Source organism: Mustela nigripes, chromosome 11 (assembly GCF_022355385.1).
Source record: "Mustela nigripes isolate SB6536 chromosome 11, MUSNIG.SB6536, whole genome shotgun sequence".
Taxonomy (NCBI): domain Eukaryota; kingdom Metazoa; phylum Chordata; class Mammalia; order Carnivora; family Mustelidae; genus Mustela; species Mustela nigripes.
Window position 1 is genome coordinate 37,666,875 of NC_081567.1, and position 63,546 is coordinate 37,730,420.

Here is a 63,546-nt window from a genome sequence, read left to right on the forward strand (position 1 = left end):
CCAGGTTCCCCTTAGACCAGAGATCAGTTACTGGGCCCTTTCCTATAACCCCCCAACTGCAACCCCAGCTTCTCCATCAGGGTTCTAGCCTCCCTGTCAGGGAGGGAGAAGGCCTCTGCCCCCCAGGGGCACTTGTCCAGGAGGTCAAGCACACAGACCAGCATGGGTGGGAGCATCTCTGCTCCTCTCTTGTGGCCAGATGCTGTCATTCCAAGGGCTCTCACTGAGCCCTTCACACTCCTGAGTCTCCCCAACTGACTTGTGGCTGGCATGTTTAATTTGGGGCTCAGGGACGGGAAGAAGCACGAAAGATGGGGGCCCCTGCTGGGCTCTTCAGCAGCTCCCGCAGCCCAAGCTTGACAGGGTCCCTCCCTCATGCTCCTTCCTGGCCGGCCTGGCAGGGTCCCAGATGACTGTCCAGGGCATTGCAAGAAACGTCTGCTTTTGCTGAGCATTTACAGTGCCAGGCCCTTCACAAGCCCCATGGACGACGGAAGGAACTGACTACCTCTGTCTTCGTACCACACGTGGACCACTGGCTGAGTTCTTCCAGCACATCAGGAAGCCCCTGGCCATGCTGTTCCTGTAGACAGAAGGGGATGCCGGGCTCGCCCCTTGTAGGTCCCACCCCAGGGCAGTTGTGGCCAGAAGTGTCACCCACCAGTCTTACTACTGGTCCCCGACACTGTGCATCCCGTCCGTCACTGCATCTGGCGGTGACAGCTCCCAATCGGTCTTGACCAGCGGCCACTTCCCCCTTTGGTCCCAGGGCAATTCAGACATGACCACCCTCCTGGAAATGCTTCCAGATGTCACCCCCTCCTTATGTCCCTGTTTCACCAGGCCCTTCTTACCACCCTTTTAGGGTTCTTTCCTCTTATAACCCTGTGAGCCCCTGTAATCTATGAACCTTGGGAGCCCACGGGCATGATCCTGCGACTTTTCTCCTCCCTCTCTGCCCAGTCCCTCTGTGAGAGTCCTGACAGCTTGAGCCAGAACCTCCCCTTGAACTACAGTCCTACTTGTCTTAGCCTGGGTTGGGGGGTGAAACCTCCAGGAAGTCAGAGTTAGGGGAAAAGGGAAGTGAGGCAGGACAGGAGAGCTCCTCCAGGAGCCGTGTTCCTGAGCCAACGGCTTCCCTGGAGAAGCTGGCTGGTTCTCCGACTAGCAGGTGACATGGGAGAAGCCAGAAGAAAGCCATGTGCTGGGAACAGTCCCTCGAGGGGAGAAGAGAAGAGCGATTTCTGTTGGCTGCTTCCTGCCTCCAGTTTCTTTGCCTTGCTGTCCTCTCTGGGAAGGTGTTGCCGAAGCCAGGACCCCCATGGCGCCCGCTGGGTGAAGATGCGGAGGGAGCCGTGCCGAAGGGAGGGACTAAGACACCACAGGGAGAGAGAGGACCCGTATGTGATGACTGCAGGGATGGACACATTGTTGCTGGGCCGTGTGGGCTGGCAGCCAAGCCTGGGGGCATGTAGCCGGGCAGACCTGGCAAGGGCCAAAAGCTACACGCCAGTCACCCCATGCCTGCTCTGCCTACAGTGTTCTCCAGAGCATGGATACTGGGAACAACTTCATCCTCCCAGCTGCTCGGGCCCGAACCCCCCAGTCAACTCTGTCGATCTTCTCTGACCCATCCTGGGCAAGCTTCCCACTCAGCTGCCAGGGGGGTGCCTGCCCTCCCTTGCTCCCACCCATACCTGCCTCATCCTAGCTCAGCAGCCAGAAGAACCTTCCAGAAGTCATCTTGCCATTCCTTGGCTCCAAATCCTCCAAGACCTTCCGGTCACAAGAGGTGGGTGTTAAAAACAGAGTCCTTGCTGGGGATGTGAAGACTTCGTGCCATCTGACCTCCCACTCACCCCTGACCCTCCCTCTGCTCCAGCACTGGGCTTCCTTCCTGTTCCTGGGGCTTCCCAGGCTGCTCCCACCCTAGGACCCTGTCCTCCTCCTCCGGAGCAGAACCTGGATGAAAGGAGGCAGCTGAGCGGAGCAGCAAGGGCAGGCCCTGTCTGTCGCCACAAGTCCCAGCACAAAACACACCAAAGCCAGGCCCTTAGTCACTTCTCTACCATTTTATTTTGGTCTCGAGCTCTGAGAACAGTGGCCCCGCAAAGCCTCTTGACAGGCCTGGTACAGGTATACGTGCTGGACAGGAAGCAAGCAGCAGTGCCGGTGGGACCACCGGGGAAGCCACCCTGCCTGTGCTCGCTTTGCAGGCACTGACCCAGAAGGAGAGCTCAGCCCCCAAGCCTTCCTTGAGTGGCAGAAAGCACAGGGCCTACTGAGCTGCCGGCACCACCGCCGTCCCTTCTTGCTACAGGGTAAGGAGACAACGGCCTAGCCCTCAAGGACAGGGAGCCTGGGCAGGCCTGTCACCTTCCTGTGCGGGGAAGCGGGCACCAGGATGTGGGGTGAGCAGGAGGCCGCATCCTGAATGGGAGGTGCAGACCGGGCTGTTCCTGCCTCCTTCATCTGCAGCCCCTCGGGCCTTGGCTGAGGAGGAGCCCTTGGGGTGTCTGCAGCAGGAACCCCACTTTTCCTCCAAACCTAAGAGGGAAGGAGCCCCTGAGCAGTGTCTGGGGACCATCCAACTGACACACGACAGGCTCAGGCTCTGACGCACTTTAATGAGTGCCCTGACCCCCTCTGGCCAGGCTGCCCGGAGGCCCAGGCTGCTGTCCCACAGCTCTGCTGGCCACCACCTAGTCGCAGGAGCCGTCCTTCCAGCCATCGCGCCAGCGCTCGTCCACCTGGGAGCAGTCGAAGTCGGGCTTGCCCAGCTTGCGGTTCACCTCGTTGTGCAGGCGGCACAGCCACTGGCTGAAGCGGGCCCTAGTGCGAGTGTCTGGCTGGTTCCTGCATATCCTGTGGGGAGGGGGGGCAGGTGGAAGGCCGGACAGGCAGCGGTCCCACCGCCCCTGCCCCACCAGCTCTGTGCCTGCTCCATCAGGGCAGGAGAGCTGGGGCGCTGCTGTTGGCGACACCCAGGAGGGCCCTTGTGCTCTAAGACACAGACACACGCAGCCCTGCAACCCTCCCACACTGGCACGCTCTTAGGCCTGCTCAACCCTTACCTGGGGAGCTGGGCCAAACCTGACCAGGACTCAAAGCAAGGGATTAAGACACCAATGATGCAACTTTATAACCTCCTAACAATCAGGAAGCCTCACCCCAGCATCCCTGGCCCCGGGCAGTGTTTAAGGGGTGGGGCCACACAAAGGCCTAATAGGAAACCTATTTCTAGCACCTGGGGCCCTGGGGCCTCCACCCAGCAAGAGAGCTCTTCTAACTGCCCTGGCCCCCACCTTCAGCGCAGAAACACTTAGAGGTGCCAAATAACAGCTCTTGGGCTCCCCAGTGAGGAAAAGGCTGCTCCTAAAACCAGTGGGTTCTCAAGGCCTTAAAATCAGCAGTCCTACTCCAGACGTCAGGCAAGGTGGGCTCATGAACCTGCTCGAGCCTCCAGGAGGACTCAGCAAGGGACTCTGTAAGTGAGGCCGGGTTGGGAGCCTCTGGAGCAGCAGCCCCATGCAGCTTGGCCCTTAGAGGACAGGAGACCGCTGGGTTGATCCAGTGCCCACTGCTGGTGGTTTGTGCTGGGGCTACTCTGCCACCAGGCACCTGCTTCTCCAGGCTCCCCTTTATGACATCAGGGGGGTGGGGGCGACAGGCCCCGGCTCCAGGGGCACTGCTCTGCGGCCTATGGACGATGCGGACACACTTACCTCTTCCTTATATCTTCAGCACACTCCTCACACGGATAAAACTTGGAAAATAAATGTATGAACTGGGCCATGTCTTGCTGCTGTTCTGGGGTGGGCAAATCAGGGTAGTAGGCAGCCAGGGTGTGGAGGACAGCCCAACTGTGCCGGCCCAGTTCCTCGCGATCCTGAGGACAGTCTTCCCTAAACTTGCTGTCCCGCTGCGGAAGGAGGTCGACCAAGGGTCAGTTCGTCTCCCCGGAGGAAGCCCGCAGAGCTCCCGTTTTCCCCACCCCAGCCAGAGGCCCACTGACTCGAGACAGCCCTGCGGCCGCTGATCCGCCACACACGTGGCTGAAACCCTAAAGGCCGGGCCTCCCTTGGGGGCAAGGTTTAGGGACAGCCCCCTGGCGGGGGAGGGCACAAGTCTGTGAGGCAGAGGGCCCGCGGGACCGCTCGGCTTGGGCCTCGGGACGTGGGCGCGGACGCCTGAGAACCAGGCGTGGCGGCCGGCACTAGGGGAGGTGGCCGCCCCGGGCATCTGCACCTTCTGCTGCGTCCGCATCCACGTCTTGAAGTCCACGCAGGCCCGGCAGGGCCGCCTCCGGGAGGTGTCCTCGGCGACCTGAGGATCGGAGGCCGGCGCCGGAGGTGGGGTCGGGGCCGAGGCGGCCGCATCTCTCCGCCCCGCGCCCCGGCCGCGCGCGTCCGTCACCAGATCGTCCATCACCTCCGAGCGCGCGCCGCCGGGCAGGAAGGAGAAGAGGCTCCCGCCACCGAAGCGGCCCCGCTCGCCGGGCGCCGCCATGTTGCCCGCGCAATGCCTGCCGGGCCAGCTCGGCCTCCAGATGGGCCTCCAAGTCGGTCTCCAGGCCAGCGCGCGCGCCGCCGCCAGGGCGCGGCCACAGGAGCCGGCCGCGCGCGCCGCGGCCGCGGGCACGGGCGCGGAGGCGGTGCTCGAGCTGGGGGCGGGGTCCGGGGCCGGGGCGGGGTCCGGCGGAGGGGTGGGGGTCTGGTCCGCGGCGTGCGCGGGAGAGGCCGCAGAGCCGGAGGCAGGGGTCCGGGCCGGCGCGGGCGCGGGGTCGGAAACCCGGGTGCCGGCCGCGCCCCTGAGCCTCGATCCGCGTCCCGAGCCTGACTTGCGTCGTCCGTGGCGGCGCTCCCGCTTCCTCCAGTAGAAGAGCAGCGTGTTGTGGAAACCACGCCGCGGCCGCGCCGTGGACTCAGCCTGCGGCCGAGGCGAAGCCCGTGTTCCGGCCCGTGACGCCCCCATCGCTCCGCTCTGACCGCCCCGCGTGCCCGCGGCCAGGCTCTGTGCCCTCAGCTGGGCCGCGCCCCGAGGCCGGCCGCGCGGCGCCCTGGCAACAAGGGGTGGCGCGATGAGCGCACAGAGTGCCGCGCGCGTTAGGGCCTGGGTCCCGCGGGTCCGCCCGGGCGACCGGCGCCACGACAACGGGCGCCGGCGGGTCTCTGGGCTCCTAAGGGCACCGAGTAGCCTGGATCCGGAAGTCTGCCTGAAGGGGTTAATAGCCATATCGCGAGTGGCCGCAGCTTCTATATGTACACTAATTCACCCTGCAAATACTTGTGTAGTGTCTAATCGGTTCCAAGTGCGGGTCCAGGCCTGGCCAGGGCGGGGCGCAAGATCCGTCCTGGACCTCCTCTCCGGGCTCATTGTCCAGTGGTCCAGACGGAAAAAGCAAGAACAAAACAAAAAAGTGGCACACTAACGAATATTCCCTGACAAATGGGGGGACCACGAACAGGCATGGTAAATCCAGGAGGTCTCCTTGAGGAGGTGACATTTAGGCAGAGGCCTAAAGGAAGAATAATCAGCTGAGGCAGGGCAGTCACGGCCAAGGTTGGAGGTGGGCATGGCAGAAAGGCGGGTGGGAGGGGACCTGGGGAAGGTGCTGAGAGGAGAGATCCAAAGGTGGGCAGGAGCACACGGAGGGCCTTGTCAGCCGGCAGGGGAACTGGGAATTTAAGGACCATGGGGAAGGACAATTTGGGGCAGGGCTACCCCAAGCGGATCCCCTTTGTGTTTTGCAAAGACTCCCCTGGAGGGTGGATTTCATAGGAGCTAGTGAGGAGCACGAGGTGTGGGTGGGGGTCGTCCAAGGGATAGATGAGCCTGGGGTCTATGGAGAGAGAATGGAAAAGAACCAGGGTTGCTGGGGTGTGAAGCAGGGGCTTTCGGCTGGGTCAGAGAGGGGGCCTCAGCACCCTTCTAGAGATTTCGGGCCGTGAATAAACAGGCCCTCTCCCAGCTTTTCTCCTTATCTTCAAGGGGAGCGGTGTCTGCCCCACCCTGCCCCCTGCCAGGCCAGCTGGGACTGCAGCATGGCCCCTACTGAGGTTGAGAGAGCGTGACAGCTGGGCTAAAGGCAGTCTGCAATTGAGGCCTGTGTCAGCAGGTGTTCATTGTCTGCGCCAAGACCAGGAAAGGTTTGAAAGCGCTGGTAGGACAGGTGCACAAAGGCCCTTTGTCAAGGCTAGGGTGATTTCTGGGAGGGATGCCCTAGAGGCTAACCCCTCCCTGGACAGCTTGGGGTAGGATTCCCAACCTAGAGCTGGTGGCCCCAACAGCAGATAGAGCCAATGTATGCCAGGGTTGGATGTAGGTCTGGAAGACTTCGCTATAAAGCAGCAGCCCAGAGACGTGGGGCACCGGAGTACCCCCTGTCTGGGGATTCTAGGGCCCAAGCCATCTTCACCCCAGTTAGTGGGGGAATGGTGGCTCCTGCTCTTGAAGGCTGTGTTTGCAGTAAATTGTGATGAAATCATGAATTCAGAGGCAGCTCTCAAAAAACAGTCCTAATCACCCCACCGTCCCCTGCCAAGTGCCAGCCACAGCAGAAAGGGTTCCTCTTTGTCCTGCCCCAAGTCTTCCCACCACGGGGCAACGGCCAGGGTGAGCCTGCGAGGTCCACCCCCCACAATACATCCAGAAGAAGTGACATTAATTATCCATTTATTTTTTATTTTTTAAAGATTTTGTTTATTTTTTTTGACAGAAAGATTACAAGTAGGCACTGAGGCAGGCAGAGAGAGAGGGAGAAAGTAGGCTCCCCGCTGAGCAGAGAGCCCAATGTGGGGCTTGATCCCAGGACCCTGGGATCATGACCCGAGCTGAAGGCAGAGGCTTTAACCCACTGAGCCACCCAGGTGCTCCTAATTATCCATTTAATACAAATTTCCTCTCCCCTGACTTGGAAACATTAAGAGACCTTTCCTGCAATGTGAGTATTAAGCCAAACAAAGTACATAAAGGTTTCAGCACAGGGTCCTTGGTTCCTGATGACAACAGCAGTCAGGTTCCCAGGTGAGTTCAAAGACAGAGCCATGGGGCACGCCCTGGAGGAGGCTCCACTAGTCTCAGCACCCCAGTGGGTGTGGGAGAGCCAGGAGGGGTTTGGGAGGCCTGCAGCGCTTTAATGGCTCTGCTAACAGCCTCCTCGATTGGGCCAGACTCATGCCTGAGGGACTCAGGCCGCAGTCTCCACCCTCTACTGTCTCTCTGCCCCACCCTGCCCCCACACACCTCTCAAGCCCTGTGTTCCTGTCTCTCAGATCTGCTTTGGGCACAGTGAGGAAGCTGGGAAAGATCCAAGGGCAGGGCAGCGATAGGAGGACCTGGCAGGTCTGGGGCATACCTGGGGAATTCCAATCAGTCTTCCGGGTGCTCAGGAGCTCCCTTCCTTCTTCCCCCCACCACCCCAGTGTGAGCCAGGACACAGTGGGACCCTAGGCCACACAGTACCAGCTCCAGAAGCCCAGGACTGTGACCAGTGCAGCACAGCAATGGCCAGCCCCCGGTACCCGGTGTCCGTGTGTGCAGCGGCCCTAGTCCAGACAGCGCGGCATCAGGTGTGATGGGGTCGGGGTCGGGGTGGTGTGTGTCCTTGCCACCCCCAAGGAAGAAGGGAGGATTTCCTGGCCCAGACCCTCAGAGGTGCCCCCACCTTTTGTCTCAACAGACATTTGCCTTCTCTGTGTGCTGGTCGGACGGCAGCGACACCTTCGTGCGCAGGAGTTGGGAGGAGTTCAAGAAGCTCCATGTGAGTGAGCCTGAGGTGAACCCCATTGCCCCAGTGGCTTGACCCTCCAGTGGCCCCTGGCTGGATGTTGGCCCTTGCGCCCGTGAGGGTGTCCAGCTCCTGCGACCCCCAGCCTGGCAAGGAACCCTCACCCTCCCAAGGGAACAGGTGAACTCTCATGACACTGAGACCGATTCGCTGGTTCTCCCTTAGAAGAACCTCAAGGATACCTTCCCCGTAGAGGCGGGCCTACTGCGGAGATCCGACCGCGTTCTCCCCAAGCTTCGGGGTGAGGCTGTTTGCAAGGCCAGGGCGGGGTGGGGGGGAATCCCGGGAGGGGCAGGGGCACCAGCGACCTGGTGGAGAGAACCCTGGGGTGGTCCCACAGTCCCTTCCCGTTGTGCCTGCAGACGCATCGCTTTTGGTGCGTGGGGGGCGCACAGGCCGCGGCCTAGCTCGCCTGCGGCTGCTGGAGACCTATTCCCGGACACTGCTGACCATGGCTGCCCGCGTGTCCCAGAGCTCAGCACTCAGCGACTTCTTTGCACCGCAACCCCTGGACCTGGAGCCCAGGCTGCCAGCCGGCAGGTACCTCACTCATCCCCAACTCCCAGCCCGCGGAAGTACTTGGGGGATGGGGGAGGAGGGAAGACTGGGCGGGTTGGGGAGGGGCAGCAGGCCCTCACCACACATCCTACCCACCCCTCGCTGCGTGCTACCCTTCCCAGTCTGATGATCCTGCCAGCTCCTGAAGAGCCCCTAGGCCGCCCGACGGACACCCTGGCCATCCGTGGCCTGGAGGCTCAGAGCCTGCGATGCCTGGAGCCCTTCAGCACCCAGGACATGCAAGGCCGCCCTTTCCACACAAGGGCCCAGGAGGTCCTAGACGTGCTGCTGCGGCACTCCTCAGGTGGGGCTGGGTAGGACTGAGAGAGCTCGCTCTCTGCCCCCAGGACCGGAGCAGGCTTGGGGGGTCCTGAGCCTCCATGTACCTCTTGCACACAGGCTGGTGGCTGGTGGTGAACGAAGACCAGCAAACAGCGTGGTTTCCTGCTCCGTACCTGGAGGAAGCAGCCCCCGGCCCACAACAGCAGCCCTTAGGGAGCAGAGGTGATTACCCATCCCCCAACACCAAGCCAGCCACTACCACTGGGCAGCGTGTGGCAAAGCGGAGCCACAGGGAACAGCCAAGCGAGTACTGGACGTGGAGACAGTGTACTTGGTCCCCAGACTGAGTGGGAGCACCAGTGGGTTTGAGTGACCCCCATCATCAGGGGGTGCCTGAAAGTGGTGACTCCATGGGAGATGGGATAGGTCAGGGCCCTGGCCCCCGGCGCCCCGCAGTGACCCCCAAATACCCACTCCGCAGGGTCTCAGTTCTGCGCTTCCCAAGCCTATGAGAGCAGCCACGCAGATGAACTCTCCGTGCCTGCTGGGGCGCGGGTGCGCGTGCTGGAAATGTCTGATCGCGGCTGGTGGCTCTGCAGGTGCGCAGCGAAGGGCTTGGGCGGGGCCCAGGATTGGGGCGGGGCAGGATCCAGCACGCTCTAAACCCCGCCCTCCTCGCAGGTTCGGCGGGCGCTGCGGTCTCCTCCCCGCTGTACTGCTGCGACCAGAGGGGCTGGGCGCGCTCCTGAGTGGGTCAGGGCTCCACCGCCAGGAGGACAGTGAAGAGGCCAGGGTGGGAGATCCCCAACGTCCCCCTGAGATCCCCCAAGGCACAACGCTAACCCCTATGGTGCCCGCCCACCCTCCACTCAGCGCCATTCAGACCCGCTGCTGCACCATCACCCGCAGGGCGCTGGCACGGAAGTACCCTCTCCAGGGCGTGTGGAGCTGCGCAGAGGGCAGGCCCAAAGCTCCAGACCCCGGGGGTGACTGACGCTGGGTGACTGACGCTAGCCGGGCCACCGCCACTACAGCCGTGGGAGGAGTATCCGAGGGTCGGACCTCTGACTGGCGGGGCCAGGAAACCAACCTCCCCCATGTCCCTAGTAAAGCTCTTCCACTGAGGCACAAGCTAGTATCTGTGCTGAGGAGCAGGGTCTGCTGGGTCTTGGCAGGGCTGGGGCGAGACACAGTGCACACATGGGAAGTCCGGACAGAGTAGGACTGCTTTCTGCTTGTTTCAGAGAGCTGAGGGAGCCACAGAGGGGGCCGCGGGGAGGGTGGGCAGCTTCATGTTGTGCCACAAGAAGTCCAGGAAGGTGGCTGCCTGCAGCGTCCGGCTGAGCCGCTGAAAATGCCGCTCTGGGGGAGGACACAGGGCGTCAGCGGCTCCGTGGGGGCTGGCCGGCTGCTCCCACCCTGCCCCGGGCCTGGCCCACATACCGGTGTAGGGCAGCAGGGCTTCCAGGGAGGCCTGCATGCCTGGGTAGGCCAGGAGCTCTTCCGGGGGCTCGTGCCGCAGCAGCACTCCCAGCACGGCCTGCGCGTCGTGGCAGTGCCTCGAGTTGGTGTTCCACGTGACACAGAAGCGCAGCAAGGCCTCTGCGGGGACGAGGACTGTCGGACCTACCCGCTGGCTGCCCTGCCCCAGCCAGCCACCGCCCCACCACCCGCCCGCCCCAGACCTTTCTGATCTCGCCGCAGCCGCAGCACCGTGGCTCCCAACTTCTCGCAGGCCTCGGGGTCCCTCCGGATGGCTGGGGGTTGGGGGGTGGGAACCGAGCCTCAGGGAAGGGCATGAGTAGGACCCAAGCCCCTCCCCCTGCCCCAGAGCCCGAGGCAGCACTGACCCTGGATGACAGTGAGCACAGTGTGGGGCCGGTCCAGGGAGATGGCCAGGCCCAGTGCCCGCAGGTACCGCTTCTCATGGAGCAGGTTGTCCAGTTCCTGCTGCCTGGCGGGGGGAGGAGGGAGGACAGGGTCACTGGGGGACCTGGTGGGGACTGAAGGCAGAGCCAGCAAGGGGCTGGCTCGGGAGTCTGTGGCCCGGCCCGAAGCATCCACTGGTGCGGAGCTGTGTTGAGCTCCAAGCCTCAGTTTCTCCACGCCACCAAGCAGGGGTGACACCCGTATGCCCCCCAAGCGTGGACACATGGTGTCACTCAAGGGGACCGCACAGGGACCCCCAGACTTACTTGACCACCTCCTCCTCCCGCCGGGCTTGCTCCTCGGCCTGCTCCACCTCGGTCACATCCTGCGGTCACCGCGAGGTCAGAAGGGCACCCTGATGCGGCCCCGCCCAGTCCCCACAGCCCCTGAACGTCCATACCTTCCAGAGGATGACACAGGAGTCACTAGCGCCGGTGAGGGCGCGATCGTCCAGCCGGCTGCAGTGCAGCCCCCAGACCTTGTCCTCATGGGCATCTAGGGTTTTCACACACTCGTTGTTTTTGATGGTCCAGAGCTTCAGGAGACCGTCAGAGCCGCTGGGTTTGGGATCGGGAGGGGTTCAGAGCCGGGGCCCGACCTGCAGCTCACCCCCACCCGTATCCCCAGCCAGCTCACCTGGACAGCAGCTGGGTGCCACGGCTCACGAAGGCCACCTTCAGCACCGAAGCGTCATGCCCCTCGAATGTCTGCAGGGCGGGTAGAGGAGAGCGTGAGACAATGCCGGGCAGTGGGGTGGGCCGGGGAGGGGGTAGGCTGCCTACCTTGAGGCAGCTGAAGTCCTGCAGTGCCCAGAGCTTGACGGTACCATCAGCTGAGGCTGTGGCCAGCACCTGGTCCATGGGTGAGAACTGGACACACCAGAGGCCGCGCCGGTGGCCTGAGAAGATGCCAAGCAGCTGGCACTGTGGCAAAGACCAGAGCTTGGCTGTGCGGTCCTGTGAGCCTGTGGCCAGCAACTTGTCGTTGGGGGCAATAGCCACGCTGTTGATGTCCTGGTGATGGGAGCAGGTGGCAGCTCAGACCCCCATCCCAGCAAGGGCCCGGCTCGGCCCTGGCCCTGCCCTGCCCCACTGTGCCATCACCTTGTCATGGCAGCGCTGTGTGGCCTGGGCCTGGAGAAGGACAGGACCGCCGTCTGGGGCTGCACCCTTGGACAGCAGGGCTTCAGGGACGGGCCACACCTTCACAGTGCAGTCCTGGCTCCCCGTCACCAGGAAGGTCTCCTTCAGCCTGAGGCCAGAAGTGGGGAAGGGGAGACACCCGCTGAGCCCTGGCCAGCCCTGTCTGCTAGCGCATCACAGCCTGAGCCTGCAGGACCACAGCCCCGACCAGGGGGACTGTTCTGGATGCACACAGCCCCTGTCACCCCCACACCCCTCTGGGACCACTTGTCTACTAGAGCACCCACCACCCACCCTTGGTCCACCATACCTGATGACTTGGTCACATGACCCCAACACCACCCCCTACCCTGGCAAGGAATGTGTCTTCTACCTAAGCCTTGTTCAGTGTCATTCTTCCTACTCTGAAGCCTCCTCCAGCCTTTTTTCTAAGTTTTTATTTATTTGAGGTAGAATGTGAGAAAGCATGAGCAGTGGAGAAGGGGAGAGGGAGAGGAAGAAACAGGCTCTCCTAGGAGCAAGAAGCCTGACGCAGGGCTCGATCCCAGGATGCTAGGGTCACACCTAAGCCAAAGGCACCCACGCACCCTGAGCCTCTCCCCTTTTATTCACCCAGCCCCAAAATCACCTCTGAGGAGCTCTGACCTCCAAGAGCACCTGGGGGTCCCCAGCATTCCGTTACACATCCCTATCCCGGAGCCTCAAAGACCACGGCTGAAGCCTCCCCATCCACATCTCCCCGAGCTGGAACCCCATTAGAAGGATCTGGGCCTCTGAAACAACACAGAGCCCATCCCTGACCACTTACCTGGAGCAGCAGACGGCGCCCACGCTGTGTGTGTGCCCGGAGCCCTGAGCCACACGGGTCACCTTGCCAGCCTTGTTCATCCTCCAGAGACACATACTCTGATCCTGGGAATCAAAGAGGTGAGGACAGAGCCTGGGCTGGGCTTCCCCCACGGGGACCCATACCTTCACACTTCAGATGCCCCACCTTGGCACAGCTGGCAAAGAGCCGCCCTTTCCGAAACACATCCAGGGCCAAGACAATGTCTGGGAAAAAGTAGAGAGGAGAAGGTCATCAGTTACGGTAAAGGGGGGCCTTCCAGCCCAGGATGCAGTGCTGGGGGCACGGACATGAGGGCATGAGCTCCCTGACCTGTGTGGCCGTGGAGAATCTGGCAGGCCATTGTCTGCAGCTCAAACACTTTCAGGCTGGGGCTGTTGGAGGCCACAACAATGTGGGAGTCCTCGGGCCCAAGAAACCGGACATCCAGCACCTCCTCGCTGTAGCCGGCAAACTGTGAGGGTGGGGGCCGGAGGGATACCGGTCAGAGTCCGTGTGAGAGGCGGGTTGGCATCCTTGGGCTTCCGGCTGAGCAGGGCAGCGCTCACCTGTTTCTGCAACTGTAGGGAGCGCGTCTCGTAGAGCAGCAGGTTGTGGTCGGCGGTGACGGTGAGGAGCAGGTTGGCAGAGTGGGCCAGAGAGCAGTGGGTCAGCTCCTGCCGGGGGCCTGGTGGCTGCTGTTGCATGTACACACACTGCCCAGAGGCTGCCTCCCACACACGCAGCAGGCCTGTGTGGGGGGATGTGGGTGGCTGGCATTCAAGTCCACCGACCGCCCCCAGCCCCTGCTGCCCACCCTGGCCTGGGCACGCGCACCTTGGTCTCCGGCTGTCAGGAAGTGTAGGCCCTTGGACTTTACACCCAGCTCTGGTGCAGGCTCCTCCGGTAGCAGCACCGCAGCCTCCATGCTCTGAGGATAAGCTGGTTAGAGGCAGCCGCACCCCCCTCCCCTCGACTGGCTGGGCACCCTGGTATCCCCACCTCAAACACTGGCACAGTCCTCGTGGCCTGGTGGCTCCGCAGGTCCCACACAACACAGATCTTGTCACGGCCTGAGCTGGGGGTGGAGGTGGGGGGGGACACAGCCACCTCAGTCCCCAGTCTCAGTGGTGGCCCTCCCCTTCCCGCCGTGGCCTGAGCAGCTGGCCGCTGACCTCAGCATGGTGTGGCCATCAGCGCTAAAGGTTAGGGAGGTGACGGCACTGTAGTGGGCAGTCATCACGGCTAGACACGACTGGTCCTGCAGTGACCATGCGCGGATGGTGGTGTCTGCAGCTGAGGAGAAGAGCAGCAGGCGTGCGGGGTCCGGGTGGAAGGCCACTAAGCTGCGGGCAGGGAGCGGGGGCAGCAGGTGAGTTGCGTGACCCCGACCGGAAGGCCCCATTCTCCCTCTGCTGTCCTCTACTCACTGTACGACCCCTGGTGAGCCCCGAAAGTGGTGTGTCCCGTAGTGCCGCACAACGTCCCAGACACGCACTGCCCCATCACAACCGCCTGTGGAAACGTGTCTGAAGTGAAAGGGCTGGTGTGTCTGAAGACCCCCGACTGTGTGCCCTCCAGGGGCCCAGCCACTCCGCCAGGGGCCTACCTGTAGCTAGCAGTGTGGAAGTGGGATCAAAGGCCATGGTGGCCACCGGGGCTGTGTGTACTGCCTTCCACAGGCGGGTGATGCTGCCCTCTCGCCAGGCCCACTGAGCCAGCAGCAGTGCCCGGCTGGCTGTGACCAGCACCTAGAGAGCGATGCAGTTCAGACAGGAGAGGAGAGGTTGGGAGAGGCTGGGAGAGGCTGGGAGAGCCAGGAGGGGAGAGGTGTGTCCTCAGTGGCCCAAATTCAAATTTGCATGAGAAGTATGGAGCCCTGGACTCTTACCGTGCCCCTGCCCCATATACCTCATTGTCAGGGCTGAGATCAAAGGCAGTGATGTCCTCCTGGTCCTCCTAGAGGCAAGAGTCAGCACACAGAGCGCCATGAGCACAGGCTTCCCTCCACATTAGCCCACTGCCCTGGCTCTTCCCACCCTCACCTGCTCCAGGCTCCGCAGGACGGCCCCCGAGGCCACGTCCAAGATGTTGACTCTGGTACCACAAATGCAGAAGAGATGCTGCCCAGTCTGGTCCAGCTGGAGACAGAAGGGTATCAGCCAAGATAAGCAGCTCTTAGCAGCCCCTGCCCGCCCCACCACTCTGCCCCTCCCAGGGCCGGTACCTGCACCTTCCCGCCCTTGTAGAACGGCTCGATCTTGCGCTCGACAGCATAGCTAGAGAGAGAACAGCATTTGAGAGTGAGGCACCCACCCCTTGGCCCCCAGCGCCCAGCACTGGGCTGGGTGCTCTCCCAGAGCTCAACCCAAGAGGCCCCTGCCCCTGAGAAATTCCCAGGCAGAGGCTGGGATGCAGGGGGTTGGAGGGGGCTCTTCTCACTCTTCTCTGTCAGCAGCACTGAGGGGGGGTGTCACAGAGGAGGCCAGACCCAGAGCTGGCCGGGATTCACACCAGATTCTCAGGCAGTCCAGGCAAGGAGGCGGGTCTTCCCGCAGCAGAGTACTCCAGACCTCGGGGGCCCCCTGCAGGCGGTGGGAGGCCAGCAGAGGAGACCAGCCCAGAGCACCACCCCCCTCAACAGCTTCCTGCCTCCTCCCCAACCCTAGCTCCTTCCTTCCACTCCCCAAGTAGCACTCCTGTCTGCAGCCTCATGCTGCCTCCTCCCTCCCCTCTCGTTGGCCTCCACGCTGGTCCAGGCCACCGCAGGGTCATCTGGACAGCTGCTCCAGCCTCATCACCCGGCCTCTATCCACTGCCTCACTGCCCGCGGCTGCCAAGAAGGCCTTCCCAAACACACACGTGTACGTCACTACCCTGCCTTAAAACCCTCCCCTGTCCCTACGTGCTTCTAAGACCCTCACTTGGAGGAGCCAAGGCTCCTGACACACAGGCTGTTCCACTCGGTGGCGTGGGTCTCTCCTCCCCGATTCCTCTGGCACCTGGCTCACTGGGAGGCTTGGCTGTCCACATGAAATGGAGCCCCCAACCACCGAGCCCAGACACGCTCTTGACCCCAAGCCTTCCCTTCGGCAGTGCTCATCGCTCCCACTGACGGAAATGAGCTGCTTAGCGCGTTTACTCCATCAGACCCAGCTCCGCGAGGAAAGGAGTCCGTCCTGAACGGGGCCCTGCGCACTAAGATGTTCCCCAGGGTCCCTAGGTTACTGAATCAGCCCAGGATTCAGGGCCTCCAGAGCCACAGCGGACGCCCATCTCCTGAGCTCTCTTCCGGCTCCACGTTGAAGGGGACAGGAGGTGAGAGCCCCGCGCAGCCTGCCCCAGTGCTCAACACCGGAGGCTGGGGGAGACCCGCTGGGGTCCAGGACCAGCCCGCCCCTTCCTCCTTTAGTTTTTCACCCACAAGCCCCGATCGGCTCCTACTGTACTAACGGACGCTGGCTCCGCACTTTGTAATACCGCAAGCAACACGACTCCCACGGACCAGTTCGTATACCGCCCTCAGGCTCTCCCCAGACCCGAACCGGCGTCCGGTCGAGAGGCACACCTGCCACTCGGGCGGTGAACCCCGCTCCCTCCCTGGGCGGCATCCACAGCCGCAGCGCCCCGGCTCACTTGGCCTTGAAGCGGCCCACTCCCGCCACGGGTTCCGCCATGTCGCCGCCGCCGCCTCCCCCGCCTCCGCGGCCGCCGCGTGAGGGAAACTCGGGCGCCACTCTTCACTGACGGCGCGCCGCAGATGGCGTCACTGAGCACGACCCCTGTGACATCACCAGCTGCGCGCTCGGCGCCATCTTTGCTGTGGGCAGCCCCTGCTGTGTCAGGAAGCGGAAGCTGATAGAGGCGTCTCTGGCTTGTCTCTGGCTTGGAGGGACGGGCGTAGAGCCGCGTGGGGGTGGCGGGTCCTCCGGGGGCGGCTGAGTGCAGGGCCTGGCGTTTGCCCGCTGTTGGTTTTTTAGTGAAGTTTTTAAAAAAGGAGTCGTTGGAAATGTTTACTGAAGTCATCCCGAAGCTCTTGGCACTCGGCCTTCCGGGATTTGGGTACAAGGCCGTCAGGTGCTCCTGGATGGCTACGATAGATATGGAGGGTAAATGAATAAATCGGGTAACTTCAGAGCCTCTCAGATATTTATTGATCACATTCTACGTGCAAAGCGTTGTTCTAGACGTGCTAGAGGAGAGAGGGCTGGGGGAGGTCTGGCAAGGAGTCAGGAGCAGTGGGCGATTCGTGCTGTGGAAAGAACAGATCTCGGCAACGGGACGGGGCGGAGTGCAGGAGGTGCGCTTTTAAATGGGGCGGTGGGAAAGGTAAGGTGTCGCCCTAGTAGAGCGGGGACCCCTGTGGCTGCTTGGGGGGGGGGCAGTGCTTGTGGCTACAGGGTGTCCTGAGACCATACGGGCAGGAGATCAGAGATAATGGGGTTTCCCTCTGAGGCGTGGGCTTCTCCTAGGAGTTGAGAGCTTTGAGCAGTTGGTGTGACTGGGAAGTTGGTTAACAGACTTGGTAGAGGTAACAGGAAGGAGACTGGGAGGGGATCAGGGAAAACCTCTGTGAGGAAGACCATCCGAGGGAAAAGAAAGCAGGCAAACGGAGAGCAAGGAAAAGAGCCTTCCGGGCAGGAGCGGGCGAGGGAGAAAGGCCAGTGTCCCCGCGTGGTGAAGGCAGTAGTACCTGGAAAGGGGGGGGGGGGGGGGGGCAAATGGGATAAAGTTGTGAGGCCGGCAGGCACAGAGGCGGCGGGGCGGGCCAGGCCTAGGATCTGCGTTTATTTTCCCCTCAATTTACACGGTACCGTGGCCCTGGGCCCCCCACACCTCGGCCCCAATGCTGCCTTCTGGGGTGGCCTCGGCCTCCCCTTGCGGGGCTCCCATGAGCAGCGCGTTGTCTTCCTCCAGGAAGTCCCCGAGCTGGGCCAGCTGCCTGCGGATGAGATTGGTGGTGCGATGCACTTTACGCATGCGCCGGAGCAGGCCCAGCACCAGGATCCGGCTGCGCTGCTGACGCTGGTTCCAGGCGTCGCGCAGCTCCCGGTAGCAGTTGTGGTGTGCACGCTCCGCGGGGCCCAGGGTGGCCCCACAGCCCAGTGGGCACTGCTTCTGGGCCCCACGTTGGCAGTGCTGCCGGTGCTCAGCCAGAGCCCCACGTGGCACCCGTGCCGTGCAGCCCTCGTTGGGGCAGGCCGTCGGCTCGAAAGGGCATGAGTCCTGGTGCCCCCTTCGATGGGCCAGGGGGCACGTCACCAAGCAGCCTGCTTCTGCGTTCTTGCACTGAGGGTGACATAGAGCACAATATGAGCCAAACCAGGTGGGACATGGCCACCCAGCACTGGAGTAACTTTACATAGAACCCCCACCCCATCTATGACTTTCCTGTCTGGGGAGTCCACCAAGCTTTCCCCGCATCAGTGATGTGGAGGGGGAAATAGTTGGGCAAATGTTTGGAGGTAGGAAGAATCTAGACCTCTGAGAGCAGGTGCACAGGGCTGAAGGCTTGAGGGACTGGGGTGTACATGGCGGGGCTGAGCTGGCTGTTGCACAGAAGCCAAGTTTGTTTGTTTTTTAAAGCTCAGTTTCCTCATCGATAAAAATTAGGGGACCAGGGTGATGGCCGTCAGAGAGGACACTTCATCCTCTAAAAATCTTGTATGATCCCTATTTTACAGCTGAGACTCTAAGGGCTCAAAAAGGTTAGGTAACTTGCTCAAAGTCACACAGCAAGTAAGTGGTAGAGATGGGACCCACATAGGCAGGACTGATGACCTTGAGGCTGCAATCAGCGCTGCTAGACCAGAAACCCTGGGTTCTGAGGACAGGCTTCTCCTTACCCCCTCCCCTGGCCGGATCGAGAAGGGTGCTGGGAGCAGGTGCTTCAGGCTACCTTGACTTCCAGGCGGCCAATCGTCCTGCGGAGTTTATTTACGTGGACCATCTTTTTCCATTTCACCTCTTTCCTGCAGCACGGACAGGTCTTCTGTCTAGGAGGCAGGAATGGGTGGTGAAGAGTGTTGGGAGTGGGAAGGGACCAAGAGGCAGCAACACACCTTCCCAGGTGGTCCCTTCTCTTGAGCTGGAAGAGTCCTGAGGGCTTCACAGGGACTCAGCTCTGAGGCTGGGGCCACGGGCTATAAGTGCCACAGGGTGCGTGGATTTGGGAGCTGATTCTTACGCCCACTCCAACATAATGCTTGGCCCACCCTCCTCTCTGTTCTGGGCCACGGGAATGGACACAGCCCTGCCCTTGCCCTCCCATCCTCTTTGGTGCCCACTAGCACCTGGCTAGCCACCGGAGGATGCATTTCTTGCAGAAGATATGGCTGCATGGCAACCTCACCGGCCTCTTGAGAACCCCATGGCACACAGAACACAGGAAGTTGCAGTCGGGAGGGCTGGCGAAGAGGTTGAGATCATAGCCACCACTCTGCAAAGGCCAGGCCAAAATCAGGGACTGGCTGAACCAGGATCCAGCCACACACCCAGAGGGAAACCCCAGGATGGGGAGGTGGGCCATGAGAGCCCCAAGTGGAGTGATGGGTCAGCACCCACTTTGAGGGGGCAGCTGTGAGAGTCAAGACCAAGACTACCAGTCCCCAACTGGAGAAGCTGGCCTTGGCCTGGAGTTAGACCTGGCCAGAGCCCTCACAAAGGCTGCTTTCCTTGTCTTGTTTGGGAGCCTGTAACCCACTGTTCACCCTTGCTCAGAGTAAGGAGTGGGGTCCAACTCTGGGGAGGTCTCGAATTAGGAACACATTTAAGGGCCAGAGCCAAAAGGGACCCAGTCTCACCATGATCTGTGTCCGGATGGCAGCTCCACTGACTCCCAGGGATCAGGAGTCTCCATTTCACAGCATGAGTGGGCCGACCTCACAGTGGCATTGTCCAGCTCAGGCCAATCACAGCCCTGGGTCAGGGCCCAATGGGATCCTGTACCATATGGCCTTTGCTCGGAGTTGAAGGATTAGGTAGTCTGGACCTGAGGCAAGTCCCTGAAGCCCATCTTGGGAGTGGCTGTCAGCTGACACCCGAGCAGCACTAGGCTGGGAACCAAACTTCTGATGACTGTTTCCCCAAAGCTGAGGCTTTGGCAGGAATGTAGGAATTGTTCCTTTCTCCCTTCTCGAATAGTGCTGTCCAGGCCAGATCTCCCAAGAGCGCAGGGACTTTTGACTTTGACCCACCATCAGGTCTCTTAGGATCTAAGACTCATGGAATTAGCCGCAGAGTACAGATCAGGAAGATCTGGACCAGAGACCCATGTAACCTGTGGTGCCACCTTGGTGGGGAGCCTAGTCTGTGAGAAAGCCTTCCAGAACAGATAGGCTCTGACCACATGGGCAGGCCTTTGAGAAGACACTGGGAAATAATCTCCACCTGGGAAATCAGCATGTTCCCCATCTGAAACATGGAACCGGGAACTGCTCTTTCAGTAGCCCTAAGTACTGAGCTCACCAAATCCTATCCCAGGCCCTGTCCCCTCCTGAGAGAAGTAAGGAGCCAACGCAAGCCCTTGACCTGGGAATTGTACACTCTCATTTCTTCTATCAACTTGCAGAAGAAAACCCAGTTATTTCACTGGCAAAGGCGTGTTTATTTGGGAGTAACCACTCAGAACGCACAAGCTACAGCGAAACCACAAGCAAGCCCCCAAGAGACAAAGCAAAGGAACTTTATTTTATTGAGAAAGAAGGCTGGGAGGGATCTTTTCACGGATCCAAGTCCACTGGAGAATTCAGGGTGATGCCTGAGCTGCGGGAGTAACCCCTACGTCCTTCCCTATCGGGGCTGTAACTGATAGTGAGCCCCAGGGCTCCCCATCTGGTCTCCCAACTCCCCCTGGGGATGTTTCCCGTCATTGTCACCCTCGCCAGTGGGTTGGTGGCCCAGCCCACTCCCCGCAAGCTCACAGATGCTTCGCTACTGTGGAAGCGATGCGGTATGGGACACACAGCGAGGCTTCTGGTCTGGCCCCGCCACCCACGGAGCGCCACGCAGGAGTCAGTGCAACCCCTGGGGCCCAAGTTGCACCCCTCCGTGGCATCCGACGCAAAACTGGGCCGGCCGGCAAGAGGACATGTCGCAGGGGGGCCCCCTTCCGCTGCACACTTTGCTCCCGGCGCCCACAGGTGCATATACAGGCGGATCGGCGTGCACAACTCAAACCCACAGCTCTACTGGGCGTTGGCGGCAAGGTTCCCCCCCTCCCCGCGGTCCTGGCGGCGTGGGCCTCACGGTCCGGACATCGGCGTCCTGCGGGCAGAACACGGGGTCAGGGGTCGGAGGCCAGAGCGCACGCGGGCGGGGGACGGCGGGGCGCGTGTCGGGGCCTGGGTTTCACCGGCCCACACGGACGAGCAGGCGGTGAGCTGAGGCCCCCGGTGGCTCTGGGCGCCGAATCTCACCCGCGGCCACGGCCAAAGCCGCGGGTGATTTTCAACCAACGCCGACGTCCCGGCTACCACCCAGGGTCGCGCGGGCAGAGAGCGCGCGGCGCGGGGCGCTGACCTACCTCTCGGCACCAGGCAGCGGGGCGGCAGCTGCGCACGCGTTCAGACTTGCGAGGCCGCAGGTGCGCAGGCGCACGCGGAGCGGGCGGGGGAAGCCGGGAGCGCGCGGCCTCCGCACTCATAAGCCCGTCGCGGACGCGCGCCTGGGGCGGGGCCGCCGAGATCTCGCGGCACTTGGCGTGGTATAAAGACTGGCTCCGGGGGACCTTGTTCTTCCTCTTCGAGAGAACACGTGAGTGTGCGGCGTGGCCGGGATGGGTGCTGCGGGTCCCGCGCGGGGGATCCGCGGCGGTCCGGCGGTGCTTGGTTCGACGCGCTGGCGCTTTCGGGCGGGAGCCGTGGTCCCGGCAGACTGCATATGCCGGGGTCTCGCTGACCGACCCACTCTCGTTGATCCTTTCAGCAAATGGCGGATGACGCCGGTGCTGCGGGAGGGCCCGGAGGGCCCGGGGGCCCTGGAATGGGAGGCCGCGGCGGTTTCCGCGGTGGCTTCGGCAGCGGCATCCGAGGCCGGGGCCGGGGCCGTGGTCGGGGCCGGGGCCGAGGCCGCGGAGCTCGCGGTGGCAAGGCCGAGGACAAGGAGGTAGGTGGGGCCCTCGCAGGAGACGGGCTCGGGGCGGCGCCGATCGGGGCACCGTGGTCACCGAGGCCTTGTTCCGCAGTGGATCCCTGTCACCAAGCTGGGCCGCCTGGTCAAGGACATGAAGATCAAGTCCCTGGAGGAGATCTATCTCTTCTCCCTGCCCATCAAGGTAAGGCGGGGTCCTTGCCCCCGGTCCGGGCATGGCATCTGTGCCCGGGACGCAGCCGGTGTGCGTGCGCGGGCGTCCTTTGTCTGCCGGGGGTGTTCCGCTGAGACGAGATGGGGACAGCTGGAAAACCGGCGCGGGGATGCGGGTGGAGGTTCTCACGGGAGGTGTTCTAGGTGGCTCCTGGGCTTACCGCGCCTGCGTGGCCGCGTCCTCGCCCCGCAGGAGTCTGAGATCATCGACTTCTTCCTGGGAGCCTCCCTCAAGGACGAGGTCTTGAAGATCATGCCTGTGCAGAAGCAGACGCGCGCGGGCCAGCGGACCAGGTTCAAGGTACCTCAGCCCCCCTGGGTGTTCTGAGCTGCGTGTGCAAGGGGCTCAGTGGGACTCTCTCAGCTCTGCACGGTCACACTTGATACCACGCGTGTGGCTTTCGTAATCGGGAGAGAAAGGAAGGACCTCCTCGGGACCTCCAAGTGGCCTCACAGTGGCCACCCTTTCCTCGAGGGGTGCCACAGATCCCGGGTGGTGGCCTGTGATGGCCGTGCTGGCCAGTGGACCACCAGCCACGTCAGGCTCTTCACAGGCATTTGTCGCCATCGGAGATTACAATGGACACGTCGGTTTGGGTGTCAAGTGCTCCAAGGAGGTAGCTACTGCCATCCGCGGAGCCATCATTCTGGCGAAGCTTTCCATTGTCCCTGTGCGGCGAGGCTACTGGGGGAACAAGATCGGCAAGCCCCACACTGTCCCGTGCAAGGTAGGCTTGGGGGGCAGTGAGCAGCGGGGCCTGCGGTGGTGCAGACTCCCCGTGGGTCATTTCCTGATCCCTTCACTCTCCAGGTGACTGGCCGCTGTGGCTCTGTGCTGGTGCGTCTCATCCCCGCCCCCAGAGGCACTGGCATTGTCTCGGCCCCTGTGCCCAAGAAACTGCTGATGATGGCTGGTATTGACGACTGCTACACCTCGGCCAGAGGCTGCACTGCCACCCTAGGGAACTTTGGTAGGTGGCCTTCACAGGGGCTGTGGCCTCTCTCAGCTCCGCTTAATCATACTCCGTGTGTGCTTGGCGTACTTCCAGAGAGAGAGAGAGGAAGGCCCTCCTAATGCACGGCAGACTGGTCTCAAGTGGCCTCTCTGTTCCTAGGAGCGTGACATCTTCTGTCTGTACCTGGGGCGTTGTGTTTGTGAATCTGCCAACCTTTTCCTGTTTCTGTGTTCCAGCCAAGGCTACTTTCGATGCCATCTCCAAGACCTACAGCTATCTCACCCCTGATCTCTGGAAGGAGACTGTGTTCACCAAGTCTCCCTATCAGGTACTGCCTGCCCAGCTACCTCATTAGCCTTGATGAGTGCACAGGGTGCTGGGGGGTGGTTACAGCTAAAGCCTTGTTTCTCTTCTCTAGGAGTTCACGGACCATCTTGTGAAGACCCACACCAGAGTCTCTGTTCAGAGGACCCAGGCTCCAGCTGTGGCTACCACATAGTTTTATACAAGAAAAATAAACTGAACTAAAGCTTGATAACAGTGTCTTGTTTATTTTGCTTATGAGCTTAGTCTTAGTAAGCTGGACTTAAAGGGAGATGGAACCAGTAGGGTCAGCATATCCAAGTGGGGGACCAAAAGTGACACCAGGAACAGCTTTCTTAAACTATTTATTTTAGTAGTATCGTTTCAGGAAGGTGCTCAAGGAGCTGCTTTAGGCAGCAGCAGCCTCTTTAGCCGCCTTTCTCTCAGCCAGCATCCGCTGCTTCTGCTTTGCCAGGCACTTCCTGGCAGAATAATGGGCTCCCAGGTCGTGATCTGGGAAAGAGATGGGAGTGAAGTCATGGGCCAGTTTCTTACAAGTGGGGAGGAAACAGTGATGACACTGAGCAGTAAAGGAACTTTGGGAGTCTCGATACCCCGTCCCCCAGGGGTGTCTGGGTGGCTCAGCGGGTTAAGCCTCTGCCTTTGGCTCAGGTCATAATCTCAGGGTCCTGGGATCAAGCCCCGGCATGGGGCTCTCTGTTCAGCAGGGAGCCTGCTTCCCCCGCCCTCTGCCTACTTGAGACCTCTCTGTCAAATAAATAAATAAAATACCAAAAAAAAAAACCCCTCCCCCAACCAACTAGCAAAATCTGGGCTATGATGTTGGGGTTCAAGGATCAGGCTGGGGTGGGGGCTTGCTTACAGCGGTCCTGATAAGCCTTGGCCACCTGGGTGAACTGCTCCAGCTCCTTGGCACAGTTCTGCCTGTAGCTCTCACCTTCCCGCTGCTGACAGGCCTTCAGCCTTTCCTGGATAATGTTGACAATTTCTTGATCGACTTTACTGGGAAAAAAAAAAAAGTTTGAGAAATCCTTTCCCTGTGTGCGGAGACAGTAGAATGAAAGCAAAATCTTAAGGCCCTGTTGTCTGGCCCCTCCACCCTCAGAATCTGGGCCAAACCCAGGAGATCTTGGCCCCTGACCACCATCCACGATATCCCTGGGGGATGAGAGCCCAACAGGAGATGCTCACTGAGCAAGACTTTCTTTCTTTTTTTTTTTTTTTAAAGGATTTTATTTATTTGACAGCGATCACAAGTAGGCAGAGGGGCAGGCAGAGAGAGGGGGAAGCAGGCTTCCTGCCGAGCAGAGAGCCCGATTTGGGGCTCTATCCCAAGACCCTGAGATCATGGCCTGAGCCGAAGGCAGCGTGTAAACTCACAAAGCCACCCAGGCACCCCACAACTCTCTTTCTTAACTAAGAAAGGACACCCAAACACAGGACATACTAGTCTCTTCTCCACTGCATTTCTGCTTCAAACATGCACAAGATATCCTTCTCCTGGCACTCGGTGATGTCTGGCACACGGCGGAACTCGCGGTGGTAGTAGTAATACCTGTTCTTCGCGTGCTGCCGCTCTATAAATTCTGTAAAGAGAAAACATCAGACTCAAAAGTTCCCGTTGGTTTGGACAGGCCACAGTTAGAATGTGCTCTTAGCTCTGTTCTTTTCTCACAAGCCACGAAGGGGCAGACTGCCCAAACCTTTCTGGCTTTTACTAAGACTGCCAATTAGACTCTCAAAAAAACAGGTGTGGCTGGTAGTCCTGGGTTAGGTTAACCTAAACCCTAACCCTTCCTGGGAGCCAGGCACCATGTGTATTGTCCCAAGGGGTTAAGTCCCAGTACAGTACTGAGGCCCAGAAAGAATACAGGATTCTCAACCCATGCTCTCCAAGCCCACATCTTTCTACGGGTCCTACTGCTCGCCAACCTCCCCACAATACAGGGTCTGACCAGTAGGCAGAGGCCCCAAGGCAGTTCCGCTGCCACTAACCTTCTGGTCTCAACCTCCCCACCCAGAAATTGACAAGCTGGAACTAATGAAATCTCATTCCTCCAGACACATAAAACACTTTGTGAGAAAGAGTGGGTCCGTGGCTGGGTTGCTGAATGAACTCTGTGAAAGGAATGGCCAAACGGCCGGCATTAGTGCCTGAGGGAGAGTGCGCTCCTGTTGCGGCCTCCACTGGGCCGGCTCAGCAACTGACTGGACAACCAAGAGCTGTTTTAAACACCCGCCTGGTTTGGATCATCTGGACAGCCATTAGGAGGGAGCACACACGGACTGCAAGTCACAGCACAGCACACCCAGATTGCGGGGTCCTCGGGCAGCACCTGACCACCCCGGTCATTTTGCAGGCGTGCACAAGGCTGGAAGGGAAATCCTCCACACCGGTTTGCAGACCGCTTTCCGTGCAAGACGCAGGATGCAAAGCGGGCAGGCGGATGGGGCGTAGCCAGCCCCAGGCCAGACTGCGATCCGCAAACAGCCCCTAATATCTGGGCGAGGCCGGAGACCCAGGGTGCGTGGAGGAAACGCAGTGAGCAGTCTTGGTGTGGGAGCGAGGGGCGTTCCTAGAGTGCACTGAAGGTGGGGGGCCGAGGGGCCCAAGGAGGCGACCGAGCCCGCAGGTGCGGACGGCGGGGGCTGGTCACGGGGGCGAAGCCCGGGGTGCAGCTGGGCATCCAGGTTAGGCGAAGGGGTGCGGGGAACGCCTAAGGGCGGCGACGGGCCCTGGGGAGCGGCGAGGCCCGGATGGGGTCCGTACCTCTAACTAGGGTCACGGGCCGGTCCACGAGGAGGTCGAAGGCCTTCGTCAAATAGGTTATGGGGTTGGGCAGCGAGGTCTGAGGCGAGGGCGCCGGCGTGCGGCGCGGGGGCTCGGGGTACACGTCCTTGTCCCAGCTGTCCGGCATGGCGGCGGCGCGCGGGAGGGACCCACTGTCGGACGCAGAGCCCCGGCCTCCGCCTGGATCCCACGGCCTAGTGCGCCCGCAGCAGAGGACACCCTAGCGCGGCTGCGCCGGCGCGGGGAGTGGGGCGGGGGGGGGTGGTGCTGGTGCTCGCGACGCTTCATGGAACTTGTAGTTCTCCAGCCGCCGAGGACGCCCTAGCGCGGCTGCGCCGGCGCGGGGAGTGGAGGTTGAGGGGAACTGGTACTCGCCAAGCTCCAGGAAACTAGTAGTTCTCCGGCCGCCGAGGCCGCCCAGGCCGCCCTAGCGCCGCTGCGCTGGCGCGGAGGCTGAGGGCGGGGAATGGAGTCTCGCGAGGTTCCATGGAACTTGTAGTTCGCCCGCTGCTGAGGCTGCCCTAAGGCGGCTGCGCCTGAGCAGGGCGACCGCCGTTCGCGAAGCACCATGGGACTTGTAGTTTCCTCGGTCCGCCCAATGGTGGGCTGCGGCAGCTCTGCGCACGTTGCCGCCCCTCTCTGCCTCCAAGTCGCGTCCTCTGGACTGGGCGCTGCTTTAGGCCCTTGGGATATCCTAATGAAGGAAGCAGAGGCCTTGCTTGCATTCTTTTTTCTTTTGGTTTTGTTTTCTTCCTTCCTTCCTTTTTTTTTTTTTTCTCCTGGTTACGTTCTAAGACAACACAGACACAGGAATAAATAAACCGTTCCTTCCGTTTTGCCGGTGTACGTGCACGTGGCAAGTGCAGCCGGGAGTAAGGTGGACACAGCTGGGCTCTTCTGGAGAGCTAAGGTCGCTGGAACAAGCAAATAACACAGCATCAACAAATAACACACGCTACCAAACGGCCCGCTCTTTTAGGAAGCCTTCCCGGAATTGCCCCTTCCCTGCAGCCCTCTCTGGGCCCCACTATGTCTTCCAAGGCCTCTCATGGACCGGCTAATGCCAGTGAGCTTAGGGGTCCTGTCTGGGGCAGAGCAAGAGGCAGGGCTTGCCCTGGGGGCTCCTGGGAGCAGAGTGCTCTGGTCTGGCTCCCCTGGTTCTGCCCTGGCCCTGGGCACTGGTGTGCTCCCTGGGGCAGCTCCACTGACCAGGGCCCTGCTGACCACCCTGGGTGATCTCCATACCTGGCAGGGCCCCTGGCCAGTATCAGGCAGGGTGCTGGTCACTTCCTGCCTAGAAGCTGGGGCCAGGGCCACAGAGTCATCAACGCTGTGGATGTACGGAATCAGTGATCTTAGAAATGTCAACTCCTGAAATCACGAACTGTTAGAAACACATGCTGTCCAACCACAAAAGAACCTTTTTTTTTTTTTTTTTTTTTAAATTTGACAGAGATTACAAGTAGGCAGAGAGGCAGCAGAGAGAGAGGGAGGGGAGGGGGGGAAGCGTCTTGCCACCGAGCAGAGAGCCTGATGCGGGGCTCTATCCCAGGACCCTGGGACCATGACCCAAGCCTAAGGCAGAGGCTTTAACCCACTGAGTCACCCAGGTGCCCCAAAAGAACCTTTTATAAAAGGTTATTTATTTATTTACTGGTTTGAGAGAGAAAGTGGGAGTGGAGGGGGGCAGGAAGGGAGAGGGAGAAGCAGGTTCCCCGCTGACCGGGGATGCCAAGGTGGAGCTCGATCCCAGGACCCCGAGGTCACGACTGGACCTGAAGGCCAATGCTTCACCGAATGAGTCACCCAGATGCCCCGATCAAAAGAATCTTAACATTGATAGGCCTACAACATTGGACTGAACAAGGGAACCCAACAGATCTGGGCCAGACCCGCCGCCACAGAGAACAGGGGAAAGCAGAGACCTGTGCTCAGGGAAAGCGCTGGTCTGGCAGCTCTCCCCCGTACCAGGCAGCAGAGGGACTTGGAGATCATGTAGCAGAAGCGGGACGAGGTGGCTGAGAGGGAGGAACCCACGAAGCTTGTGGCTCTGTGCCCCGCCCTCCGGTTCTTGGCGTGTGAGCCTGGAGTCAGTCCCACTGGCGCCGCATGTCCTGCAATGCGCCTGGGGTCCCACACGTGTGGCCCTCCCTTTGCCCTGAGTCTCCCGGCATCCTTCCCGGGCTTCCTCCCCTCAGACAGCCTTTGCCCCCCTGGGCCACTCTGGAGGCTGAGGGTTGCCCCTGGCCAGGGATTTTATTCCTGTGGGGTTCGGCCCAAAGTAATAAAAGTGGCTTTGAGAGTAACAAGAGCCCTAACATTTGAGTCACATAGATCTTAGCATCAGCGCCTCACAAACCCTCAGAGACATTTTAGGCCTGTAAAACTGATTCTCCAGGTTCACAACTTCAGAACCGTATAGACTCCTTGTTCTAGGATCACAGCTGTTAGCGCCCCTGCCCGCAGCGCCCCCAACCCCCACACCAGTTTGTGCAGCCCTGGCTCAGGGCCCTCAGGACAGGACAGGAGTTCCCTCTGCATCACTGCCTGCCAACCAGGCCAGACCCTTGTTGCAGCAACCCTGGAAGAAGGCCCCTCCTCTGCTGGGGTTCCTTGACTGCTTAGCCGGCCAAGGTGTTCCGGTCCTGGGAGGGTAGCACAAGGCAGAAAGCAAAGTGGGTGTGAACCAGTCCCAGGGCCCCGAGGACAGGAATGACACGCCTGGCTCCAGGTATCCCCACCCCGGGCTGCCCATCTGATGCCCCCTTGCGCCCCGCCCCAGGCCAGGCCAGGCCAGGCCTATCCTGGCACCAGAGCCCATGTCCGCCACGGGACATGACCAAGCTCCCCTGCCAGGGGCTAAATCTGGGAGCTGGCTGGCCACTCGGCCCTGCCACTTGGCCTCCGGCGCCTGTCGGGAGGCCCCTTCCCTTCCTGACCTACAGGGACCCACAGCCATGGTCAGTGGGCTGGGGGGCAAGAGCCAGCCGGTTTCATGGGAGGGACGGGTGGGCTTCTGGAGTCTCTCCCAGCAGGGATGGGCCTGGGGCCAGTGGGGGTATAGGTGACTGAAGGGACCACAGGGGGCCCGAGCTCAGGTTGCCAGGCCTAGAATGGGCAGGAAATGGACAGATGGCAGTGGCCCCCTATTCCTTTAGCCCGCAGCCGGGGTGTGGGCCTGTCCCTGCTGGGCCCAGCAGGCTGAGCTCACTGAAGCAGGACGCTTATGGGTGAGGAGAGCTTGGTCACGGCTCTGTCCCTAAGACACTGGCCCTGAGGCAACCTTCCATCCTTTCCTGCGGACAGAGGGGGGCACCGAAGACCACCGGGGCCGGTCCCTGACTCACTTCCCTGGGTCTGGGCTCGGGTCCCAATCAGCCACCCCCACCAGAGACACCCCAGCTCTGACCTCCCTCCCCTCCTGCCGCCAGTCCCACCGGAAGTTCTCCGCCCCTCGGCACGGACACCTGGGCTTCCTGCCCCACAAGAGGAGCCACCGGCACCGGGGCAAGGTGAAGACTTGGCCCCGGGACGACCCCAGCCGGCCAGTGCACCTCACGGCTTTCCTGGGCTACAAGGCGGGCATGACACACACCGTCCGGGAGGTGCACAGGCCCGGGCTCAGTGAGTGGCTGCAGGGGGACCCATGGGGAGGGTGTGGGGCCTCCTTGCCACGCCTGCCAGAGGATCTGGAGAGACTTCAGAGGCTAGGGGCTGGAGCTGGGGTCTAGGAGGGGAAGCAGCCCCAGAAAGGCAAGGTCCTGCCCGAGGGAGCTGCGGTCAGGGCACTGTCACTGAGCCCTGACCACTGTCCTTACCCCCAGTTTACAGATGAGGAGATCAAGCGGTTAGGAAACTTGCTGGTTGCCCGGTTGGTAAGGGGAGGGGCTACAATCCAAAGACAGGTGCCCCATCTACTTTTTGTCTTCCCATCAGGGTGGGCTCACGTGTGGCTCTAAGGACGGAGACAGAGAGCTCCCACGCACCCTTCGCCCGGTTTCCTGATGGAAATAGCTTAGAAAACTATGGTAGTAGGGTCACAACCGGGTTTCGACATGGATACGACCTGCCCATCCTGGTCAGGTTTCCCAGGCTGGGGCGGGTAAACGCACGTGTGCGCAGTGCTGCATGGTTCGGCCCCACATGAATGCGCCACCACGGAACATTCCATCCCCCACGGGTCCTGCCTGTCGCTTTTTTACAGCCAGCCAGCACTGTCCGGCCTCTTGGCAACTGTCCTGTTCTTCATCTCCCCTCATCTGTTTTTAATTTTTATGTATTTATTTATCTTTGTTAATTTATTTGACAGAGATCACAAGTAGGCAGAGAGGCAGGGAAAGCAGGCTCCCCACTGAGTAGAGAGCCCGACGTGGGGCTTGGTCCCAGGACCCTGAGATCATGACCCGAGCTGAAGGCAGAGGCTCAACCCACAGAGCCACCCAGGCACCCCAATTTATGTATTTATTTTTGAGGATTTATTTATTTGCTTGAGAGAGAGCACACGTGCAAGTGGTGGGGAGAGGGAGAGAGGGAGGTGGGAAGAATCGCCAGCAGAGTCCCCAGCCTCATGGGGCTTGAGATCTCACAACCCTGAGGTCATGACCTGAGCCGAGACCCAGAGTCAGACACTCCACTGACTGAGCCACCTGGACGGCCTGTTCCTAATATACGCCAGAAATGTACACTTCTGCTTTGTATTAGTTTCGGTAATAACATCTACAAAATCATTGGTTTGGGACAAATTGTATGTGTTTTTCTAGAACTCATCCAATATACTCATAACTATTAAAACTAAAATTGTTTGTATGAGCTCCACTGAGGGAATCCTGGGCCCTACCCTTTGGGGGATGCTGCCCTGGCTGTGGGCTCTCTTAGCCCATTTCCAGATGATCTGGTGGGGAAACCAAGGCAGGGGCAGGTCAGGCCTTATCTGAGATCTCAGAGGCAGAGCGTAGACCACCGGAAGGGCCCTGACCAGCACCTGCTCCATGCCCTGGGCGGGGCAGAGAGGGAAGGGCCAGGGGCTGGGGAGGCTGATGGCTGGAGGTCAGTGGGGGCCCTGAGGCCGTGGTGCTCCATCCTCCCTCGGGCAGGACAGGCTGTAGTTGGCTTTTTCCCATGGGCCCCGGATGCCTTCCTCCATGCTCCTGCCTCTGGGTCTCTTCTAGAAATTTCCAAGCGGGAGGAAGTGGAGGCAGTGACCATCGTGGAGACGCCCCCTCTGGTGGTGGTAGGTGTGGTCGGCTACGTAGCTACCCCTCGAGGCCTTCGGAGCTTTAAGACCATCTTTGCAGAGCACCTTAGTGATGAGTGCCGTCGCCGTTTCTACAAGGACTGGTGAGGGCAGCCCTCGGGCGGAGGCTGTGTGGTCTGGCCATCCCTCCATCCTGAGCGCGGTGCTGGAACAGTGGGTGTGGGCGGGCAGGAGCCGTGTCTTCAGGAATGCGTGTTTATGGGGAATTGCCTTCGCTTTAACAAGAGACACGTGCAAGGGGACTGGAGTAGAAATTGGGGTAGAGAAGGAGAGGAAGGAAGGGTTCTGATTTAGGATTACATTAAGGGACTAATTTGATGGACTGTCAGAGTTGGCTTGGAGCTTCCTAGCAGCCAGGGTGAGAAAGGGAAGGAGCCGCGGACAAACTCTTCTCATCAGAAAGAAAGGCACTCTGGGGCCTCAGATCTTCCCTCGCACTAAGTCCTGAAAGGGAAGGCCCATCTGCCCAAGGAACCTCACAGATAACCCCATCCTTCCAGAGTTGGAGGCGCCCCTGTTCTGGCCCTCTGGGGGAGGTGACAGGTTTGGGGCCCTGAGCCAGGGTGGGCTGGATGACCACAGGAGAGGTGGCTGACCTCTTAGAGCCTCTTACATTGGGCCCCTCCATCTCAGACACCATAGCCTGGGATAGCATCGGGGAAGAGGAGCGGTCCCCGTGTCCACAGCCCAGAGACCGCAGGGGCAGGGCTGGCAGTGGCCTCCCTGGGAAAGGAAGGAGAGAGGAGGGAACATGCACTGTTCTAAGAGCCCTACGCGGTGGGCTGTGGGCATGCGGGGCCCAGACAGGCCTGGCGAGGTGCCCCTGGTTGGCCCCTTAAGTGTCTCCTGCTTGTGGCGCAGGCACAAGTGCAAGAAGAAAGCCTTCACCAAAGCCTGCAAGAGGTGGCGGGACGCCGACGGCAAGAAGCAGCTGCAGAAGGACTTTGCCGCCATGAAGAAGTACTGCAAGGTCATCCGTGTCATTGTCCACACTCAGGTCCGCCCGGCAGACTTGCCACGCCCTGGACCCACCCTCCCCCCCTCTCCTCCATCCCAGCTTCCAGGAACCCTGGCAAATGTCAGCCTAAAAATACCACAAGCCTGGGGCACGGGCCCAGAGTGCTGGGTGACGGGCGGCGCTGGCTGGCCTCTGCCCCAGGGATGGCATGCTGGGGGTCAGCGTGCTCTGAGGGCAGGCTCAACCAGGGCCCTCCCATTCCCTGAGAGGCCCGGATTTCCTGCCAAACATCCTGGGTAGAGGGCCAGCCACCTCAGTTTGGGTCCTAGCCCAAGTGTGTACGTGAGCCAACATTTATACATGGGGTCCAGCTTGATTTCTGCTGATGAATTACTAACACGTCTGGCTTATTCTGGAACATTGCCTTGGCCTCTTGTCCTCAGGGAAGGCTTGCCTAGGCCTGCAGCAGCACCCCGCTCCCCGCTGCTGTTCCTGGTTATATGGTAACCAGGTCATGGTCATGTCTGTTTCCCTTGAGGGACTGGAGCTCCACGGGGGCAGGGACCCGGCTGCCAGCTCAGGGCTGCACCTCGTATGCAGTAGGCACTCCATAAGTGCTTGCTGAGCACTAGGCCATGGCCAGTGTCCCTGCTTCCTCCCATGTGTCCCCTCAGCCGGTGCCTCACACAGCAGCAGCCAGAGATACCTAAACATACCAACCACCCTGAGTCACACCCTGCAGCTAGAACGAAGCCCAAGTTTCTCCCCACAAGACCTGCACAGGCAGGCAGGCCCCTGCTCAACTCTGAGTTCATCCCGCACCACATTCCTCCTCGCTCGCCATGGTCCAGACACACTGGTCTCCTCTCCATCCCTCCAACTCCCTGCCACAGGGCCTTTGCAAATGCGGTTTCCCATGCTCCCCAAAGTTTCAGATCTTCACTTAGTGGCTCCTTCTTCTTATTGGTGTCACATCAGCGGGGTCCTCTCTGACTGCCCTGTGTGCAAGGACTGTCCCCTCTGCCCCCACGGTTCCATTAGAATGCTCCGTCCTGTCCAAGAATTTACTCGATTTCTGTCTCCCAACTAAATAGTGGCTCCCTGAGGTCCAGGACCTTGCCTGCCTCATTCCGTGCTGTATCCCCCCAATGGCTAGCACAGAACATAACGTAGAGCCAGACCCGAACTCTGGAACATCCATTGAAGGAATGTATGCAGGAAAGCCTGCTGGGAGTCACTAGGCAGTCATACCATGTCTGCAGGTGGGAGCTCTGAGCCTCTGGGAGCCGACCGGCTGTGCCATGTCCCGCAGATGAAGCTGCTGCCTTTCCAGCAGAAGAAGGCCCACATCATGGAGATCCAGCTGAATGGCGGCACGGTGGCTGAGAAGGTGGCCTGGGCCCAGGCCCGGCTAGAGAAGCAGATCTCGGTGCACACTGTGTTCAGCCAAAGTGAGGTCATTGACGTCATTGCTGTCACCAAGGGCCGTGGTGTCAAAGGTGGGTCTGGATGGGGATGGTGGCTTCGGGAAGGCCCCTGGAGGGCGTGGAGGCTAGGCTGGCCTCTCAGCCACTAGCCGCCCCCCACCTTCTTCCTGCACCTCCTGCAGGGGTCACGAGCCGTTGGCATACCAAGAAACTGCCGCGGAAGACCCACAAGGGGCTGCGCAAGGTGGCCTGCATCGGCGCCTGGCACCCTGCCCGCGTGGGTTGCTCCATCGCTCGGGCTGGGCAGAAAGGCTACCACCACCGCACAGAGCTCAACAAGAAGGTGTGTCCCCAGTCCGGGTGGTGGAGGGACACTCATGACCAGACCCCAGGGGGTGGGGTGCGTGACGCAGACACTGCCTGGTCCCCCGAAGGCTCTGAAATGCCTCTCCAGTGCCTGGGTCTAAGCACACATGCTGGTGGGGACAGACATCCCACTGGCTCCGGAGGCCCCCTGCGATTTGCCACGTGCCCTGATCTTCTCCTGGCAGATCTACCGTATTGGCCGGGGGCTGCACAAGGAGGATGGGAAGGTGGTTAGGAACAATGCGTCCACCAGCTACGACGTGACGGACAAGTCCATCACACCACTGGTGAGCGGGCGGGGCACGCATGCACGGGTAGGCACGGGTCGTACTGGCCTGCCCCGGGAGCTCAGGGCCCAGAGAGCGGTGGCTTGGCAACGCAAGCCCGTGCTGCTCCCATATCCTCTGAGTCTTCCCCTGCAGACAGCTTCCTTTCCCACTGCTGTCAGGGGCTGTGGAGGGCAGTAGCTGCAGCTGTAGCCTTGCACTCAGGCCACCTGGGTTCCAGTCCCACCTGCAGTGTGGAGCAGCTCCAGGGCCCGGAACAAGGGACTCCATGTCCCGGAGTCTCGGTTTCTCCCTCACTAAAATGTAGGTTGTGAAATGAGCTAAGGAAGGACTCAGAATAAGGCTCAGATGCTGCCCTGATGAGGGACCCAGAGTGCTGCCCTGGGGCGAGGCTTGCAGCTGCTCCTAACCCAGCTGCTCCTTGAGGGGCCTGGATCCTGGCTGACTCAGTTTCCCACAGGGAGGCTTCCCGCACTACGGGGAGGTCAACAACGACTTCGTCATGCTGAAGGGTTGCATTGCCGGCACCAAGAAGCGGGTCATCACACTGAGGAAGGTCAGCGCCTCTATGGTGGGCTGGGGAGCAGGAGCCCCATGGGCCATGGGAAGGTTCTGGGGGCTGGCCTCCCTGTCCTGCACCTTGCTCAGAGGAGGGTGGGGATGGGAAGAGCAAAAAGGAGGGGTTCTGGCAGGAGCTGGGTGAGTGAGTCCTTCTTGGTGTGGACTGGGGGTGGTGGGAGGCGGTGGGTGAGGAACTTACATCTGGCTCTCGTCTCCCACGGACGCCCCAGTCCCTGCTGGTGCACCACAGCCGCCGAGCCCTGGAGAACATCGAACTCAAGTTCATCGACACAACCTCCAAGTTTGGTCACGGCCGCTTCCAGACCGCCCAAGAGAAGAGGGTCTTCATGGTGAGCCCACCCACCCCTTGTCCTCCGGGGCTCAGCCCCCACAGCCCTCATGCGCCAGAGTGGGGCAGCTGGAGCAGATGAGGGTCCGGGGGCGCCCCTGCGCTCATCCCTACCCGGGGGCCCCCAGCAGCCCCGCCCCCGCACGATTCGCGCAGGCAACAAAGCCGCAGCCCCGGGATCCCGGCCGGGGGCAGTGGCGCCGGCTAGACCTCGGTCGCTAGCGCCCCTCCGTCTCCCCCAACCCCCAACCAGGGTCCCCAGAAGAAGCATCTCGAGAAGGAAAAGCCGGAGACCTCGAGGGACCTGTAGGCGACGGAGGGAGCCTGAAGGCAGCGCGGCGCCACCCCCGCCTGTCCCCGCTGTCTAATAAAGTGCGGAGGCGACTCTGCCCGCGTGTATCAGAGTGGGGAGCGCGGGAAGGCGGGTGGCCCGCGGGTGGGCCGGGACCTGATCCAGGGCAGACGGGTTGCGACCTGGACCCGCCCCCGCCCGGCCCAGCTCAGCGGTGCCCCCTGGCGCTCGGGCGGGGCGGCAGTATCGGAGGCGCCGCACCGGAGCCCCTGCCGGGAGATCTCGGGGGCGGGGACTCAGGGGCGGGGCCTGCGCCGTGTCTGGGCGTCTCTGATTGTGATTGGTCCTCTGGGGGCGGGGTCTCGGGGAGCCCGGCAGGCTCCGGGCATTGATTGGTCCTCGGCCGGAGGGGCGGGACCCGGGCGCAGGCCGGGCTGTAGCGGGCGGGTGGCCTCGGGTCGGTCCGGGGGCGGACGCTGCGCTGTCCCGCTGGCGCCATGTCGTTCTGCAGCTTCTCCGGGGGCGAGATTTTCCAGAATCACTTTGAACCGGGTATGAGCTGTGACCTCCCGGGAGGATAGCGGGCGGGAGCGCGCATGGAGCGGCGGTGGAGCCCCGGGATCCCGGAAGGGCGGAGTTCACTGGGGGGGGGGCGGGGGGGGGGGGGGGGCCGGGGGGGCCTGGAGCCGGGAAGGGGGGGGGACCGGGGGGGAGGGGCGAACTAGGGAGCGGCGTCGCCGGCCGGGCGGCGTGCGTGAACGAGGCGGTTTCCGGGAGGAACCTGTGGGGTCAGGGTGCTCGCCAGGGGTGACGCCGGTGGCGGGGGGGAGCTGGGGAGGATCGGGATTAGGAGCAGGATTTCAGGGGGACGCGACGGAGGCTCTTGTCCGAGGGCGCCCCCTGATGATGCCGCTGCCTTTCCCCCTCCCCTGTTCCTGGGACCCGACGTACCCCTCGGAAGCACAGAGCGTTCCCTTCGGAACGCCCACCAGGGTTCTTCCCCAGTCCGCTCAGGGCCCTGGGGTTGGGCAACCGGGACAGCCGCCAGGCCGCCAGGGCCAGTGAGGTTTAACCAGACAGCCTGAGTGGAGATGGGGAGTAGAGGTGGGAGTGGTTTGGGACTCGGGGACCCTCAGCCCTGGCCCCAGGCTTTGAGAGGCCCTGGCTGTACCCTTTGGGGCTGTGCGGCTGGTAATGGACTAATTTGGTAAAAACATGCCCACAGCCAAGACTAAGCAGTGCTTTCCCTGGGGCAGGATCTGTTGGGTGTCAGCCCTCTAGGGGGCTGGGCTGTGACACTGAGCATCTGTGGACGTCAGCTGTGACCTAGGGCTCTCCGGGCAAATACCTCCCCTGGGGCCTTCTGGCTGTGGGACCGCAGTTGTCCTCAGGCCGCTCTGTGGAAATGAAGCTTCTTTCCACAGCAGCTCCCCAGCCCTCCTCGCTTCCTTCTCCACTTGCTGGCAAAGGCTGAGTGGTTGACGGACTCCGGGAAGGGCTGTCCTCAGGCGGGGCTATGGGTGCTGGGCACTCCTGTAGGGGGTTCAGGGGGTTAGGCATGTGCCTTAAGCTTGGGTCATGATCTCACGGTTCTGGGATCAAGTCTCACAGGTTTCCCACGGAGCAAAGAGCCGGTTTGCTCCGTGGGAAGCCTGCTTCTCCCTCTCCCTCTGCTTGTCGCTCTCTCTGACAAACAAACAAATAAATAAATAAATATTTAAAAACCAAAACAAAACTGGAAAGGGGCGCCTGGCTGGCTCAGCCGGTAGAGAGCGTGACTCTTGATCTCCGGGTCATGAGTTCAAGCCGCAGTGGACATGGGCTCCTGCCCACTTAAACAAAACAGTGAGACTAAAATGGGAAGGTGTACATCACAGGACCGCTGATGAGAGCCAATGAGCTGAGTGAAAAGCGGCTCTCCTGGGCTAGGCACATTGCTAAGGAGCACTGGGTGTGGTGTGTCCCCACAGAGCCAGGCCCGGGTTGGGGGCAGGTGGGGGTGTGGGGAGGACGTGCAGGCCACCCTGCAGACGAGCACAGTACTCTGTTCTCCTAGGCCTGAGGATTCGGCAGCTCACCCCAAAGACGCTGGAGCCAACGTGTGTGCCTTGGCCTTTTCTTCTGCCCCCAGGTGTCTATGTGTGCGCCAAGTGTGGCTACGAGCTCTTCTCCAGTCGCTCGAAGTATGCACACTCATCCCCGTGGCCCGCCTTCACTGAGACCATTCACGCCGATAGCGTGGCCAAGCGTCCAGAGCGCAACTCTCCTGACGCCCTAAAGGTGAGGGCTGCAGTGGGGCGGTCGTGGGGGTCTGGGCCAGGGAGAGCCTGAGGGCTGGTCATTCCTTCCTTCTTTGTGTTCACCCCACAGCTCTAGGGGCTCAGAGTCATCTACTCCAGGCCTCCGGTTTTAGCCAGGCGAGCTGCACCCCCAGACTTCTGGGAAGAGCCTGGGGTCCCAATGGAAACAGGGAGTCAGGACCGCTTTCCTGCGTAGGCTGCAGGATGGAGGCTGACCGCTCCCGCCTGCAGTTACTTTGGGACATGGGTGTGGGGAGGACGCCGCCTGTTGGTGGCAGGCGGGGCCATTGCATGGTTGTTTTGTGGTCTTTCCAGGTGTCCTGTGGCAGGTGTGGGAACGGGCTAGGCCATGAGTTCCTGAATGATGGCCCCAAGCCGGGGCAGTCCCGCTTCTGAATATTTAGCAGCTCGTTGAAGTTCATCCCAAAAGGTGAGCTCGCCTTCTGACCGCTGGACACAGGCCTGTTGACATTTTAGAAGCCCAGGGGCGGGAGGCATACTCTTCTCACCCACTGACAGTGACAGCTCATGGGGACTCCAAAGCACACAGCCCAGGAGCTGCCCACGGCCACCAGAGGGTGGCTTCAGGGCAAGGGCAAGGGGGCAGGTGTCCTGATTGATCACATGTGCCCCAAAAAGGGGCATCTGACAGTGGATGTGGTGGAGGGTTTTCTGAGGGGGCAGGCAAGGCTGGGCGGAGGCTGAGGGTTAGGGCTGTGTGGCCACGAGCTTGCTGCTTAGCCTCTCTGAGTGGTCCCCCTCCTCTGCACAGTGGCTGGGCTCACAGAGCCCCCTTCACGGGCCAGTGTGAAGGCACCTGCGTTGACGTGGTGCCCGGGGGCCTGGCAAGCAGTGAGCGCTCAGCTGTGTGCCCCTGTGGGCTATGCGCTACTCACTACAGGTCTCTCCCAGTCTCTGCAAAAGAGTGGTCCTGCGAAACTTTTCGCAGAATGGTGTCAAGTGAAGGGCATCTCCCACACAAGAAAGAAACCCAAAGAGGTTTTTCACTCAGAAGGAAAGTGTTGCCTTACTAATGTAGGAAATGTGTGTGTAGCAGGAATGAAACGTAAAAGCAAAGTGGCCTAACCCGACCTTTGGGAAATTAAGGCTCCGTGTGCTAGCAGTTTGTTGGGGCAGCTGTTTCCGTGTGAGTCTGATCCCTGGGGAGGTGGGGGGGAATGAGGGTGAGATGTGATTTGGTCCTGTAGTGCTCTTTGTCTCGCAGAGGAAGGAGAGACTGGGCTCTCCTGGAGATCTTGGGGAACAAAGCAGGGCACACAGCCTCCCCCAAGCTGGGTGCCTGGGTCCTCCTAGGGTCCTCCCAGCTGTCCTGTCCTGCCAGGTGTGGGCTGGCTAGCTCATGGGATGGCGTCTGAAACATGATGTAGCAATGGCTTGTGTTTCTCTTTCTCCCTCCTTTCTTTTAGGCAAAGGAACTTCTGGCTCTCAGGAACTGTAGGCACACAGCACATACCCATTCCAGCTGGACACTGCCCTGTGGTCATGCTCTGGCCATCCCACCTTGGAATTGGAACCCCAGACATTCAGACAGGGGAGGGGGCTGGCTGAAGCCCCAGGAGGTCTTGGCCCTGTGCAGGTTGTCTTTGGGAAGAGCACTGGGTTGCCACGATGGCCATAGCCTACTGCTGGGATGGGCTGGAGGGCCCCGCTTTGGGCTTGCCTTAGCCTCCCACTCATACGGAATCTCAGAGAGGTGGGCTCTAAGCCTAGCTTGCCCTTGAATGACGGCACACCCCACCTTCTCTTCTCCACAGCCCATTGCCCTCTCCCTGCCTGTCTGGATTCACCTCTGTGGGACCCAATTCTGAGATGGGCTCTGGCTCTCACCAAAGCTCGCGTCCCTCTCCCCCAGGCCATGTGGGGAGACAGAATGCAGAGGGAGGCGGCCCTTGCCGGCTGCCCCAGCTCCGGTCACTACATGATTCACTCTGGTTAAACCCTTCCAGGCAGCCAGAGTGGTGATGACCCGTGACCTGCTGGGGAGCGGGCCCAGGGGACGGGCCTTGGCCTCTCAGTTTTGAGAGAAGAAGTCCCCCACCCCGTTCTGCACCCGGGTGGGTGCCCCTTGCCTCACTCCGTCTTAGGAAAGTGGCTGTTGCCCCATTACCTTGATTGTGCAAGACTAGGGTCGGGAGCTCGGAGCCTGGAGCTCCCGCCTCCCCACGAAGCCGCGGCTTCTTGCACACATCCGGATGGGTCTGTGATGCCAAAGGCTGTCCTGTCTGAGCTCCCCACGGGGGCCGTCTGGGATCAATAAACAAATGGACCCTGGGTCTGTGTCTTCATTCCCACCAGGCATGCTAGGACACCTCATTTCGCATGTTCTACAGATATTTACTGAGCAGGGGCAGCCTGCTGCTGGGGATGCAGCCGTGGGACACATAGGCCTCCCCACCCCGCATGGCCTTCCGGCGTGTTCGAGGAGACCACAAGTTCCCGTCCCGTGATGGTCCAGGGCCTGAAGCCACACCAGAGCCATGATGCGGGACTGCGTGGGGGGCGATGAAGGGGCTAGTGCTTTGGCCCCCTGGTTGGGGAGGAGGACGCTGAGGGGCAGATCATCTCAGCTCAGGAGTGACAGGTGAGAGAAGCAAGAAGGGAGACGCCTTGAGAGGGCGAGAGATGCGTGTCCCTGTAGGGGGGAGGTCAGAATTCCTTGGACAAATCCCAGAAAGTGTAAGAATGGGTATTAAGGGGTGGGTTGATGGTGAAAGGAAGATAAAGTTGGATCAGGCTGAATTTATTGGTAGAGGCTCACCAAGCAGAGGTGGGAGGTTTAATGGTGCTGCTCAGGGGACGAGAGGGAGCTTGAGCCTTTGGTTGCTCGGTTGGCTGAGACATGACCCGGAAGGCGGCCTGTGCTAAAGGGAGGGGATGTGCCAGCACTGCCTTGCTTGGATGGAGGGAGGGTCCAAAGGCTTAGGGAGATGGGAGCATCAGAGCAGATCTATCCGTGAAAACCCGCTCCCTGACCTCCGGGTCCAGAGGACACACCTTTCACCATGATTGTGAAGAAGCCCCAGCATCTTCTCGAGGCCAGAAATTACGTACAGGACTGCCAGCGAGCTGGGAAAACAAAGTGCGACAGGGGTCACTGGGTCCCCAGGGGGCAGGGGTCATGGACCCAAGGCAAGGGGAGGGGTACAGTGACTGAGATGGACCTCGCGGTCAGAGCGCCAGTCAGGTCGGTGTGATGCGCTTAGAGCGAGGCCATTGGCGAGCAGGTCACAGTGTTCCTGGATGTGAAACAGATGGGAAGCCTCCGGATTCTTCCTGGTCTGAACGAGCAGCCGTTCCAGGTCAGGGGAACAGAAGTCAGGCTGGAATCCTAAGAACAAGGTCCTGGTCCATCCGTCCTCAGCTCCTGGAGCCCCAGACCTGAGCCAGTTTACAGACCCAGGGAGGCAGGTCCCCTCAAGGAAGGATCTTGGTACATTGCCCAAAATTGGCTAACGTTAATCTTTCTCCCAGCCTTCCCCAAAAGGACCTATACTGGGTGGCTGTGCACCGGGGAAAGGGAAATAATCAGACATTCCAGGGACTACCAGACACAGGGTCCGGACTGACTCCTGTTCCAGGGGACACACACGCTCAGTGTCCGGGGAGGGCTGACAGAGGCGGGCAGCAGCAGACCCTCGGCTCAGGCCTTCTCCCGGTGGGCCCATCGTATGGTCGTTCCCCAGTTCTGAAGGCATTGTGGGAGTGGACATACTCAGCAGCCTGGAGCACCCCATGTCGTGAGGACCAGGGCCTGGCTGCTGGTGTGAGAATGGGGGTGGTGGAGGAGGGATGAGGTTGGAATGGCCGGGGAGGGAGGGACAGGGGGGCTGCTGACACTGTTGGTCTGTTCATCCTGCTCATTCCTTGGTGACAGGACTCTGTCCTTTCCCCATCCCCAGCCGCAGACCAGGGGTCCCTGCTGTGGTGGCAGGGTGGGGAGGAGGTCACTAACCTGTGCAGGGGCCTTTGGCTCCCTGTGGGACCTTGGGTGGAGCACTTCCCCTTCCTTTGTGGAACCCGGCCTGTCCCCTGGGTGGGGGTGGGGGTGGGGCGGGGGCTGGGCTGGGGTGATGGCAGAGTCCCAGTCGCTCTGCCAGTCTCTGGGTTGCTCAGTGGTCCTGTGCAACAGAGGAAATTGTGCAACAGCTGGGAGGGGTCAGCACTGACAGAAAGCACCAAGGCGGACCAGGCAAAAGAACGCCCTGTGGGTGGGGCTTTTTCCTGTTTGCCCCTCCCCTCAGTGTGGCAGCCTCCTGCCCTACAAAACACCTCCCTCGCTGCCCTGCTGGGGGCCGGTCCTGATGGCAACTGTGAGAAATACTTCCCACCCCCGCCTGGGACAGCAGGGGATGTGTCCTCCACCCCATGATTCCAGCTCCTACCTCTGCCTGACTTCCTCCTGCAAGAACCGCTCTGTGTCCCAAGTTGGGGCTGCTCTAGTCACTGGGATCATCATCAGCTCTGGGGCCTTGCCCAGCCCAGCCTTTGATCTGCACACTAGGAGTCTAGCAGCCAGCATTGGCCAAGGGCAAGCCCACTGTAGGTGAGCAGAGACTGAATGCTTAGTCACTTCCATGGGGGACAGCATCCCGAGTCTCTCCCCTAACCCTCATGAGGCAGGCCCTCATTCTGCAGGGGAAGAACAAGGCTCAGAGATGAGGAGGGACTTGCCTGAGGCCTCAGGCTCTCTCTGCACACAGCTGTCCCTTTCCTCTTCTCTATGGCCCAGATGAGAAGCAGTGGCTCTGGGAAGGTGGTGACCACCTTTTGAGCATAGTGGGAAGCAGCAAGCACAAGGAAGCTGCCTAGGGGTGGAGCCGTCGGAGTGGTTAGCAGCAAACTCCAGGCCCAGGGCTAGGATGGACTTTGCTTATCTCTCCCAGCACTCCTGGCTCAGCGTGTCCCTGAGTGAACCTGATCCAAGAACAGGCTGGCCTCCTGCAAACTGGGCTGATGTATCCGGGACATAGCCCTGGGGCCGGCTCTCCAGGGCCAGATCTCTGGCAGGGTGGGCTGAAGGACCCGTGTGTGTCTGGAGCTGGTGAGGCTGGGAGGGATGTCGTGAGAGCGGGGCTGCAAGCACCCATCCAAATGTCCAGGTCCCCTGGCAGTGGGGAGGGCTGGAGGCAGGGTCCTTGGAGGGGTGATGGGAGAAGGGTGGGCCCAAAGCCCTGAGGTCCCCTTTCCTCGGGAGCCTGGATATGGATGGCTATGAGCAGGGTCTGTCTGCCGGGGCCGGGCGGGAGCGAGAGGTCTCCTGTGGATTCCTAAATCCCCCCACCCTCTTCCTCCTGCTGGGTTACACCACTGCCTTTGGCCTGTAGCCCCGGTTCCTCCTTGAGAAACAAAAGACTCTTAGAGCCCAGCTCCCCCCACCCCCACCGGTGCCCCCTTGTGTGCCAAGCAGATCCTCCAGGGCACAGCCTGGCAGCCAAGGGTTCTGCTCAGTGGTGGAGGGCTCCTCCGCTCTGCCAACACCAGTCACCAGCAGCCCACAGGCCGGTGCATGCAGAGGCACCAGGGCAAGGGCCTGGCAGGAGAGAGAGGACATCTGTCTGGGGTCCCACGGCAGAGGGCAGGAGGGAACCGACCGTGAGCCTCACTCACGGCTTTCTTTTTTCTGAGTGACAAGGACCAGGGAGAGCCGTGTCCCGGGTGGAGGTGCTGCGGATGCCCAGGTCCCAGCAGCCCCCTGACACCAGCCAGGTCCGTCTGTGGGCCAGGCCGGCAAGGGGGAGGTGGCGCCCAGAGAGGTCGGCGAAGGTCACCGCCAAGCCAGCCACCGTGCCCCCACCCTCATACGAGGTCCTGGTAGGGGACCCAGAGCGACGACCCCCTCTGAGTCCACCCGTGCTCGAGGATCCCTCCCCAGGCAGGGACGCAGTGACCGTGTGCACACCCGCTGGCAGGGGGCGCGCTCGCTCCGCGCTGCGCGTGCGCCAGGCCGGGTCCGCGAGGCCCTGCAGTTCCCCGAGGCGACGCCAGGGGGCGAGCGGCGGCATCTCCGACGACGGGGCAGGGTCTGCGCCGCGTCCAGCCCGGGGGCCCCGCGACCCCGAGGCGCTCGGTGATCAGTGCCAGCGTCGCCCGGCCCTAGGCCACGGCGGCCCAACCTGCCGGTACCCGGCACACAGGCTGGTGGCTCCTGGCGTCCGAAGGCGCAGGGACCCCATTTGGAGGCTTCAAGAAAGCGACGGGCGCAGGGCAAGCTGTCGTCGAGGCCAGAGTGCGGGACGGAGGTGGGGGGTGGGACGGCTGCGGGGGCGCGGGTGCTGCTCGGACGTTCCAGCCCCTCCAGCCTGGCGGGACCCACCGGCACCGACGCCTCCCGCCTCCTCTCCCCGCGGCCCTGCCACCTCCTGGCCCTCTTGGGGCCCCAGGTTCCAGCTTCCTCCTCCCGCGCATCTTTGGCCACGTCTGTCCCCACAGCAGTGAGAGCCCGAGCTGGCCTCCCCCTACCAGTGTGATCTTTGCAAAATAGCAGTCAGACCAGACACTTGCCGGGGTGCTTCCGGCGGCTCTGCTGGCTCTGGTCCCACAGACCCCACTTCTCCAGCTAGATTTCCACTCCATGCGTGAAAGCAGTTTCACGCCGTGTAACCGTGCAGTTCCCGCTATCCACACCCCTGCACACGGACTCTTCCCCTGGGCCTCGGGGCCAGCCAGGCTCCATTCTAAAACATGCTCCCTTCTCAGGCCCTCTCCAATTTGCTGTACATTATTCCTCATCCCCTCCCTGTGTGCTAGAATCCTTCTAGAAGCTTCTCCTGGTGGCTCTTTCCTTCCCCCACACCACAGGGTTCCTGGGCGGGTCTCCTATACATGTGTACAGACTGGGTCCCTGCTGTCCCCTTGCAGGTCTCACCCCTCCACAGGTCAGAGACCACAGCACGCTGACCTCATTCCTTCCCAAAGGCTGAGCCCTGCGGGAGGCTTCACCTAGTAGCGACCGAGGAATGGATATCAGATGGCACTGCCTTCTGCTCATTCCCTCTGTAGGGACCAGTGAGCCAAACTACACATCTGTGTGAGTGTGTCCATGGTCTGGGGGTACAGAGACCACCCTACCCTGGCCCTAGGGTTTTACTTACCAGAGTTTAGAGGCCAGAAGCACAGACAAGACCTTCGGTGGGCCTCCTGTGGCTGACAGGAGGGGAGGGGCCGAGGGTTACCTGTAGACAGGCTCCCTCCACCCCAAGCCCTCACCACCCCCCAAGGTCTGTCTCCAGACATGATTTGTTCCTTGTAAAACCACAGAGATTATCCATGCATCAGCCCCTGTCTTCATGTCTTATCATGTTTCATCTCCAGTGAGGACGTTTACAAGCTGCTCTTGGCTTCAAAGGGCTTGGCGGCTGCGTCTCAGGCCCAGGACCAGGCAGGAGGTAGGGCCCTCTGGGTTCTGTACCCCCAAGGCAGGCTGCCCGCTCCCCTGGGCTGCCCCCTCTGCCTCGGACTCCAGTGGCTTTTTGCTTCCTTAGTCTCGGCACTGTGGATTTTTGCTGGGCCCCCATCTCAGAGCCAGAACCCCTGGTGTGTATCTGGAGGTGGGGGGAAGGCAGGGAAGCTGGAGTCAGAGGGAGGAGAGCAAGGGCTGGGATAGCAGGCAGAGTCACTGTTCTCTGAGGGGGGGTAATGTGTGTGTCAAATTTCAGGGTCCTCTAGCCAGACCGAGAAGCCCGAAGCTTAGGGCAGTGGGGGCTGCTGGGGGAGTGGGGAGTTTGAGGCGTCTGCCCCAGGATGCTCTGCCCTCGCATCTGGGTTCTGGGTATCCCTTGAGGGCCAAGCCCAGCAAGACTGGCTGCATGCCTGTCTGTGTGTCTGTCTGGCCAGCTGTGGTGGTGGAGTGTTTCCCCTGGAAATGAGGGGTGGATGGAGTGTGGTCTTCTCTGGTGTCCTGTCCACTGCCAAGGCTGGAGCTGCTTCTGGGACTAGGTCACTGGTGGATGGAAAGCTGCACACTTGGGGCTTCCCACGTTGGGGACGGGGACTGGGAAGCCTGTGGACACCCCCCACCGTGCACAGCTGTGCACACATACAACCCACATGCACACGTGGTCCTGTGGCCTCGGCAGAAAGTGGAGTTCCCGAGTCTGCATTAGCTTCCTTGCTCCCAATGGAACGTGCTCACCATCATTGTGTTGTCCATGGGGACTCTCACCAGGGCATTGATGGCTAGACCAGAGCCCCAGTGCCCTGATGGGGCCACTTAGATGATACCCAGCCTTCCCCATGATGCTGAGCCGCTTCTGCGTCCTGAAGCCTGGCTTGGGGCTGTGATGCTGGAGGAGGTGGGGTGGGGGTGGGGGGGTGGGGGCAAAGAGAGTCCTGTTTCTATGAGACCCTTTAGATCGATTTTGAGCATAAAGGCTGTTGCCAGTGCTTGCCTCTTGCAGAAGGGGGACTGCGTCCTGGAAGGATTGTTATATTGTTATAAAGGGAGCTGATCCAGGCTGGTTAGGGAGAAGCAATTTGCAGGGCCCCATGGTGGGTCCCAGGGGCCTGCATCCCCGCCCACTCCCAGAGAAGCGGGGGACAGTGGCAAACAGCCCTCTCTCTGTGCTGATGGCTCCAGGAAGACCTAAGGGAAAGCAGTGAGGGTGGCTGGAAGCCAGCTGGTGGCCCCCCCTGTGCAGGAGAAGGTTCTGGCCCCTTTCAGCAAACCCCATGGCCTTGGGCAGTCTCCCTGTGGGTGTGACCCCTCCTTTTGGCTACTTATCTCGGCGGCCCTCCTTCCTCCCCATTCCTGGCCAAGGGAACGTCTTTCTCCATCCCTCCCATCCAGGGAATCTCATCTACCTTGATAAAGCCTTCTGTGCCCCATTGTCCCCAGGGGGAGCTGGTCACCAGGAAGCCAGGTCCCCGGAAAGTCTTTCCTCCTCAGTCTTGTCTCCCAGGAAGATGAATTATGAGTAGTGAGGTCTGCCAGGGCGAGAGCAGCTTCAGGGCATCCCTTCTTGTGCTGGGGTCCCTGTCACACGTCCACTGCCTCCTTATCATAAAGAGATTGGGAGCTAGGCACCCAGAGAGGTGGGGGGGCAGTGTCATCTTTGCTTTCTAAGGTAGGAAAGTGAGGTTGAGAGGGACTTGATGCCTGCAAGTTCCCCTGCTGGGGGGGGGGGCAGAGCTGGGCTTGACTCAGCGGCCAGCACAGAAATGTCCTTGCTGTCACCCTGCCTTGTGCTGCCCTCCCCACCCCATCCCCCGCCCACTGCTCCCTACCAGAGTGAGGTGGGAGCAGTGGGCTCCGGGGGCCGGGGGTGGGTAGTGGGTAGATATCGCTTAGGGGTCCCCCTCTAGGAGGAAACCGCATCCTCTGTGCTCAGGCAAATCCGGCATCTGAAGTGGAAACACCCCACACAAATCAAGGACAGCTGGGCCTGCCCTTGGCCGCAGCCGTCTCCTCCTGCCCCCCTCCTTGCAGGCTCCAGAAGCCCAGCCGGCTGCCTGTGGGAGTGGGTCTAGGGGGTAGGGGTGTGGTTGCAGGGAAGGGAGTCCCAGAAGCCCCGCATGTGTGAAATCTCCCCCAGCTGTGCCCCGCGGAGGGAAGGACGACGCAGTGTTAGTAATCACTTTCCAGAGTGCGGCAGAGGCTTACATACCCCACCCTGCTGCCCCTGGGACTCCCGCTGGGGGTGCCCACCCTGGGGAGGGCACAGGCTGCGACAGGGTTGGAGAGGAGCATGGGAGGAGCGCACACATAGGTTCTTTCAGCCGTCTGCACACGTGCGCATACACACACACACACACACACACACACACACAGAGCCAGTCCACTAGTCATGCAACAAACATTCGTGAGGCCGATTCCGAAATGCCCAAATTCAACCTTCAAAAAGATTCTTCCTGAAAGGCGAAACACGGAGTTGCCGTGTGACCCAACAATTCCCGTGCCAGATACATGCCCAAGAGAAAGGAAACGTGTTCACACGAAAACTTGTGTGTGAACGTTCCCAGCAGCGTGATTCCCAGTGACCAAACGCTGGGAACAAACCGGTGTCCCTCAACAGACGACTGGATCACGGAAGGTGGTCCATCCGGGCAGCGGGACGTCCATCAGCCGTATGAAGGAGCAAGGCTTTGACACCTGCACAATACATATGATCCTTGAAGACATGATGCCGACAGAAAGCAGCCAGTTGCAAAAGACCACGTGTTGTATGATTCCACTTCCAGGAACGTCCAGGACAGGCCAATCTGTAGAGACAGAGAGCAGGTGAGCGGTTGCAGGGGGCTGGGGGAGGGGAGAATGGGCAGCGATGGCTGATGCGGCTGGGACTTCTTTTCGGGGTGATGAGTGTGTTCTAAAATCTACTGTGGTGACAGTGGCACATTATGAATATACTGGAAACCACTGAACCCCACGAGCTAGCTGGCTCAGCGGCATGGTATGGACGTGACCTCTCAGCAAAACTGCTACTCAGCGTCAGGTCTGAGGTCTCCATCTTACAGAAAAGGAACAGGAGGCTCAGGTCGAGCTCCGAGAGCGCACTCCCTCTTGGAGATGGCCCTCTGCCCTCCAGCCCTGCTCCATACTCGCTGCTGCTGCTGTCCTTGGGCTGCTTGCCTGACCACCACCTCTTTCAGAAAGCCTTCCTTGACCTCTCCCTCCAGTCACATCCTTCCACTAGCTGGCTTTCTTCAAGTGCCCACTGGGCGCTAGTTTCCATTAGGTGTGGGGGTACACTAGTGAGCATATGTCCCAAGGCTGCTACCCTGAGTGTCCCCAGATCTGCACCCACCCTTCACTCAACAGTTGGATGGTGTCTGGAAAGAGGGCAGCAGCTAGTAAACTGTCTTTGTTCTTGGCCTCATTCCCCTCCCCCCAGCAAATTAGTGTCCTGCTGTCCTTGATAAACTTCTGGAAGGTCCTGAAGCAGGTGTGTGGGTGGTGGGAGGGCTGGGGGTCCTGAGGAAAAGGTATTCTCCGTGGGAGGAACAGCATGAGTGAAGAAGGAACAGCATGAGTGACAGCTGGGAGGTGGAAACCCACTGTGCCTGTGCTGGGCAGGGAGGCAGAGGGGACACCACCGTTTAATGCTGGATTCGGAGCCCTGAGAGATGCCTGCTGTGACGGTGGGTGCTGCAGGCGGAGTGGGACCTCAGCCAGTAGAGCTCTAAGGAGAACCAGGCTGTTTGGAACAAATCCCCTTCTAAGCTAGATGAGAAGAAGAACTTCCTGTGACCCTGTGTGTATCAACCTGCACCCCAGACAGTGCTGTGCCAGCAACCCGCCCACAGGGATCCTGGCTGAGTCTTGCCCTGACAAGCAGGTGCACGCCTGGTGTCTGGGTCCTGGGCTGGGGCCCTCATCAGCGGTCTTCACCCCATTGGCTCTGCAGAGCCCCCTCGGTCCAGGGCTGCTTCTGGGTGGAATGACTGTGGGTCAGGGAGGCCCCTGCCCCTTGGAGGTACCCCAGGTTTCTGGGACTCTAAAACGGTAATCCTACTTGGCGACCCTCTCCAGCCGCCAGGGCTGTGACCCTGACGAATAGCAAGCCGACTGTCAGCAAAGCGCGCCCTCTTCTCCCCCTCGGATTTCCCTCGACGCCCGGGAACCCCTCTGCGCAGTAGGGCCCAGGTCCACGAGCCTCCGTGATCCACTGGCTCCGCCCGCGCACCTGCTACTCCGCACTGGTCCGGGAGGGGCCGAGATCCGTCTTCTAAGGCACGTCAGTCCTGTCACGGCTCTGAGACCTGACCCGTCGCCGCAGCATCCAGGCGCGTAACGGTGATGATCCTGGAGCCGAGCGGCCTGGAGCCCAGGGTCTCCGAGAGGGCGCGACTGCGTAACCTCTGAGGCTCCAAATTGCGCCTGTGCCTCCACCCGCGCCGGCGAGTCCCCGGTAGAGCAGTGGTCCAGGGGGTGGGGCCATGGGGCTGGGCGGGGCCTCTAGGCCCCGCCCCCGCCCTCTCTCTGCGGCCGGGTGGCGGGGCGCAAAGCAGAAGCTAGGCGCGGGCTGGCTGAGCGCAGTACTGGCCGGGATGCGCTTCCTCCTACACGCCGGGTTCCAGGGCCTGGGCGCGGCACAACCCCATGGCAGGTAGCGGCGGCGTGGGCGGCGGGGTCGGAGGCGGCCAGGGCACGGGGGCCGGGCAGGGGGCCGGTCTGCGGGTGCCGCGTGCGCCGCCGCTGCTCGCCGCGCTGGTGCTCGGCGCCTACTGCCTCTGCACCCTCCCGGGCCGCTGCCCGCCGGCCACCCGCGCCCCCGTGCCGGCCCCCGCGCGCGCTGAGCCGCTCCGCGCCGTCGGCAACCCCGGGGCGCCAGGCCTGCCGGTGGCCAGCGGCCTCGGACGCCGGCGCTTCCCGCAGGCGCTCATCGTGGGCGTGAAGAAGGGCGGCACGCGCGCCCTGCTGGAGTTCCTGCGGCTGCACCCCGACGTCCGCGCGCTCGGCTCTGAGCCCCACTTCTTCGACAGGTGCTACGAGCGCGGCCTCGCCTGGTACCGGTGAGCGCCCGGCCTGTGCGCCCCGTAGGCTTCGGTGCGCGCCCTGGCGAGTGCCGTGGAACAACAGCATGATGGCCCCCTGGGGTCTCAATGGAGACACGGTGGGGTGAGGTATCCAGGGATCCGGGCTGAGGCCAGCCTGGTGGGGGGCTGATACTTGACCTCGGGGACGCGGTCCCCCTGCATTGGGTTTCACAGAAAGGAGGAGCGGTCACTGGCCTGGGGGTTTCCAGAAACTTTGAAAAGTTCAGGGAAAACCCTGGTTCGGGGTTAATGAGGGTTCTCAGCAACACTGGAGGGGGGAATTTCAATCCCGGAGGAGGAGTTTGAAGCTAGCGGGGCTTCAGCAGCGTTGGGAACGCTTCATGCTCATCTGCCCTCCCCCGTTGGATTGCTCTGGGAAAGCATGTCTGACTTCTGGACTGTTACCCCAAGAATTTCTCCTGTAGCCTCCTAGAAAGTGTCTGCCCTCTCCCCCAGAGCCTCAGTTCTGGGAAGAGGACTTCTCCGTGGTTCTGGGGGTCTGGATAAATTCTGGGTTTTCTTTAGAAAGGGGGAAGAGGAGGGAATTAGGACCCCAGCCTCATGTCAAGGGCTCTGTAGTTGTCCTGCGCCTGTTTGGATGGCCCCAAACCCCACTTAGCAAAAGTGGGGGAGCACCCAGTCCCGGCTGAAGCAGTGTGAGGCCCTGCCTTCTCTCTCCTTCAACTGTGTGCAAGCCGGCCATGGTGCCCGTCCCTTCCTGCGGGGAAATGAGGGCTTCCAGATGGAGAATGAGTCACCCCACTCCCGGTAGCTCTCACCTCATCCTCGCCGAGCTATGGGGCAGAGAGGACCCAGCCAAGGTCACCCGGTGAATTAACGGGGAGTGCGGGGTGGCAGGATCCAGACTCTTGACTCCCTAGTACACCAGTGGGCTCTTCCCAGATTCTCCCCCTACCCAACCCACTCCCCAGCCAGTCCCGGAGTTGAAAGCCACTCCTACTTGTTATCTTTGCCTTTTGCCTTAAAATCACTCATGGGTTTGTGGGGGGCCTCAGTGTGAGCAGGGATCCTGGATCCTGAGCTCTGAAGGGTTGCTGCTGTTTGGGGTCCTAGGGAAGTCGGGTGGTGATGGGGAAGCGAGTCCGTCCTTGGATCCAGCTGGCTGATCCCAGCATCCTGGATGCTCAGGGAGAGACAGCCACCCCACTCTGACAGTGCGGCCGCATTCAAAAGCCTCCTAGTCCCTGGCTGCTGCGCAGGGGGAGAGGAAGAGGAGGAAGGAGGGAAAGAAGAAAAGGAGGGGCAAAGGGGTGGAGGACACTCTGTCACCTAGAGCGAACTTCAGAGCCCACCCTGGCCGCCATGAGCGTTGACTACAGGAGCTGCGGTTGGGTGCCGAGCTGAGCTAATGAGGGTCTGCTGCAGGTTTGTCCCAGAGGCTTCTCAGAGAGCCTGGGGTCCGCGGGCCCTGTCTGGCCCCTCTCTGGGTACAGGCTCCGGTGCTGGGGAGGGTGAGGCACCTGAGAGGCAGGGGGTCCTGATTTTCAGCTCTGGGTAGAGGCTCTTGGGATCCTGGAGGGCCCGAGATGGGAGGGGGAGATCCAGGAGCATGTCTAACTCTGGTAGAGAAGAGCCTTTCTCCTTTCTCTTTTTCTGAGCCACCTCCTCTGGAGGGAAGGGTGGATGCAGAGGGTGTAGAGGCTCAGGTCCCAGGGGCCTCCATTAGTCCAGAGCTGTCTCCCAGGGCTGGCGAGTACCCCCCCATTCACCAGCCAAAGCAGAGCTAGCGGGAGCCAGGCTCACTGAGCTTCTGGGGTGAGTGTGCTGACGTGTGGAGGTGCACTTGCTGTGCTCCCGGCTGCCGTGTGCCTCTGGACCTGTCTGTCCTTTCCACCAGCTGTGAGTGTGCAGTGAGCCTCCGAAAATGCCCACCCCTGCCTCAGTGTCCCCTAAAGCAAAGAGGTTGCCCCGCCCTGGCCATGGTCTGGCAGTGGGACCCCGGGTTGGATTCCGGAGAGTGCAGAACCCTGTTCTGGTTGGAGAGTTGGGGCAGGGAGGAGAGGAGGAGCAGCCAGTGCCCACAGTGGAGGGAGGCAGGTGGGGGAACCCCCTGGCTCTGGGGCGCCCAAGCAGCAAATGCAGGAGCAGTGAATTTGGGATCTAAGTCTGTGGGGGGAGGGATATGGGCTTCTGTGGGACTTATCTCCCCCAGCTCACCCGGAGAGAGACTCATGGGACTGGGGACTTGAGGTCCCCACTCCCCCCAGCACTGCAGAGTTCCACACAGAAGCCAGGACTGGTTTCTGCTCGTCCCAGGCTGGGCTGGATGGGGCCCAGCAGAGGTGTAGGACAGAGCTAGCAAGCAGCCAGCAGGGCTGAGGAGGAGAGAGTTGGCCAGGGCTGGACTGAAGCCGCAAGAAAATGCAGTCCAGATGAACTTGGGGCGGGGTGTGGGGGGGTGCCCATAGAGCAGCTTGTCACATGTGTGCCGTGTGGGGGTCAGTGTCTCGTTCCCTCTTTTCCTCCCTACTCTCTCTCACCTCCCCCAAATTCCCACCCCACCCTACCCCATTCCCCAGACTAGGCCTACGGAGAGTCATTGAACCCAAAGATCTCAGAGCTCAAAGCTGGTGTGTGGCAGGAGGAGGCCTGGAACGTCACCCCTGCTCCTCCCCGCGGTGGGAGCTGAGGCACGTCCACCGGTTTGCTCCTCTGACTTCCTCGGAGAGATGCCTCAGTGGGTGGTGATGTCCCCTGGACTCTTCCTGGTAGCCTCCCTCCGCCCAGGCAGGAGTGAAGGGGAGGGGGATATTCAGAAGCTGAAGTGCCCAGTCTGCGAAGGAAAAGAGGGTGCACCCCTGAGGTCACTTGGGGCCTGGGGGATAGAAGGGATGGGAAGAGTGTGTCGAAGGTGGACGGGCTGTCCCTTGAGCAACTGAGGCCGTTGTCGTCCCTGAGGCAGGTGATGAAGGGAGGCCAGTGACTTCTTCTTCTTCCTCTTCTTCTTTTTAAAAGATTTATTTATTTATCTGGGCTGTGGCAGGGGCAGAAGCAGAGGGAGGGAGAGTCCCTGCTGAGCACAGAGCCCAGCACGGGGCTCGATCTCACGATCCCAAGGTCAAGACTTGAGCCGAAACCAAGAGTGGGTCGCTGAACTGAATGGGCCACTTGGCACCCCAGGGATGGTGACTTCCGATGTGGCCTGGCTCACCATGTCTTTGTGGGTCTCAGCAGTGAGGTTCAGTGTGGGGAGACCTCCCTTCCCTCTTGTGGAAGCCCTGGGTTTCAGCCCGCCCTTGGTGTTGTCACCAGCCAAGCTCTACCTGAACTTCGCCTTTTGGAGGGGGAGGACCGGGGACTACTCCCGACTGGACTCCCAGCGGCGGGAGGCAGGCCGAGAGGTGCAGGGGCTCTGGGAGCAGAATCCGAGCGGACTGCAGGGCAGCGGCTACAGCCCAGGGTTGTAGGCTCATGTCTGCCCTCTCCTTCCGGCTTCCTCCGTGAGCCTCTGTGTGCCTGCCTATCAGATGGGGCAGTGAGTGGCATAGAGGGAGTCCCAGCTCAGTCGTTCATGAAGATGGGGGAAGCAGAGCTGTCCCCATCGCTTCTGTAGACCCGCTCTGCCTGGAGCCTTGTTTTGGGGTGGGGGGAGCTCCCATAGCTAGCAGACTGTGCAGCCCACCTAACTCCCCAGAGCACCTGCAGGGTGTCAGGGAGCCAGTGGCAGGGCCTGGACTCCCATGTACACATTCTTGTCCCACCACCAGCACCATCCAAGCTAAGCAACCCCAACTCGTGGGTCTGTGTGTCTGGGCATCCGCCTGACCTGAGTTTTCTTGGGGGTCTGAGCAGAAGGAGGAGACTCAGGTCCAGCCTCCCAGGGTCTTGTGTCTGCAGAGGGGTTCCCTAGGCTGGACAGAAACCTGAACTCCACCCTGTGGGTCAGCTCCCTGGCTGGGGCACAAGCTGTGGGCCAGGTAGAGGCAGCTCCCTCAGAGGACAGGAGGCGGGGCCAGCCCACAGAGACCTCCCCTCCCTAGCACAGGTTCCAACAGCCTCTGCCTCTGTTGACCTAGTTCCCGGCCCTCCCTCAAGGCTGTTTGCCCAGCTGGCCAGGCCACACCCGGCCCTGCCTCACCCTGTACTACCTGGTTTGCAGGTGTGGCCCTGGGACACTTCTCAGTGCACCTGCTTACCCCCCACCCCACCCCCAGCCCCGCCACCTGCCCAGCCTTCGGAATGGGCTGCCCCAGGTTTGGGGTGGTCAGTGGGCTGTCACCAATCACCTCCCCCAGAACCTTGGGATGGGGTCGGTGCTCCCCTCCCCAACCAGAAATGCTGCAGCCTTGCCCTCTGGGGTGTAAGCCAGGTCTGGGAGGTCCAGGCGACTGGGGACTTGGGACGAGTCCTCAGGCCACCTCGCTCACTGTTCTCCAGTGTGCGATGGCTCCATTCTGACCCGTTCTGATCCATTCTGATCTGGTCTAGGTCAGTGAGAATTAGCAGGGCTGTAATCAGAGGCCAGAGAGGCTGTGCCGGGGGAGGGGGGCTGGGGGGGCGGCGCTGCCCTCTGTTGGGGACACTTGTCAGTAAGCAAGGCAGGTGGGGCTGTGTGGGGCACAGGGTCAGGCCGTAGGCCTCGAGGGAGATCCAGCAGTGTTGGTTGTGGCTGCAGTCCAGCTTGGGGAGGGTCCCAGCAGAGGTGTGGGACCGAGCTAGCTAGCAACCAGCAGGGCTGAGGAGGAGAGAGAGTCACCCAGGGCTGTGCTTGGGACACCCAGCCCGAGCACAGGGGAGCCTGTGCTCAGGCCGGGTGTCCCCATGGCCTATATCCCAGGCTGCCCACTCAAGCACCTAGGATGGGTGGGTTTGCTGGGGAAGGCTTGCCCGCCTTGGAGGTTTGGCATGTCTGTGGAGGAAGGGGAGGTTTGTCCTGGGTCTCCTGGGGGCCAGCATTCGCTCTCACCTACTTCTCCTCACTCCTGTCGCCCAGGAGCCTGATGCCGCGCACCCTGGACGGGCAGATCACCATGGAGAAAACCCCCAGCTACTTCGTAACGCAGGAGGCTCCCGGCCGCATCCACAGCATGTCCCCAGACACGAAGCTGATTGTGGTGGTGCGGAACCCCGTGACTCGGGCCATCTCCGACTATGCCCAGACGCTCTCCAAGACCCCAGGCCTGCCCAGCTTCCGGGCCCTGGCCTTCCGCCACGGCCTGGGCCCGGTGGACACGGCCTGGAGTGCCGTACGCATTGGCCTGTATGCGCAGCACCTGGACAACTGGCTGCGTTTCTTCCCACTGTCCCGCTTCCTGTTCGTCAGCGGCGAGCGCCTGGTCAGCGACCCGGCCGGAGAGTTAGGCCGGGTGCAGGACTTCCTGGGCCTCAGACGGGTGGTCACGGACAAGCACTTTTACTTCAACGCCACCAAGGGCTTCCCCTGCCTCAAGAAGGCTCAGGGGAGCGGCCGCCCGCGCTGCCTGGGCAAATCCAAGGGCCGGCCCCACCCCCGGGTGCCATTGGCGGTGGTCCAGCGGCTGCGGGACTTCTACCGGCCCTTCAACCGCAAGTTCTACCAGATGACTGGCCAGGACTTCGGCTGGGACTGAGCAGGACAGGCCAGCCCGTGTCCTGCCCGGGGACACTCAGGAACCACAGTTCATGACCGTCTCCCGGCCAGAGCTGCCTGTGTTCAGATGATGGGTAGAGAAAACTATTTAGGAAATATGGTTTGGATCTGTGTTCTTCCACACAAGCCTTGAAGGCTGCAAGATGGGGGTTGGAGGGGTCCCCATGCAGGGAAGTGGTCATCACACCAGCTCTCCATGCAGGGCACTGTTCCCCTGCCAGGAGTAGTCCCAAACCCAGGCCTCACACATGACTTGAGGTGTGCAGTGAGCTTGGCCGCATGTAACAGATGAGCCCCTGGGGCTCAGAGAGGTTTAGGGCCTGCCCAGCGACACACAGCTTAGACCTATGGTTCTGGGGGTGGCCCTTGGGCTCTCTGGTCAGCCCTGGGATGCTGAGCTAGGTTGTCCCCATGTTCCGGATGAGGACACAGAGGCCTGGGGCCGGATAAACGTTGGATCTGTCCAGCAACTACCCCTGTGACCTCAGCTGATTGCACATCTTAGTGCCCATTCCATGCTTCCTCCTGGAAATCTGGAGGAGTTGCCCACCAGTGAGTGTGATGGGCAGTGGGGGTGTGGTTCTAACAGTGTCCAAGCGGTGGGGACAGTCTGGTACCGCCCACAACAGGCCACGCCCACAAAAGGCCACAACAATGTGGCTCTTACCACCCTCCAGACCCAGAGCTCTACAGGAAGTGACCGTTTAATGGGTCCCACCCCGTACCCCTGCCCTCAGGCCCTGGATGCCCTGGTTCTGTGTGTGACAGGCTCTCTCCCCTGGGGGATGGGCCCAGGTGCGTGCTCAGCTCCTGAGTTAGGCCCCACTGGGCTGGGCGGTGCCCTCTGGTGCCCTGGCGGCCCCTGCCCCCTGGAGAGTGGAGGCCCCAGCCATAGTGCTGCTTGCCAGGTGTTCACAGACTGCCCCTCCAGGGACGCTTAGGCCCAAACCTGACGTGGCCAGGTTTTGGGACCAGACTGCCTCCTCTGCACCCCAGGCTGGGGTCCATATCAAATCCTTGGTCCTGATGTGGCCTGTCCATCCCCTGGCTACTCGCAGCAGCTGTGTGTCTTGGGCCCCAGAGTTGAAATGAGGGAGGATTTCCAGTGATGCAGGAGCCCTTCTTTCTGGCTGACTGCGAACGAGGTGCTGGGGTCAGCTGAGAAGAAGGCGCAACAGGACCTGGGAAGGGAGATGGGGGCCTCTGCCCTCAACAGCCTGGAGCCCTGCCCTTGTTTCTGCTGGTTTTAGGCCCAGAGGACACTCCTGCCTGACTGTCCTGAGGGCCTAGCACTGTCTCTAGCCTCCACAACCAGGGTCAGGCCAGGGACAGCACTGGGAGCTGCTCCCGAGAGACCTTGTTGGAAATATGGTGGGCAGATGTGGACATGATGGTCCTGTGCCCTCCTCCCCAGCTCTGACCTCTGATGTGGGTGCGTGGGGGGTGCTGGCCAAAGTTGCAGTGACCATGAGGAGGAAGGAATCCCTGCTGGGGGGCAAGCACTGGGCTTGGTTGCTCCGGCCCCATTCCCAGGACTGTGGCCCCACTTAGTGACCGCTTGGTAGCCTGCCCCGGGCTGCACGGGCAGGAGGGGAGTCAGGAGCCAAGCTCCCAGCCTGGTTCATGCCTGTCTCCCCTCCTTTCCAGATACACCCTTGTCGTCTACGGCCATACCACCCTGAACGCGCCCGATCTCGTCAGATACACCCTTGTCAGTCATCTACACTCATGCCAGGGCGGCTCTAGGATGCCTCTTTTGTTCTCCTATGATGGGCTTCTTAGCTTGCACGGCAGCTGAGTTCCGTGCACTTAGGGGGTGTCCTCAGAGTAAACCAGATCCCATTATTTTAAAACACTCCAGTCTTCTCCCCCCACCCCCATGGCCTCCAGAATGAAGACCAGATGCCTGACCGCAGACTTGTAGGCTCCCGGAGGCCTGCCCCTGCCCCCCAGCCTGCACGCTCCTCTCGTCCCGAGCTTCTGCCTGTCAGCTCCTTCCACCTGCCAAGGCCCGGGTCCCCTTGGCCCATGCTGTTCCCTGCAGCTGGAATGCCTTTCCTCACAGAAGGCGCAGACAGACAGGGTGCCAGCCTTCGAAAGAGGCAGCTGTGCTCTCCTCCTGGGCTCGCTTCCTCTCCACACCCACACCTTTCCCGAGCTCCCTTAGGTTGACCCACTTTCCCCTTCCTGAAGCTTCTCGGAAGCAGAACTATGGGACTCAATCCTTTGTCTGGCTTCGGTGCCCAGAAGGCAGACTGGGAACAGGGAAGACAGAGGGTGGCCTGGCTCGTTCCGGTCATCCCCCTCCCCGTGGAAACGCACCCGGCCGCCAACGCCCAGAGCCAGGTGCCCGGCTGGGGCTCGGAACACACTGAGGGCAGATGTGGTGGGTCCTCCCGGCTGCGTGCGGGGGTGGGTCTCTGTGGGAGAGTCATCGGCCTTTAATTAAAGTCCCTAAATTGTTTCCCCAGCTGCTCAGTGGGTTTTCCATGTTGGAATGTTCCAGATGGGGCGAGAAGTGCTGATTCAGTTACCTTCTTCCTGCTCTGCTCCGTGGAGGAGAAAGGCCCAGGACTCCTGCACTTCTCCTAAGCCAGCCACATTGGGATGGGGGTGGGGTGGGACTGGGGGTCCTCACCGGCCCCAGGCCCTTGGGCCATGGTGGGTAGAGGCTGGGGGCCCGCCAGGACAGGCAGGTGTATCTGATATGGTGTGAGTACAGAGTTTTTCACCCTGTACCTTCTGCATGTGGGCACTGGGCACCCGAGCCGCCCCCGGCCTGAGCAGCCTCCGTGCCAGCTGGGCTGGGGAGCTTCGGGCCTTGGGTCTGCCCTCCCTGCAGGCCCAGCAGCACGTCCCTGAGATGAATCTTCATTCCAGCTGAGGAGAGGGGACCCAGGAAGTGCCAGTGGCGTGCCCTGCCCTCTTCCTTATCCTTATACCCACATTGCTGGAGTGCTTGCTGCCTGCAAGCCCGTCATCATGGGGGCCCTGGCTTCCTCCCTCCCCTGGAGGATGCCGGGAACCCAGCTGCAATCACCTGCTCACTCCTGTCCTCTTGTGAGGGGGTCCCTGTCTCCAGGGCTGGAGGGCCTTCTTGCTCCCTTCCCAGGCTTCTAAGACTGGCTGCAGGGCAGGCCCAGATGTGGGAGGAGAGCCTGGAAAGAGGGGTACCATTCTGGGCAGCACCTGTGAGCCCCTTTCACCCCCAGAGCAGGGGTGCTTTGGGGAAAGCCCTGTCTTCCTGGTCCCTGTGGCCAGTCCCCATGTCCCGGCATGGACACCTCTGGGACCTGTTCCCTCAGCCAGATCCAGAGTCCTTCCCAAAGTCTAGATGGCCTCTTTTCTGGGAGCTCCTTCTTCCTCTTCCTTAATAGGTGACCAGATCCCTCCTCATCAGCCCCCCGCCCCAGCACCACTGCCAGGATGGGCCCAGAAAAGCATGCAGACCCTCGATGCTGTCCTATGGGTGGTCGTCCAAACTCTGGATGCCTTCTGTGCCCACGGAAGCTGTGTAGTAGGTGGCTGGGAATTTACCGATGCACGAATCCTATGGTTCATTTCTGCAGGACTCTCCCTTTCTAGAAGTTTTCTCTTAAATTATCATGGGCCGACTCCTGAAGACTCCATCCTTGGGGCCCAAAACCCAGGCCAGAGGGTGGGTTGGGGGCCTGGGGGAGGTTGGGGCGGAGGGACAGAGCCTGAAGACCCAACGACTCAGACTCCATCCTATCCCTCTCCAGTAGGAAGCCTCCTGTGACCCACAGTCATCCATGCTTCTCCCTGGGGCTCTCTGATTCCAAAGTCACCCTTTCTCTATTTCTCATGTGCCTGCCTGCAGCCTGCCAGAGCCCAGCCATGCCCAGGCAGGGGGGTCTCTGCCGGCGGGCAGTGGTCAGGGTTTGAGAGCTGCTTAAGGAAAACCATGAGTGTAAAGCAGGCCCTTCGTGTATGTTCCCGGGAGGTTTACAGACCGTGATACAGATGAGGACTCCCACAATGTCCACAGCCCCGTGACACACCGGAGCCAAAGACGGAAACCATCCAGTGTCCGTCCACAGAAGAATAGATACACAGAGCATGGTTTCCCCAGGCCCTGGGCTCTTCTTCAGCCATGGAAAGGGTTGAAACTCTGATGTGGTCCACAGCGTGAATGCATCTTGGGAATAGTATGTAACTGTATGTCTGTCTGGAGAGGTACCCTTCGGCCAACCACCGGTGGGGAAGCCCCTGTTCTACAAGGGGACGGGAGACAGAGCGGAGCGACCCCGCAGCCGGCGAGTCCTCGGCCTGCCACACCCGTCTGTTTGGGAGAAGCATCTGGAAACTGTCTGGCCCCCGTCTCACTGTCTGGAGCGGGGTGGGGAGCCCCCTTATACAGGGGGTGTATGGGGCTGCAAAGCAGGGAGACACACAGGTGCGAGGCAGCATTGCCGGGGTGCAGATGGCAGGCAGGCCTGGAAGAGCAAACCCGGGTGACTTTGTGCCCTAGGAGCCCACGGCCTTGTGATGCGCTCAGAAAGAAGAGGGAAGGGAAGGAAGCAGAAGCCAATGATGATAATGCCTGTGGCGTTTCCTGCGCCGGGAGGAGCGTGGGACAGCTGTCAGCACAGGCTGCACCGGGCAGACACTCATCAGGGTTAATTTGTCCCTTCCTCTGGGAGCTGTGTCAGTAACCCCATTTTACAGATGGGTAAACTGAGGCTATGTGGGTTGTGTGTGTGTGTGTGTGATGGGAGCTGGCAGAGCACGCACACCTCGGCTCACTGCTCATGGCTGACCGAGCTACAGTGGGAGGGGTCTAAGTGGACACCCCCTCAGAGCCGTGCCTCTGGGGGACAGGTGTGGCCAGTGGTGGTGTTCTGAGACGGCTGTTGCCGTGCACAGCTGTAAATGTCCCCGGCCCAGGATGTGGTGGGGGACCTGTGAATTCAGTGGGCGTCCCTCTCGTGTTTCAGGTGCGAATCAGCCGACTTTGCATTTCGTAAGGGGGAGAGTCCAGAGTTGGCCTGATCTAATTAATCAGTGAGATGTTGGAAAGAGGTCGAGTTTGATGGGTTTGGGGCGAGGACGAGCCGGACAGCGGGGGTGGGTGCCCAGCCTTGGGGATGCGCTGCCCCCGAGTCGCTCACTTTAACATGGTTCATTTTACGTTATGTGAATTTCACTGCAATAAAACACAGCCACAAAGGGAGTGTCATAGCACAGGCAGCACCAAACCCTGCCCACGGGGTGACTCTCATTTATTTCCCAGAGTTCTGGGAGCTGGAAGGCTGGGATCGGGGTGCTGACAGGTCGGGTGGGGCCTACTTGCTGGCTTGCAGACGGCTGTTGTCCCCGCCTCCCGTGGCGAGGAGCAGAGAGAGGAAGCAGCCCTTGTGTCTCCTCTCAAGGGTGTCAGATCCCTTCCTGGGGCTGCCCCGTCAGGATCTTACCACTCTCCAAGGCCCTGCCCCTAATGCCGTCACCTGGGGGGGTGGCATTGCAACATATGAGATTTGGGGGACACTTATAATTCCTAACAGGGGATCAGAAAGGCAGGGGCAGCCATCCCAGCGACTGGGTTGCTGAGCTGGCAGAAAGCCGGCAGTATTCTGCGAGGGGCTGCAGGGGCCCCGGCAGGAGGGACCGCGGGCTGCCTCTCCGAGCCCAGAGTGGCCCTGGCCCTGCGAGCCCCAGCCAGCCGCTTCAGTCTTACAAACGCAAGGAAATGAGTTCTGTCGACAACCGTGGGAGCCCGGGAGGGTCCCCAGGGCCTCAGATGCTGATCTGGCCAGCACCTGGACGGGCACGCACGGAAACAGTGAGGCTGTAAGCGGGTCTGTCCTAAGCGGCTGAATTTGCGCTCGTTTGTTACGCGGCCCCGGAAATGAAGACAACAGGGTGGGCGGACTGGGAGGAATGTTCCGGAAGTGAGGAGCCAGGCTCAAACACGGTTTGTGGCGTGCCATGCTCACTTTCTGGACCGTGAGCGTTTGGAGAAGGATCTGGAAGCTTAAGGATGGTGGTTGCGTCCGCACCGGTGGCTCCTGCCCGTGGGCCCACGTGAGGGGGCCACTTGCCCAGGTCACCTACCCTGCCCCTGTTCCCTGGGAAGGCTGGTGCCGCTCCAGGTGAGACCCCATGGGGTGCAGTATCATAAGCTTGGGGTTAATCCTGCACAGAAACAAACATTTATTCCGTCCCGAGATACACACCAGGGCTTTAGGACTCAAGTTCTCCCCAGGGGCTCCTATCCCAAGGCAGAGCCTGGAGTCTGGAGGGCAGGGAGGGCACGGAAGGACACACCAGCCCTGCCGGCCACCTGGGAGCAGGCAGAGGATGGCGGGAGTGCTCTGTGTCCCTGTCCAGCCGCTGTGAGAGGTTGTGTTAGGGTGTGTGGGGCCCCAGAAGCTCTTCTGGGCACGTTTCTAGCCCCGTGACAGGCCCCATGTGGCTTAGGCAGAGCTGACTCAGGACCAAGGTTTCCGCTCGGTAAGGGACCCCCTCACAGCCCTGTGTGTGGGCAGAGTGGGAAACTGAGGCTGGAACTCGGGCCTTCCGTGGGAGGAGGCATGGCCAGGGCAGCTGGCATGCCACAGGGGTCCGTGCTGGGTTACATAGGGTACCCCCAAAGTCATGTCTACCAAGATCCCGTGGCCATGACCCTGTTTGGAAATAGGGTCTTTGCAGTTGTGATTCATTAAGGGTTTCAAGGTGAGAGCATGCTGGTGGGCCCTGATTCCAGGGCCCGGTCTCCTTGTAGAAGAGACAGAGAAGCGGCCAGGTGAGGACATGGGTGGGAAGAAGGGCCTGCGGTCGCAGGGGAGCCGGGCCTCCAGAGCGGTGAGCACTCACATCTGGGTTCAAAGTCCCCCGGCGTGTGCTACTTGGCTGAGGCAGCCCAGGACCCTAACCAGCTTGGAGAAGGAGAGTCCAAGCTTTGCTCACCCCGTGTGGGTCGTGGACGCGTGTCTGTGCCGGGCGGGGGCTGCCCGCATGTGTGGGAGATGCGGCAGGGCATCTGGAACCGCTAGGGGCCCGACGATGGCGTCCGGTCCCTGTCTTAGCTACTTCCTCCTCACCCCACTGGTGAGGGAGGCATGCCTGCCCTTGGCTTCTGGGCCGGTGGACACTCAGCACCCAGTACTGGACAGATGAGACGGATAGTGGTTTACCGGTCCCACGTCCTAACGGCCCGGGCCACGCAGGGCCACGGCCGTGGTGGCCGGAAACAGAGGGAGCCAGCGGGGGCTGTGGGGGAAGGCTGTGTAGGAACAGGAGGGCGAGGCGCCCCCCCACTTCCCCAGGGAGGACCTGCTGTGTTTGTGGGAACCATGTCACGGGCCAGCGGGGCATCCGAAGGCCACTCACCGCTCAGGGACAGTGGGAGCTGGGCTCCATCTGGTAAGGGCGACCTTTCCATGGAAGCCAGGGGCGGAGCGGGGCGGGATGGCAGTTAGGCCCTCAAGGAGCCTCCCTGGTCTCAGATGTCCAGGCAGCGTGTAATATGTGTTCTTAATGTGAGGCCTTACACGGAAGGTGCCTGGGATCCTGCACAGTGGGGGCCGTGGCCTCCCTGTGGCTGGCTCCTGGGGGCCTACCTGGTGTCACCAGCGGGATCAGTGTGCGAACAGGGTCCATGGTTCTTCCCTAGAACCATCTCTCTCCTGCCCCCTCCTCTGACTGCTTCGGCTGACTTCCTTATCTGAATGGGATTCTCCTATGCAAACACCTGTGGTGCCCCCGCCCAAGGCACAGATCCCCTCAGGGAGGCTGCTGTCAGGG

General features: G+C 61.1%; 10 protein-coding genes, 1 long non-coding RNA gene and 3 other non-coding genes across 18 annotated transcripts in view; 7 read left to right on the top strand and 7 right to left on the bottom strand.

The window, feature by feature from the left end:
• Positions 1 to 2,607: 2,607 nt before the first annotated feature.
• On the bottom strand, positions 2,608 to 4,579 carry GFER (growth factor, augmenter of liver regeneration). The gene is made up of 3 exons (XM_059415996.1): positions 4,249 to 4,579; positions 3,726 to 3,922; positions 2,608 to 2,865 (listed from the first exon to the last, which is right to left on the bottom strand). Exons 1-3 carry the CDS (start codon positions 4,507 to 4,509, stop codon positions 2,703 to 2,705), a joined length of 621 nt encoding a protein of 206 aa, XP_059271979.1. The 5' UTR covers positions 4,510 to 4,579; the 3' UTR covers positions 2,608 to 2,702.
• Positions 4,580 to 6,640: 2,061 nt separating this feature from the next.
• On the top strand, positions 6,641 to 9,845 carry NOXO1 (NADPH oxidase organizer 1). Of its 2 annotated transcripts, XM_059415675.1 has the most exons (8): positions 6,641 to 7,571; positions 7,682 to 7,762; positions 7,955 to 8,030; positions 8,152 to 8,329; positions 8,470 to 8,651; positions 8,747 to 8,851; positions 9,111 to 9,228; positions 9,311 to 9,845. In XM_059415675.1, the coding sequence occupies exons 1-8, from the start codon at positions 7,506 to 7,508 to the stop codon at positions 9,621 to 9,623; spliced, it is 1,119 nt and encodes a 372-aa protein (XP_059271658.1). In that variant the 5' UTR covers positions 6,641 to 7,505; the 3' UTR covers positions 9,624 to 9,845. The 2 variants fall into 2 exon arrangements, with proteins under 2 accessions (XP_059271658.1, XP_059271657.1); XM_059415674.1 differs by having other exon boundaries at positions 6,644 to 7,762.
• TBL3 (transducin beta like 3) lies at positions 9,844 to 16,286 on the bottom strand. Its single transcript, XM_059415673.1, has 22 exons — positions 16,163 to 16,286; positions 14,754 to 14,805; positions 14,572 to 14,667; positions 14,438 to 14,485; positions 14,136 to 14,277; positions 13,957 to 14,041; positions 13,702 to 13,872; positions 13,529 to 13,604; positions 13,364 to 13,457; positions 13,096 to 13,277; positions 12,860 to 13,001; positions 12,695 to 12,753; positions 12,509 to 12,612; positions 11,662 to 11,809; positions 11,341 to 11,571; positions 11,195 to 11,265; positions 10,959 to 11,115; positions 10,825 to 10,883; positions 10,480 to 10,583; positions 10,315 to 10,386; positions 10,073 to 10,231; positions 9,844 to 9,991 (listed from the first exon to the last, which is right to left on the bottom strand). Exons 1-22 carry the CDS (start codon positions 16,201 to 16,203, stop codon positions 9,870 to 9,872), a joined length of 2,415 nt encoding a protein of 804 aa, XP_059271656.1. The 5' UTR covers positions 16,204 to 16,286; the 3' UTR covers positions 9,844 to 9,869.
• Positions 16,287 to 16,345: 59 nt separating this feature from the next.
• On the bottom strand, positions 16,346 to 21,275 carry RNF151 (ring finger protein 151). Its single transcript, XM_059415677.1, is given in 6 exon segments — positions 16,346 to 17,359; positions 17,361 to 17,815; positions 18,426 to 18,522; positions 18,820 to 18,965; positions 19,330 to 20,791; positions 21,051 to 21,275. Coding segments are annotated over 5 exon segments (747 nt in total). The 5' UTR covers positions 19,333 to 20,791; positions 21,051 to 21,275; the 3' UTR covers positions 16,346 to 17,313.
• LOC132027352 (small nucleolar RNA ACA64) lies at positions 20,857 to 20,983 on the bottom strand. Its single transcript, XR_009407139.1, has one exon. It is a non-coding gene; the product is annotated as a small nucleolar RNA ACA64 (small nucleolar RNA).
• A 176-nt stretch (positions 21,276 to 21,451) lies between the features above and the next one.
• Positions 21,452 to 23,323, top strand: RPS2 (ribosomal protein S2). Its single transcript, XM_059415676.1, has 7 exons — positions 21,452 to 21,631; positions 21,711 to 21,800; positions 22,023 to 22,130; positions 22,384 to 22,557; positions 22,641 to 22,800; positions 23,022 to 23,113; positions 23,204 to 23,323. The coding sequence occupies exons 1-7, from the start codon at positions 21,455 to 21,457 to the stop codon at positions 23,282 to 23,284; spliced, it is 882 nt and encodes a 293-aa protein (XP_059271659.1). The 5' UTR covers positions 21,452 to 21,454; the 3' UTR covers positions 23,285 to 23,323.
• On the top strand, positions 22,184 to 22,317 carry LOC132027342 (small nucleolar RNA SNORA64/SNORA10 family). The gene has a single exon (XR_009407129.1). It is a non-coding gene; the product is annotated as a small nucleolar RNA SNORA64/SNORA10 family (small nucleolar RNA).
• On the top strand, positions 22,827 to 22,957 carry LOC132027343 (small nucleolar RNA SNORA64/SNORA10 family). The gene has a single exon (XR_009407130.1). It is a non-coding gene; the product is annotated as a small nucleolar RNA SNORA64/SNORA10 family (small nucleolar RNA).
• NDUFB10 (NADH:ubiquinone oxidoreductase subunit B10) lies at positions 23,311 to 26,292 on the bottom strand. Its single transcript, XM_059415682.1, has 4 exons — positions 25,880 to 26,292; positions 24,557 to 24,695; positions 23,972 to 24,111; positions 23,311 to 23,601 (listed from the first exon to the last, which is right to left on the bottom strand). The coding sequence occupies exons 1-4, from the start codon at positions 26,025 to 26,027 to the stop codon at positions 23,498 to 23,500; spliced, it is 531 nt and encodes a 176-aa protein (XP_059271665.1). The 5' UTR covers positions 26,028 to 26,292; the 3' UTR covers positions 23,311 to 23,497.
• On the top strand, positions 25,463 to 35,491 carry RPL3L (ribosomal protein L3 like). Of its 4 annotated transcripts, none has more exons than XM_059415679.1 (10): positions 25,463 to 25,633; positions 29,332 to 29,412; positions 31,069 to 31,237; positions 32,016 to 32,151; positions 33,425 to 33,611; positions 33,722 to 33,882; positions 34,091 to 34,192; positions 34,653 to 34,748; positions 34,984 to 35,103; positions 35,356 to 35,491. In XM_059415679.1, the coding sequence occupies exons 4-10, from the start codon at positions 32,107 to 32,109 to the stop codon at positions 35,410 to 35,412; spliced, it is 768 nt and encodes a 255-aa protein (XP_059271662.1). In that variant the 5' UTR covers positions 25,463 to 25,633; positions 29,332 to 29,412; positions 31,069 to 31,237; positions 32,016 to 32,106; the 3' UTR covers positions 35,413 to 35,491. The 4 variants fall into 4 exon arrangements, with proteins under 4 accessions (XP_059271662.1, XP_059271664.1, XP_059271663.1 ...); XM_059415680.1 differs by having other exon boundaries at positions 25,626 to 25,633; positions 29,332 to 29,524; XM_059415678.1 differs by lacking the exon at positions 25,463 to 25,633 and adding an exon at positions 25,675 to 25,742 and having other exon boundaries at positions 29,332 to 29,524.
• On the bottom strand, positions 34,022 to 35,477 carry LOC132027033 (uncharacterized). Its single transcript, XR_009407049.1, has 3 exons — positions 35,397 to 35,477; positions 34,953 to 35,013; positions 34,022 to 34,111 (listed from the first exon to the last, which is right to left on the bottom strand). It is a non-coding gene; the product is annotated as an uncharacterized LOC132027033 (long non-coding RNA).
• Positions 35,492 to 35,803: 312 nt separating the features above from the next.
• Positions 35,804 to 39,986, top strand: MSRB1 (methionine sulfoxide reductase B1). The gene is made up of 4 exons (XM_059415998.1): positions 35,804 to 35,946; positions 37,526 to 37,674; positions 38,010 to 38,124; positions 39,122 to 39,986. The coding sequence occupies exons 1-4, from the start codon at positions 35,892 to 35,894 to the stop codon at positions 39,151 to 39,153; spliced, it is 351 nt and encodes a 116-aa protein (XP_059271981.1). The 5' UTR covers positions 35,804 to 35,891; the 3' UTR covers positions 39,154 to 39,986.
• A 9,667-nt stretch (positions 39,987 to 49,653) lies between these two features.
• Positions 49,654 to 58,220, top strand: HS3ST6 (heparan sulfate-glucosamine 3-sulfotransferase 6). The gene is made up of 2 exons (XM_059415684.1): positions 49,654 to 50,165; positions 55,144 to 58,220. The coding sequence occupies exons 1-2, from the start codon at positions 49,753 to 49,755 to the stop codon at positions 55,757 to 55,759; spliced, it is 1,029 nt and encodes a 342-aa protein (XP_059271667.1). The 5' UTR covers positions 49,654 to 49,752; the 3' UTR covers positions 55,760 to 58,220.
• Positions 58,221 to 61,536: 3,316 nt separating this feature from the next.
• The window catches only part of LOC132027124 (basic proline-rich protein-like), a 29,517-nt gene continuing 27,507 nt past the window's right edge, over positions 61,537 to 63,546 (bottom strand). The window contains exon 3 of the mRNA XM_059415901.1: positions 61,537 to 61,559. Within this exon, the coding sequence (XP_059271884.1) occupies positions 61,537 to 61,559 (23 nt within the window). The remainder of the gene's footprint in view (positions 61,560 to 63,546) is intronic.

Bases quoted from the DNA above. Each gene is read 5' to 3' on its own strand.
- TBL3 (XM_059415673.1), bottom strand. From the start codon at position 16,203: ATGGCGGAACCCGTGGCGGGAGTGGGCCGCTTCAAGGCCAA. The intron at 13,873-13,956 runs GTGAGTAGAGGA...CCCTGCCCGCAG, and splicing joins GGCTCACCAGGGGTCGTACA to CTTAGTGGCCTTCCACCCGG. The intron at 10,584-10,824 runs GTAAGTCTGGGG...TCCCCCCGCCAG, and splicing joins CGGGAGGAGGAGGTGGTCAA to GCAGCAGGAACTGGACAACC.
- NDUFB10 (XM_059415682.1), bottom strand. From the start codon at position 26,027: ATGCCGGACAGCTGGGACAAGGACGTGTACCCCGAGCCCCCGCGCCGC. The intron at 24,696-25,879 runs GTACGGACCCCA...TTCTCTTTACAG, and splicing joins GCCCGTGACCCTAGTTAGAG to AATTTATAGAGCGGCAGCAC. The intron at 24,112-24,556 runs GTATGTCCTGTG...TTTTTTTCCCAG, and splicing joins ATGCAGTGGAGAAGAGACTA to TAAAGTCGATCAAGAAATTG.
- GFER (XM_059415996.1), bottom strand. From the start codon at position 4,509: ATGGCGGCGCCCGGCGAGCGGGGCCGCTTCGGTGGCGGGAGCCTCTTC. The intron at 3,923-4,248 runs GTGCAGATGCCC...CTCCTTCCGCAG, and splicing joins GGATGCGGACGCAGCAGAAG to CGGGACAGCAAGTTTAGGGA. The intron at 2,866-3,725 runs GTAAGTGTGTCC...CCCTCCCCACAG, and splicing joins GCTGAAGATATAAGGAAGAG to GATATGCAGGAACCAGCCAG.
- NOXO1 (XM_059415674.1), top strand. From the start codon at position 7,577: ATGGGGTCGGGGTCGGGGTGGTGTGTGTCCTTGCCACCCCCAAGGAAG. The intron at 8,031-8,151 runs GTGAGGCTGTTT...TTGTGCCTGCAG, and splicing joins CGTTCTCCCCAAGCTTCGGG to ACGCATCGCTTTTGGTGCGT. The intron at 8,330-8,469 runs GTACCTCACTCA...TACCCTTCCCAG, and splicing joins CCCAGGCTGCCAGCCGGCAG to TCTGATGATCCTGCCAGCTC.
- HS3ST6 (XM_059415684.1), top strand. From the start codon at position 49,753: ATGGCAGGTAGCGGCGGCGTGGGCGGCGGGGTCGGAGGCGGCCAGGGC. The intron at 50,166-55,143 runs GTGAGCGCCCGG...CCTGTCGCCCAG, and splicing joins CGCGGCCTCGCCTGGTACCG to GAGCCTGATGCCGCGCACCC.
- RPL3L (XM_059415680.1), top strand. From the start codon at position 29,485: ATGACACACACCGTCCGGGAGGTGCACAGGCCCGGGCTCA. The intron at 32,152-33,424 runs GTCCGCCCGGCA...CATGTCCCGCAG, and splicing joins GTGTCATTGTCCACACTCAG to ATGAAGCTGCTGCCTTTCCA. The intron at 34,193-34,652 runs GTGAGCGGGCGG...AGTTTCCCACAG, and splicing joins ACAAGTCCATCACACCACTG to GGAGGCTTCCCGCACTACGG.
- RPS2 (XM_059415676.1), top strand. From the start codon at position 21,455: ATGGCGGATGACGCCGGTGCTGCGGGAGGGCCCGGAGGGCCCGGGGGC. The intron at 21,632-21,710 runs GTAGGTGGGGCC...CTTGTTCCGCAG, and splicing joins GCAAGGCCGAGGACAAGGAG to TGGATCCCTGTCACCAAGCT. The intron at 21,801-22,022 runs GTAAGGCGGGGT...CTCGCCCCGCAG, and splicing joins TCTTCTCCCTGCCCATCAAG to GAGTCTGAGATCATCGACTT.